Below are 72,089 nucleotides of genomic sequence, written 5' to 3'. Positions count from 1 at the left end.
GAAGGCTAGAGATCAAGATTCTTGTGGTTGGAATGGAATATCTTGGTCTCAACACATGAGTAGGTGGTTCTCTCTCAGAAAATGAATGGTAGAAGTGTAGGCACGTTCTGATTGCTTTCTCCACGAATGGAGGATGAGTGGAGGGGTATATATATAGCCTCCAAGACAAAATATAACCGTTACACACAATTTACCAAACTCGGTGAGACCGAATACACAAACTCGATCAGACCGATTCAGTTCAAAATGTGAACGTTAGGATTTTCGGTGGGACCGATATGATCAACTCGGTGGGACCGATGTGCTAGGGTTAGGGTAAAACCTTAACTCGGTTTGGCCGATTACACAAACTCGATGGGACCAATTTTGGTAATAAGCAAAACAGAGAGTTGGTCAAGCAAACTCAGTGGGACCAATTGCATACCTTGGTAAGACCGAAATAATTGCAACAGGCAACAGAGAGTTTGCAAGCCCATCTCGGTGAGACCGAGATCCCATCAGTGAGACCGAACTGATTAGGGTTTCTGGCAGTGGCTATATCAAGTGAACTCGGTGGCGCCGGATAGATCAAATCGGTGGGGCCGAGTTTGACTTTAGGTTTAGGACATATGTGGAAATGAGAAAGTGGTTGAGGGCTTTGGAGCATATCACTAAGCACTTTGAGCAAGCAAGCCATTAAGCAACACCTCATCCCCTTTTAATAGTATTGGCTTTCCTATGGACTCAATGTGATCTTGGATCACTAAAACGAAAATGTAGAGTCTTGAGCTTTAGCCAATCCTTGTCCTTAGCTTGTTGAAGGGGTTCCACATCCTCTTGTCCATGCCACTCTACTATTGAACTTATCTGAAATATACTAGATAGAAGTATTAGTCCAACAAGAGATATGTTGACATTAATTACCAAAATCACCCAGGGAGCACTTGTGCTTTCAATCTCCCCCTTTTTGGTAATTGATGACAACATACATCAAAGCTTTAGATAAAGATATGAAAAATAACAAGTAAAGCTTTGGAAGGACATGTAACATGCATAGGCTCCCCCTACATGTATGCAATCATGTGAAGATAGAATATAAGAGCATGTGAGTGCATAAGCATGTCATAGCAAGCAATGAGTTACATGTATCTTGGTTATATGCATCAGAGCAAAAGATGTAACTAAAGGAAATATACCTTCATGTTGATGAGTCCTTCTTGCAAACAATATGTACATTAGCAATAAATCATCATGCACATGAATGTGATGCATATACTTACCTTGTGGTCTTGAGCTGGCTTTGGAAGAGATAAACCTGAGTAAACAAGGTTAGATAACACAAGAGCACCTACTAGACAAAGCAAGTTGAGAAAACCACAAGAGTACCAAGATTGGGATGACATGTAGTGTGTGAGTACTTAGTACTCTGTTGAATATAGACATGTCCCCAAAGAGTAAAGATATGCAATGAATTCGAAAGATTTTCTTCCCTTGGAACTGAGCTCTCTCCCCCTGAATCTGATATTGGATAATGGGAGAAGAGAGGGAAAAGAAAATCAGAGCAAAACAAACATAACACACATAACACATACTAACATGTCTTTCCCCTCTTGAAGACATGTGACTTCTCTCCTTATGGATAATAAGCATCTGGAGAAGCTTAAGGTGTGCATACTTAAGATCAATGTCCCCTTTAAAATTGGTCGGCGACAAAGTCACCTATGTTAGAGTATATCGGCTGAGGAGTCAAGTAGGGGTTAAGCTCAAAATGGGGTTACCATTTTTCGTTTAAGCATTTTGATGTATTCACATCTTATTGAGTGTAACACCCCGGATGTAACTTACCATATTTGTACTCCGACTCTTGCCATTTCCGGCTTTAAGTTATGAGATTCATGGTTCGGTTTTTGCCTTTGTTTTGTTTTGTTCTTGTCATGCATTCCATATCATGTTCATCTTGTTGCATCATGGCATCATCATGTGCATCTTCATCTTAGCATGTTGCTTTGTGGCATGATCCTTGGAATCCAAGCATCATCTTTCCCCTTCACTCATCACCACCTCTTCCCCTCTTTTCTTTCTTTGGCAAGTGCACCTCTACCCTCCTCCTTTGATGCTCATCTTTTTCCCAAAATTCTAGCACCATGCCTAGAACCCCCCTGCCAAATTTCACCTCATTTAGAATTGTTTTGGTTGGCTTCAAAAATGCATCAAGTTTGAATTTTATTCAAACTTGCTTTATTTTTCTACCTCCAAAAATTGTCCATACCAATTTATTTAAATAGAGCATATTTCCAGGAGCTCGGGATATTTTTGTTTCTGCCAAATACCTCTCAAACCTCCCTTGACTTTTCCTTTTCTACAGCTGTGAATTTAAATTTACAGAATTAAGTAAAAGGGGAGAGCCCTCCTAGTGCAGCCACCTGGGCCTTTTCCCTCTAGCTAGCCAGCCTACTTACCTCTTCCGGCCTAGTCAGCCCACGCGTACAGAGGCGTCGTCAACCTCCTATATGGCACGCATCCAGCATGTCCACATCGACGCCCCGGTTGATTTGACTGCCGTCTGATGCCCCTGGCCCCTTTAAAGCATGTCCAAACCCTACCCCGGTCTCTCCTCTGTCCATCCAGGCCCGCTCCTTCCCTCTCCGCCGCTAGGTAAGTCTAGCCCACGCCACACCGTCGCCCTGCCCACCATGCTCCGGCCGAGCTTGAGCTCGAGCTCGGAGTAGCTCATCGCCGCGCCTCCGACCCCCTCGGCCACCGTGGATAGGAGCGCCAAGTCCCTCTACGTCCCCTGCCTCCACGTCCGCGTCCACACGGCCTCGGGTTCAACCTCCACGACGTTGTCTTCTTCCTCTTCTTCCCGGTCAGAAACCCGCCAAGTTCAGAGCTGTGTCACCCCGTCTCCATCGCGTATCCAGCCACTTCTTCATGTCCTAGGTGAGCTAGGTATCCCCGCTGCCCTTCTCGTCGTCGTTTTTTCGTACAGCAACGTAGCGTTCGTGCCAAGTTCATGTCCTCCGTGCTCTGGCCATAGGCGCAGTATATTTTTTTTGTTTGGGGCACTCCTGTTCTGGCACATGCACTCCCCTGCAAGCGAAGCCTCCTCCTGATCTTGCGCGCACGCCTCTCCCGACGCACGCGCATGCGCATAGCCGCATCCTTACACACGCCCAGCCATACACACACACGCTTGGCATCGAGCAGAAGCCACCATGGCTGAAGCTCGCGAGCTTCATGCTCACGCCACGCACATTCCATCATTGCTCCGCTTGAACACGCGCGTCCTCACCCCATTCCCGCAGGCCCGCCGCTGCTCTGCATCGTGAGCCGTCGCCTCCTAGCTCGTCACCGCCGGCGTCGGTGATCTCTGTGTCACCATACCCAAAGGCTCGGCCTTCTGGCACTGAGTCAAAAGAGGTCAGGAGCCCATCACATTGCATACCCACCTCCTCTAGCGCAGTGGTCAACGTCCCTTTGCCTTGCCTAGGATACCTGGGTTCAAGTCCGAGGCTCCACACATTTTTGTTTTGTTTGCTGTGGCCTTTTATTTCTTTCACTGTGAAGCTTTGGCTCCACTGTCATCCACACACAATCACATGCCCACTGTCATACACCAGTCAGCCACTAACCCCCCTCCTTCTCTTTTATTTCTTTTGTTCCAGCGAATTTCCATTTCTGGAAATATGCCATATTCCATTTTGGGCAGGTCCATTTCTGGACGTTTCCAAATACGGAAAATGTCATTTCTGTTTATTTCCTTTTTAGGCAGGTTTCAACTTAGAGCATTTGTGAAGATTTTTCTATAAGAACCCCAGCATATTATATATGTTTTTGGGCTAGAAAAATCCAATGAATCCAGTGGTGGCAACCATTTCTGCATTTGAGCATATTTGCACACATGTCATTTTGCATCATGAGGCTGTTTTGTCATTTTTGTGTGATTTATTTCAGTCATGCTATGTAGGTGTTTGTCCCATGGTTAGTTTCTTTTTCTTGCCTGCTACATGCTAGTATTTATGCCATGTCTCTTTGTGCACTTTGATGAGTGAAACAAGCATGCAAAGTAGCTCTCGTAATATTGCTGTTTTCAGGGACTTAGAATTTCACTAAGTCTTTTCCCTACTATTATTTTTTATGCCATGTATTCATGTTGCTACAGTGGGATCCATGCTTCTTTTGAGTATGTTCAGTAAGGATGATTTGTACATATGGTTATGCTCTATCCATCCATGCCCCTGTTTGCATTTATGGACTGCCCTAGCATGACTTAATCTTGCTCTACTTTTGCTATAAAATGTTCCTGGCAGATTGTTTATGTGTTAATCAATTTTGCCAAGGTTGTTGTAGTTGATCCATGCATGTTATGAGCTTGTTCTTGCCTTGGTTAGCTTCATGAACATGTATTCTTGCTGGTAGTATGCTTAGCTTGTCATGCAATGCCTTGTGTTGAGTGCATCGAGCTGGCGAACGTGCCTTCATAATTCTGTTGATGCCATGTCCAGTTTTTTGCTAAGTCTGAATATGTTAACGAAACTTGCTATGTTTACATGGGTACCATCATATTTTCTGTGCCCTTTTGGCTTATGGTCAGTAAGGGACTTTTGTTCTATGCTTTGAGTAGATTCATGCCATGCCTTTGTTTGCTATGTTCTGTTCCTGTAGCATGTTGTTACCTTGCTCTAAACGTTGCTTCCTGATGTTAATTCCTGGCATGTTGTTATTTTCACTAAGTCTGTGAAGCTGATATCTTTTGCACTTTGGCCATGCTTGTTTGAACCTGCTATTGTGTGATTTAGCCGTAGCTCAGTGTTCATCTTTTGTCAAGCGTCTTGAGTAGATCACTGCCATGTGTTTTTTGCTATGTTAGAGTGCAGTAGCTTAGTTTCTTGTTGCATTTTAGATGGCATCATGCTGTTAATCGCAGAATTGTGCCATTATTGTTTTGCTTGCCATTTGCAAACCGTGCATCCAATTTCGGTGATCTTTATATCGATTTCGACCGAAATCAACTCATCTTTCAAGCGGCACACTTGGTTTGCCAAGTTGAGGCCTGGTTCAATCTTTTCCTTCCGGAGCATGCATATGCATTGCATAGCACATCCCGCATATCATGCCATGTTTTGCACCATGTTGCTTGCGCATTGCACCATGGTTGATTGAGGTTTCTTTTGCTTGTGTTCTTGCCTTGGGTAGAGCCGGGAGACGAGTTCGTGATCGAGGAACCCGTTGAGTACGCTTACCAGGATCAAGCTTACGTCAACTCGGAGAACTTTGCAGGCAAGATGACCATACCCTCGAAATCACTTCTATCCTTGCTTGCTAGTTGTTCGCTCTATTGCTATGACGTGATACCTATCACCTGCTATATCATGCCTCCCATATTGCCATGTCAAGCCTCTAACCCACCTTGTCCTAGCAAACCGTTGTTTGGCTATGTTACCGCTTTGCTCAGCCCCTCTTATAGCGTTGCTAGTTGCAGGTGAAGATTGGAGTTTGTTCCTTGTTGGAACATGATTATTGTTGAGATATCATTATTATATCTTGATTACTTTAATGCACCTATATACTTGGTAAAGGGTGGAAGGCTCGGCCTTATGCCTGGTGTTTTGTTCCACTCTTGCCGCCCTAGTTTCTGTCATACCGGTGTTATGTTCCTTGATTTTGCGTTCCTTACGCGGTTAGGTTATAATGGGAACCCCTTGATAGTTCGCCTTGAATAAAACTCCTCCAGCAAGGCCCAACCTCGGTTTTACCATTTGCCACCTAAGCCTTTTTCCCTTGGGTTCCGCGGACTCAAGGGTCATGTTTATTTTAAACCCCCGGTCCAGTGCTCCTCTGGGTGTTGGTCCAAACTAGAGTCCTTTGCAGCGCCCCCTCGGGGAAACTCGAGGTTTGGTTTTAGTTGTATGGAGCGCTCATCCGGTGTGCCCTGAGAATGAGATACGTGCGACTCCTATCGGGATTTGTCGGCACATCGGGCGGCTTTGCTGGTCTTGTCTTACCATTGTCGAAATGTCTTGTAACCGGGATTCCGAGTCTGATCGGGTCGTCTTGGGAGAAGGAATATCCTTCGTTGACCGTGGGAGCTTGTGATGGGCTAAGTTGGGACACCCCTGCAGGGTTTTGAACTTTCGAAAGCCATGCCCGCGGTTATGGGCAGATGGGAATTTGTTTATATCCGGTTGTAGAAAACCTGACAATTGACTTAATTAAAATGAATCAACAGCTTGTGTAGCCGTGATGGTCTCTTTTCGGCGGAGTCCGGGAAGAGAACACGGTCTCGTGTTATGCTTGAACGTAAGTAGTTTCAGGATCACTTCTTGATCACTTCTAGTTCAAGACCGTGCTTTGCTCCTCTTCTCTCTCTCTCATTTGCGTAAGTTAGCCACCATATATGCTAGTGCTTGCTGCAGCTCCACCTCACCCCCCTCTTTTCCTACCTTAAGCTTAAATAGTCTTGATCGCGAGGGTGTGAGATTGCTGAGTCCCCATGACTCACAGTTTACTTCCAAAACCAGATGCAGGTGCCGATGATGCTAGTCCAGGGGATGCGACTGAACTCAAGTGGGAGTTCGACGAGGATTCAGGATGTTACTATGTTTCCTTTCTAGATGATCAGTAGTGGAGCCTAGTTGGGGCGATCGGGGATCTATGGATTTGGGGTTGTCTTTATTTTGGTTCCGTAGTCGGACCTTGATTGTATTCTGGATGGTGTAATGCTATACTTATGTATTGTGTGAAGTGGCGATTGTAAGCCAACTCTGTATCTCTTTCTTATTCAGTACATGGGATGTGTAAAGATTACCCCTCTTGCGACATGACTACAATGCGGTTATGCCTCTGAGTCGTGCTCCGACACGTGGGAGATATAGCCGCATCGTGGGTGTTACAAGTTGGTAATCAGAGCCTTCCCCGACTTAGGAGCCCCCTGCTTGATCGAATCATTGACGTTGTTGAGTCTAGAAAAATGTTTTGAGTCTTATAGGATTATATATATCGGAGAGTAGGATTCTTTTTACTCCTCAGTCCCTTCGTCGCTCTGGTGAGGCCTCCTGACGTAGAGTTTTGACTCTTCTCTTCTCAAATTTCACTAAAACAATTTAGGATCACGCGGGTATCTTGGAATCGTTCTAATGGTTTTGTGACGAGAACATTGTTCTTGGTGCCTCCTGACATTTAGGGGTTGTGGCAGTGTCCCGGGGAGTTGAGCTCCGAGGTGTTGTCGTCACAATTTTATTGTTGCAGTTCTGGAATACCTGAGTTCGTTGACATCGAAAATCTCCTTTATGCAGTTGTTGGTGAGTTAACCTCAACGCCACCCAGTACTGGGGCGGGAGTTCGGAAGTATTGCCATAACTCGTATAACGGATGCTTTTCGATGGTTGAGGTAAATGATTTTCGAAGGTTTCTTGGTTATGTGTTGAAGGATGGATACAGCTGGATGTAGGATTTGCTAGTTTTTAGTGAGATATTATGCTTCCCCTGTATCCCCAACACCTGATTGCATAACCAGAAAGTTTCGGGAGTTTCATAGGTGGGAATTCATGTAGCTCTAGTATTTCTTCCCGCGGATATTTGGTTTGTGATTGCGTAATCCTTACCAATTATTTGTTCATGTCCTGTAACGCCGCGAGACCGATGTGCCAGGTGTCGTTCAGTTATTCGCTGTTGTTGCGTTGTCTTTGCTTGCGTGTCATGCATTGCATATCATGTCATCATGCGCATTTCATTTGCATACGTGTTCGTCTCATGCATCCGAACTTTTTCCCCGTTGTCCGTTTTGCAATCCGGCGCTTCGTTCTCCTCCGGTGGTCATTTCTACCTTTCTTTTGTGTGTGGGCATTAAACATTTCCGGATTGGACCGAGTCTTGCCAAGCGGCCTTGGTTTACTACCGGTAGACCGCCTGTCAAGTTTCGTACCATTTGGACTTCGTTCGATACTCCAACGGTTAACCGAGGGACCGAGAAGGCCTCGTGTGTGTTGCAGCCCAACACCCTTCCATTTTGGTCCAAAACCCACCTAACTCTGCTCCATCATCTCGGTCGTTCGATCACGATCGCGTGGCCGAAAACCGCACCTCATTTGGAGCTTCCTAGCTCCCTCTACCTATAAAAGAGCACCCCTCCCCGAAATTTCGGATCATTTCGCAGTCTAAACCCTAATCCTCTCCCCTCTGCCTCGTTTTCCGCGCCCGACCACATCGCCTCCGCCACTTGGCGCCGCCTGTGCGGCCAGCGCCGCCGCAGCCGCCGCCCTCCACCACGAGGAAGCCGCCACGTCGCCCCTGTCCTCCCCCAACCTCCCGCGGCCCTGCCAGGCCCGAGAGGGGCCCGCGGAGCCCATCTGCAGCGCCGTCGCAGCCCACTCGGGGACGCTTCGTATGTCATGTGCACTGCCTTGTACATGATGGTGCTGTACGATCGAGCCCGTGTAGGCCCCACCACGAAAACTTCGGACGAAATCTCTATCATATGTTTGTTCTGGCTTATTCCGCAAGCCAACCCTTTGTTTTTGTTTTGAGTTGTGGTATTCGAGTTGCTTCGAAGTCAAATGTTGATTCCATACCTTCCCCAAATGGTGTTCTCATACTCCTATGTGAATACTAATCCTTCTTGGTCATCGAGATTGTCATCTAAAATTCTTTTCAACCGGCGTGTTTTCTCTTCAAGTGGATACAATCATTTCAACAACCGCAAGATCAATTATCACTTCTTCTCAACGGTGTTCGTTTCATCCATTCCAAATTGTCTTTGTTTTTCCCACCCTCCCTCCCTTTGTTTTTTCCAAGGATTAAGATTTCTTGATCAAGTATCCTTTTATTTTTTTGAAGTCTCTCCATTCTTTTTCTATCAATATTCTTATCCGGTGATTCTCATGAAGATTCTAACGAAGTTTCTAGTTCATCATTCTTCATTCTTTTTCTTCTCCGGTGGAACCAATTCAAGCTTTCGGTGTTGATCATATTCTTTTCCGTATTTCAATGTTTTTCTCATACCGTTGCACCTCATAGTCATCCACCTCTTGCTATTCAATTGTTCCGGAGTGCTCAAGAAATCCCGAAGATTCGTGCTTACACTCTGCTTTCGTTTAAGCTCTTTCAAGGATGTTATCTCATTCAAGCCATTTAAATTCAACCGGTGCAATCTCTCTTTGAAATCGTTCTACGGTGTATCTTTTCAGTGGGCCCTAACCCACAGGTCTTTTCCCAGGATCTTACCTGACTCTCCTAATTCTCCCGGAGATATCCTTAAAATTCTTTTCGAAGTTTGACGTAAGAATGAGTTATCATCAGTCAAATGCCATCTCCTAAACCTTTCAAATTCTTTTCATCGTTGGCTCAACCTCTTCGCTTTTCATTCTTCCGGAGTGTCTAAATAATTTTTGGTAGTGTTTCTCATCGTCATTCTCTGCATTTCAAGACCGAAGAAGAGTTCCTCTTTAATCTTGTTCCATTCTCTTCAAGATTCGTGATTCTAGCTTGTTGCCATCCTCTCGTAATTGTTTTCAATTGTGAGAATCTTTTTCACCCATCAGGAGATATTCAAGAGTCTTCTCAGTTTGTTATCCGGAGTCCATCAATTCAGATTTATTCATTCTCAGCTTTCAGCTCTCGTTCTCCAATTTTACCGGTGCTTTGTTCAAGTGATCTTTAATCAGCTCGTGATCATACCCTCGAAATCACTACTATCTTTGCTATGCTAGTTTGCTCGCTCTTTTGCTATGCCATTGCTACGATGCCTACCACTTGCTTGAAAGCCTCCCAAATTGCCATGTCAAACCTCTAACCCACCTTGTCCTAGCAAACCGTTGATTGGCTATGTTACCGCTTTGCTCAGCCCCTCTTATAGCGTTGCTAGTTGCAGGTGAAGATCGGAGGCCGTTCCTTGTTGGAACATCTTTTATTTACTTGTTGGGATATCATTATATTGCTATGTTATCTTAATGCATCTATATACTTGGTAAAGGGTGGAAGGCTCGGCCTTATGCCTGGTGTTTTGTTCCACTCTTGCCGCCCTAGTTTCCGTCATATCGGTGTTATGTTCCCGGATTTTGCGTCCCTTACGCGGTTGGGCTATTATGGGAACCCCTTGACAGTTCGCCTTAAGTAAAGCTCTTCCAGCAATGCCCAACATTGGTTTTACCATTCGCCACCTAGCCTTTTTTTCCCTTGGGAGTCGCGCATCCCGAGGGTCATCTTATTTTAACCCCCCCGGGCCAGTGCTTGTCTAAGTGTTGGTCCGAACTGAGTAGACTGCGGGGCCACCTCGGGGAAACTTGAGGGCTGGTTTTACTCGTAGGATGTCTCATCCGGTGTTGCCCTGAGAACGAGATATGTGCAGCTCCCATCAGGATGTCGGCACATCGGGCGGTGTTGCTGGTTTAGTTTTACCCTGTCGAAATGTCTTGTTGTACCGGGATACCGAGTCTGATCGGAACGTCTCGGGTGGAGGTCTATTCCTTCGTTGACCGTGAGAGCTTGTCATGGGCTAAGTTGGGACACCCCTGCAGGGATTTGAACTTTCGAAAGCCGTGCCCGCGGTTATGGGCAGATGGGAATTTGTTAACGTCCGATTGTAGAAAACCTGAAGTCGACCTTAATTAAAATGAATTAACAGCGTGAGTAACCGTGACGGTCTCTTTCCGGCGGAGTCCGGGAAGTGAACACGGTTGTTGGAGTTATGCTTGACGTAGGTTGCTATAGGATCACTTCTTGATCATACTTTTATCGACCGTGCTTTGCCTTCTCTTCTCGCTCTCATTTGCGCATGATAGCCACCATATATGCTAGTCGCTTGCTGCAGCCCCACCTCATACTTTTACCTTACCCACAAGCTTAAATAGTCTTGATCGCGAGGGTGCGAGATTGCTGAGTCCCCGTGGCTCACAGATACTTCCAAACCAGCTTGCAGGTGCCGATGAGTCCGTGCAGATGACGCAACCAAGCTCAGGAGGAGCTCGATGCAGATCTTGTCCTTTGTGTTGTTTCGTTCTAGTTGATCAGTAGTGGAGCCCAGTTGGGGTCGATCCGGGACCTTTGTCGCATTTGGGGTTCTTCTTTTATTTTGGTTCCGTAGTCGGACCATGAGTGTATTTGGATGATGTAATGTTTTATTCATGTAATTGTGTGAAGTGGCGATTGTAAGCCAACTATGTACCTCTTTCCCTTATGTATTACATGGGTTGTGTGAAGATTACCTCACTTGCGACATATGCCTTCAATGCGATTATGTCTCTAAGCCGTGCCTCGACACGTGGGAGCTATAGTCACATTGAGGGTGTTACAAGTCCGTACCTTGTTGTTTTATTTATCTATCTCCATCTAAGTGGCTTCTCAATTTATGGAAGTGTGATCATTTACTTTGGAATTCATTCGTTCATTCTTGTTCGAATGTTAAGGCTATATGTTGCAATTTCGATCCATTGATTCAGCTTGAATATATGTCTTGCAAGATGCTAACGGATGTCAACCTCTTCAGGATGGCTCCTCCAACGCGTCAGAATTCCGAACCTCCGCCACCACCTCCACCTCCGGAGGCATGGCAAGCTGTCATGGCCGCCACCAACGCCAACACGCAGATGCTTATGCAACTCTTGCAAGAGCGCAACCAAGGAAATCAAGGCCATGGCAACAATCAAGTTCAATTTGCTACCCTCAACCAGTTCCTTGCAAACCAGCCGAAGTCTTTCAGTAACTGTGTCAAGGCCACAGACGCTGACGATTGGCTTGTGGATATCTGCAAACATTTTGAGTGTAGCAATGTCAGGCCTGAGGACTTTGTCAAGTTTGCTTCCTTCCAACTCAAAGACCAAGCTACTGAGTGGTATCAACAATACAAAGATTCCAGAGGAGGTCGTGTGATTACCTGGGATGATTTCCGCCGAGACTTCAAAGCTCACCACATTCCTCAAAGTGTTGCTGAGAGTAAGCGTGAGGAGTTCCGCAATCTGAAGCAAGGCAATATGTCTGTTTACCAATACAACATAATGTTTCAGAGGCTCGCTCGCTTTGCCAAACAAGACGTCCCTGACGAGAAGAGCATAATTTATCAATTCAGAGGTGGCCTCAGAGAAGATCTGCAACTAGCTCTCGTGCTTTTTGAGCCAAAACAGTATGATGAGTTCTACAACATGGCACTAATGCAAGAGGCTGCTCAGCTCAAGTGCGATGCTTCTAAGAAGAGAGTCAGGGATGCAACTCCTTCTTCTTGAACTCAAGTGGCAGCTAAGCAGCAAAAGTACTGGTTGCCTCCTCCTCCTCCGTTCTGTCAGCCTTACCATCAGAAGAGTAAAGGTGGCAATGGATCTTCCCCCCCACCCAACCCAGGCTATCAGAACAAACCGCAGTCTCATGCTCCAAGGTCAAGTGCTCCTTATCACCGTCCGCTCTCAGAGGTTACGAGCAACAAGTGTCAGCAGAAGGGGCACTATGCGAACAAATGCTTCAACCAGAGGTGTCTTCCGCCTCCTCCTCCTGTGAGATCTGACAGCAATGCAGTGGTCAAGAATAATCCCAAGCATGTCAAGGTTAACATGATGAACGCAGCTCAGGCAGAGGACTCGTCAGAAGTGATCATGGGTAACCTTCCAGTTAACTCTATTCCTGCCAAAGTTCTCTTTGATACCGGTGCATCGCATTGTTTCATTTCAAAACCTTTTGCATCAAAGTATGAGAGTGATTATCAACAATTGCCTAGAACTTTATCAATTGTGTCCCCGGGCAAGCAAATGTCAGCCAATATCTGCGTCCCGGATGTTTCTATCGAGATGGGCGACTACAAATTTCTGGCTTCTCCAATTGTTCTTGGTGAGTCGGATATTGATCTAATTCTCGACATGGACTGGCTTTCTAAGCACAAGGCTCGGCTTGATTGTGCTGCCAGGCAGATTCAATTGACACACTCTTCTGAGGATGTGATCATGTTTGCCGCTCGTGATGATACCATTCGACTGTTTTCTCTCAATGAGAAAGGCGAGTTGAATGCCATCTCTCAAATTCCAGTCGTTTGTGAATATCAAGACGTCTTTCCAGAAGAACTTCCAAGAATGCCTCCTCACCGGCCAATTGAATTCGTCATCGATCTTGAGCCTAGCACAGAACCTGTTTGCAAACGTCCTTACAAGCTTGGACCAGAAGAGTTGAAGGAGCTGAAGAAACAACTTGATGTACAAGAGCGTATGGGTCTGATCCGACCGAGTTCTTCTCCATGGGGTTGTGGTGTTCTTTTTGTCAAGAAGAAGGATGGAACGGACCAACTTTGTGTCGACTACCGTCCATTGAACAAGAAGACCATAAAGAACAAGTACCCACTTCCCAACATCAATGAGCTATTCGAACAACTCAAAGATGCTCAAGTATTATCCAAGCTTGACCTCCGTATGGGTTATCATCAGACTCGCATTCGGGAACAGGATATCCCCAAGATAGCATTCAGAACAAGCTATGGTTCATATGAATACACTGTCATGTCTTTCGGCCTTGTCAATGCTCCTCCAACATTCTCCCGCATGATGAACTTCATCTTCAACCCCTACAAAAATGATTTTTTCTTGGTCTATCTCAATGACATTTTGGTCTTTTCCAAGAACAAGGAGGATCATGCCAAGCACTTGAGATTGGTGCTAGACAAACTCAGAGAACATCAGTTCTATGCGAAGTTTTCAAAGTGCGAGTTTTGGCTCGATGAGGTTCTCTACCTTGGGCATATCATCTCAGCCAAGGGCATAGCTGTTAATCCTGAGAAGGTGTCTGCAATTGTGAATTGGGAACCGCCTCAGAATGTGAAGCAGCTCTGCAGCTTTCTTGGGCTTGCAAGCTATTGTCGAAGATTCGTTGAGAATTTCTCTAAGATTGTAAAGCCTCTTTCCAACCTCCTCCAGAAGCATGTGAAGTATGTCTGGACGCCTGAATGTGACATCGCTTTCAACACCCTCAAAGAGAAGTTAGTCACAGCTCCAGTTCTGACTCCTCCTGATGAATCCAAACCATTCGAAGTTTTCTGTGATGCTTCCCTGCAAGGTCTCGGTGCTGTGTTAATGCAAGAGAAGAAAGTTGTGGCCTATACCTCTCGCCAGTTGAAGCCCAACGAAAAGAACTACCCCACTCATGACCTCGAGTTGGCGGCAGTTGTCCATGCTCTTTTAACATGGAGACATCTCTTGTTGGGAAGGAAAGTGGACATCTTCACTGATCATAAGAGTCTCAAGTACATCTTCACTCAACCCAACATCAACCTCAGGCAGACTCGTTGGGTCGAAATGATTCAAGAGTATAATCCGAGTATTGAATATACTCCAGGCAAGGCCACGCTTTGAGCAGGAAGGCTTACTGCAACAGTTTGATTCTCAAGCCCTTCCAACCGGATCTTTGTGAAGCTTTCCTCAAACTTAATCTCCAAGTTGTTCCTCAAGGATTTCTTGCCAACCTCCAAGTCTCTCCTACTTTGGAAGATCAAATTCGTGAGGCACAACTTCTTGATGCAATGGTGAAGAAGGTGAAGAATGGGATTGCCAAGAGTCAACCCAAGTACAAGTGCTATCACCTTGATGACAAAGATACTATATTCTTCGAGGATCGAATTGTTGTTCCTAAGGGTGATCTACGTAAAGTCATTATGAACGAGGCTCACAATTCACTCCTATCTATTCATCCTGGAAGTACAAAGATGTACCATGACCTCAAGCAGTCGTATTGGTGGACTCGAATGAAGCGCGAGATTGCTCAGTTCGTGAATGAATGTGATGTCTACAGAAGGGTGAAAGCAGAACACCAGCGGCCAGCTGGTCTCCTCCAACCTCTTTCCATTCCAGAATGGAAGTTTGACCATATTGAGATGGACTTCGTAACTGGATTTCCCAAGTCCAAGCGTGGCAATGATGTTATCTTTGTTGTCATCGACAAGCTTACTAAAGTGGCTCATTTTCTTCCTATCAAAGAATCTATCACAGCAGCTCAGTTGGCAGAGCTATATACCTCCAGGATTGTCTCTTTGCACGGCATTCCGCAGTTGATATCTTCAGATCGTGGAAGCATCTTTACCTTTAAGTTCTGGGACTCCTTCCAGAAGGCCATGGGCACCAACATCCGCTTCAGCACAGCCTTTCATCCTCAAACTAGTGGACAAGTCGAGCGAGTCAATCAAATTCTTGAAGATATGCTTAGGGCTTGTGTCATTTCCTTCGGTATGAAGTGGGAAGATTGTCTTCCATATGCCGAGCTCTCCTACAACAACAGTTTCCAAGCGAGCTCGGGCAAGGCCCCATTCGACTCCACTGGCCAAACCCCTATTAGAATTGCTGAGAGCCCAGCGTTAGGTACTGTCTATGATATCAATTCAAAATTTGAACTCCTAAATTTCTACATATGCCTTACCTTCTCTCTTGTATGAAAACTAATTTCAGATGAATCTCCTTTCTCAAAGGATCATAGGATCTCACAACAATACTGGTCTCTGCATTGCTCTTGTCAGTACCTCTTTGCCTTTGTCGGCTATACAGCTGCGGATGGAGCATCTATCATTGACACAACTGAGGTCTCATCAGCTTGTTCGGCTGCTTGCAGGGCCCGTCCTGGCCAGGCCTAGTGCCTTCTAAAGTGCTCTCGGTTTTGTATATTCTTTTGTCGGCGCGTTTATATGCACTGGTGGTGACCTTTGATGCCTGGTGTATGTTTATCAATAGCTCCGACTACAGTTTCGCTACGGTGGACACCACCAACGATCTAAAAGCGCTCAAGGTTTCGGGCTTGAAATGCCAGAATCTTGTCAACATCCAGGACCATACAAGGTTTGGGGCAGCGACAATAACAAACAGAACTCCCTGGTTGACCTCACCTCGGCCATCATCGACCCCTACTACATGAAGATGAAGGATGAGAGCAAGAAGGACAAGAATGCCTAGCATAGTGTCTGGCATGAGAAACTGGATGAACAACATGTCAAGTACGCAGCCAAGGACGCGTACACAAGCTATGAGATGTACATGCGGATCGTTGACATGAGGGAGTATCTTCTTCCCGCCCAAACGAGAGATCGAGGAACAGAGCAGTGGCGTGAGCGTCACAAGAAGTAGATGACTAGACGATCGTTTCTCCTAGTTTAGAATGCATACAATTGTTTATTGAGGTGTATGCGAATGATCTGTATAGTCACTTATGTAATTGGATGTTTATTTAGTTATATATTATTCTTCTATAGACAGAGCAAATCACACGGCTTATTAGCAGCTATCGCCTATGTTATTATTGGTCTTCACACACATTTCTGATTACGGACCTATTTGCCATGTATCACACACATCTTGTTCAGTTGAACCGTTTCTATTATGTTGCCTAATCACACACGGTTCATCCTAGTGAACTGTATGCTGTATATCGCACACACCCTCATATGGCTGCCCGTTTCTGTTGTTTTGCATCATCGCAAACAATTCTTCTGGATTAACCATTTGCCACTCATCCAAGGGAGGGAAGTCATTCGCGGGGGACGTGGCATTGACCATTGGGCGGCAGCAGTCCGTCATCCAGGTGCACAATAAAGGATGCAAAGAGGGATCCTACAGCAGCAAGGACCAGCTTCCCTACCGATAGCTCATCTAATAGAACTCCCAAGTTAACTGTCCTAAGGCTTGAGTAGTCATCAGATGGGTGACTGGATGGGAAGTGGCCTCGATGTTGAATTACCTGATGGGATGGGTCACTTTAAACATTTAATTGTCTTAAATGTATATAGTGCTCCGTCCTATTAGTTGAATTAACCTCGAGGTCCTTGTTTGTAATTTTTGATATTTTTTTATTTTTTGAACACATGTTGATTGGCTTGAAGAAGGTCTATCTCGTTACTTTTTGATGTTTTTTTGTTTTTTGAACACATGTTGACTGGCTTGAATGAAGGTATATCCTGTTACTTTACGACATGTTTCCAAAACATGGACCTCGAGGTTAATTCAACTAATAGGACAGAGCACTATATACATTTAACGCAATTAAATGTTTTCCAAAAAAGTGATATGATTTCAGTGAAACTTATAAGTCATGTATGTCAAATTAACCTCTGTGTACTTGTTCTCAAATTAACCTCTGGGCATGTTTGCCGCGCATCACACACATCTTGTTAAGTTGAACCATTTATGTTCTCTTCCCTAATCAAAAATAGTTCATTTGAGTGAACCGTATGCCGTATATTACACACACCTTGATATGGCTGACCATTTCTGTTGCTTTCCCTAATAACAAATAGTTCCTCGGAATGATCTATATGCCGTATATCGCACACACATTGATATGGCTGCCCGTTTCTGTTGTTCTGTCTAATCGCAAACAGTTCGTCTGGATCAACCATATGCCCAACATCGCACACGCAAGTAAAATCTGAACCGTGTTTGATGTACCCACCATCACAAACATGTTGCATCTTTTTTGACAATTTTTTACATCACTGTTTGCGATTAATGCATCGCACACAGTTTCGTCAAGGGTCTCTGATCGTAGTGTCGTGTTAGCAGCATCCTGCAATAGTGAAATAAAAGAAATCCTATAAATTCCCGCCTACTTCAAAAATGTGTCACTTGGCCACTCACGCGACCTAACCTCTACCGCACACGGGAGATTGTACTTGGGCTTCTCCTCCGGTGTTTTCTCCGAATTGCGACTTGATGAGCCCCTTAATCACATCCTCATGTTTTTTTCTTTTCTATGAAAATTTCTGAAATTATTAGTGATTCAAAATTAAAGTGAACAAAACTCAACAAAATTGATAGCAACTACTCCTACAAGTGCCTATAGGCTATATCATGCAACAAAACTACTTTGAACCATATACATTTGTCATGCAAGCTCAAGAACATGGTCACCACAACAGTAAAAAATTGCAGTATATAAAGCACTAGAACAAAAACTAATTGGACCATTAGAGGAGTCACATACCGATGAACAATCCCCCAAAACAGTTTCGGAAATGGAGCTCCAAGCAAGGAGATCAAAAATGGCAGCAAGATGAGCAAGAACACGTGTTTGAACAATGAAGTGATTTTTTCTAGAGGAAGACAAAGTGCATGGGTGGCTGGAATAAGTGAGGGGCCTATGTGGGCCCCACAAGCCTACTAGGCGGGCCCTATGAGCTTGTGGCTCATAGGCGCACCCCCATGGTGTGTGTTTAGTGCCAAAAGTTTCCAAATATTGCAGAAAAAATCATATAAAATTTTAGGTCAATTAGAGAACTTTTATTTTTTTGGTCATTTTTTATTGCACAGAAAATTCAGAAAGCAGCATAATAATAGTATTTCTACTTTATTAATTCTAAATAACATAAACTAAAATGTGGGTACAAAAAGTAGTGTTTGCTAAATTCATCCATCACATGCCCGCCAAAAGGAATCCATTAATAAGGTTGATCAAGTCTTATTAACAAACTTCTTCTGAATGACATGAAACTGAAGAATCTTCGTATAACACTAGGTTACCTCAACGGGGCTATGCATGTCCCGAACAATAAGAATTTCATATTTCTTTTTGATAGTAGGAATAGGGAATTCAAAACCTTCAATAGTAATTGTTGAAATTTTTCCAATAGAGTTGATACTCTAGAGGTTGTTTCTTCAGAAAGTGTATCATATGCTCATTACCATTAACATGAAAAGTGACATTGCCTTTATTGCAATCAATAACAGCCCCTATAGTATTCAAAAAGGGTCTACCAAGGATGATCGACATACTGTCATCCTTGGGTATATCAAGAATAACAAAGTCTGTAAAGATAGTAACATTCGCAACTACGACAGGTGCATCCTCACAAATACCGATGGGTATAGCAGTTGATTTATCAGCCATTTGCAAAGAAATTCCAGTTGTTGTCAACTTATTCACATCAAGTATTCAATACAAAGAGAAAGGCATAACACTAACACCTGCTCCTAGACCACATAAAGTTGTTTTAACATAGTTTCTATTAATGGAGCATGGTATAGTTGGTGTTCCTGGGTCTCCTAGTTTCTTTGGTATTCCACCCTTAAATGTATAATTAGCAAGCATGGTGGAAATTTCAGCTTTCGGTATCTTTCTTCTATTAGTAACAATATCTTTCATATACTTAGCATAAGGGGAAATTTTCAGAATACCAGTCAAACACAAACGCAAAAAGACAGGCCTAAGCATTTCAATAAAGCGCTCAAATTCTTCATCATATCTTTCTTTACCATGTTTTCTAGCAATGAAGTCTCTCTTGTCATATCTTTTATTCTTAGGTTGTGGGTTATCAAGACCAACACCAGGTTCTATTTCTACAGCATTATCATTATTAGGCTGAGCATCTTCATGAACATCATCATTATCATCATTACTAGGCTCATGTTCATCACCAGATTGTGTTTCAGCATCAGAAATAGAAATATCATTTGGATTTTTTGCTGTGTCTATAGTAGGTTCACTAGAAGCATGCAAAGTTCTATCATCATTTTTTTTCTTTTTATTACTAGAAGTACTAGGTGCATTAGTATTAATTATTTGAGAGTCTTGCTCAATTCTTTTAGGATGGCCTTCGGGATACAAAGGTTCCTGAGTCATTTTACCACCCCTAGTCATAACTCTAACAGCATGATCATTCTTCTTATTGTTCATATCATTAAGTAAATCATTTTGTGCTTTGAGAACCTTTTTTGCTTGAGTTTCTATCATGGAAGCATGTTTACTCACACGCTTGAGATCATTAACAATTTTCAACATATAATCACTCAAGCATTCAATCATATAAGCATTTCATTTCAATTGTCTACTAACATATGCATTGAAGTTTTCTTGTTTAACAATAAATTTATCAAATTCAACCAATCATTGACTAGCAGATTTAGTATACAAAATATCACCTTCATCAAATCTATAGAGAGAACTTACCTCTACTACCTGTGTCCGGGTATTAAGACCATGAATTTCTTCAATAGGTGGTAAATTCTTAACATCTTTAGCTTTAATACATTTTTCTTTCATAGATTTCTTTGCCTCTTGCATATCTTCAGGACTGAGAAATAGAATACCTCTCTTCTTCGGGGTTGTCTTAGGCGGTGGTTCGAGAAGAGCCCAATCATTATCATTAATCAATATATTATTTAATAGTTCTTCAGCTTGTTCAACAGTTCGTTCACTGAAAATACAACCAACACAACTACCTAGGTGGTCCCTAGAAGCATCAGTTAGTCCATTATAAAAGATATCAAGTATTTCATTTTTCTTGAGAGGATGATCAGGAAAAGCATTAAGTAATTGGAGAATCCTCCCCCAAGATTGTGGGAGACTCTCTCCTTCAATTTGCACAAAGTTAAATATTTCCTGTAAAGCAGCTTGTTTCCGATGAGCAGGAAAATATTTTTTAGAGAAGTAATATATCATATCCTGGGGACTAAGCACACAACTAGGAGCAAGAGAATTAACCATATCTTAGCATCACCATTTAATGAGAAAGGAAACAACTTAAGAATATAGTAGTAGCGGGTTTTTTCCTCATGAGCAAATAGGGTGGCTATATCATTCAGTTCAGTAAGATGTGCCACAAAAGTTTCATTTTCATAACCATTGAAAGGATCGGATTCAGCCAAAGTAATTAACTTAGGATCAACAGAGAATTCATAATCCTCATCAGTAAAAAATATAGGTGAAGTAGCAAACTTAGGATCATATTTCATTCTAGTATTCAAAGATTTTTCTTTCAACTTGACAAGTAATTCCTTAAGATCATCTCTATACTTACAAGCAAGAAAGTCTCTAGCTACCTTTCCATCCATAACATAACCCTCAGGTATATCGGGCAATTCATCTCTAGGAGAGCTAGATCTAATAGGTGTTTCAAAGTTTTTAGTTTCAAAGACATCATCAGTTTCAGTATTCTCAATAATTCTAGCTCTAGCAAGTTGAAGAAATTCACCTAGTGGCACATCATCATCAAGCAAAGTACTAGCATCATCATAAGCATCATTCATAGCCGAAGTAGCATCATCAATTACTTGTGACATATCAGGATTAATAGCAAGTGCAAGTGTCACAAGCTTACTCAAAACAAAAGGTGAATCAAGTGTAGAACTAGATGGCAGTTCCTTACCTTCCCTCGTCTTAGAGGGAAAATCTTGGTTCTGGTATCTTTAAGATTCCTCATAGTGGTCAACAGATATAAATCCCAAGTGACTCAGCAAATAGAGCTAGGCTTCCCGACAACGACGCCAGGAAAAGGTCTTGATAACCCACAAGTATAGGGGATCGCAACAGTTTTCGACGGTAGAGTATTCAACCCAAATTTATTGATTCGACACAAGGGGAGCTAAAGAATATTCGCAAGTATTAGCAGTTGAGTTGTCAATTCAACCACACCTGAAAGACTTAATATCTGTAGCAAAGTATTTAGTAGCAAAGTAGTATGATAGTAACGGCAACAGTGGCAATAGTAACATTAGCAGTTTCGTAGTGATTGTAACAGCAGTAGCAACGGAAGTAACTTAGCAAAGATAAATATGTGAAAAGCTTGTACGCATTGGATCAGCGATGGATAATTGTGTTGGATAATATTCATCATGTAGCAGTCATAACCTAGAGCGACACAGAACTAGCTTCAATTCATCAATGTAATGTAGGCATGTATTCCGTATATAGTCAGATGTGCTTAGGGAAAAGAACTTGCATGACATCTTTTGTCCTACCCTCCCATGGCAGCGGGGTCCATTAAGAAATTAAGGGAGATTAAGGCCTCAAACTACAGTAATCACCAGAAAGAATCTCAATCATTGCCATGTTGGGGCATGCGGATCATAACTCGTAATATGTGTGTATAACTTGCAAGATAGAACCAAGAACACAAATATATTCATGAAAACATAATAGGTTCAGATCTAAAATCATGGCACTCGGGCCCTAGTGACAAGCATTAAGCATAGCAAAATCATAGCAACATCAATCTCAGAACATAGTGTATACTAGGAATCAAGCCCTAACAAAACTAACTCGATTACATGATAAATCTCATCCAACCCATCAACGTCCAGCAAGCCTACGGAGGAATTACTCACTCCCGACGGTGAGCATCATGAAATTGGTGATGTAGGAAGGTTGATGATGACGACGGCGTCGATTTCCACCCTCCGGAGCCCCGAACGGACTCCAGATCAGCCCTCCCGATGAAGAACAGGAGATGGCGGCGGCTTTGTATCGTAAAACGCGATGAATCCTTTTCTCTGATTTTTTTTCTCTGTGAATAGGTATATATGGAGTTGGAGTTAGGGTTGTCGAAGGTCCAGGGGGCCATAAGCCTGGGAGGCACGCCCTGGGGGGTAGGCGCACCCCCAGAGCTTGTGGCTCCTGGGTGGGCCCTCCTTTGGTATATTTTTCCGCCATTTTTATATATTCCATAAAAATTCTTCGTAAATTTTCAGGTCAATTCGAGAATTTTGATTTCTGCACAAAAACAACACCATAGCAATTCTGCTGAAATAGCGTCAGTCCGGGTTAGTTTCTTTCAAATCATGCAAATTAGAGTCCAAAATAAGGGCAAAAGAGTTTGAAAAATTAGATACAATGGAGATGTATCATTGAACTCAACTGAAATATACTAGATAAAACTATTAGTCCAACAAAAGATATATTGACATTAATCACCTAGGGAGCTGCCCTTTTAGAAAGATCTAGACATGTTAGCGGCGGCGATGGTAGTTGCAAGATTACTTAAGGACTCCTTTGTACTTTTCTTTTCTTGGAGAGTTTTCCTACAAAGTTCTGTGGACACGAGTTGTTTTTCGACCCTTCTGGTCGCTTCCGCGTGTATGCTTGTATTCATCTTATTTGTGATTAATGATATATGTAGTTAACTTCAAAAAAAGAAACGTTACTTCCTTGCTAACCCCAGTTATTAACTTATAATGTTCTTTTTTGCAAAAAATAACTTATAATGCTTGTTAGTGTCAATGAATAAATGAACTAAAAGATGATAGGCTATGCTCATACTATTTGGTAGGTTTTCCTTTTAGCTGGCGCAAATCATTTGGACCCTCATAGCTCGCGAATGTTTGCTGGGGAGGATAACATTCGCAACGATTTTCATGGCAATTTTAGTTTATGGGGTTCATAATTTCTTCAGACTAGCATGCCTTTGCAGAGAAGGCAATTCTTTTTAAATGCGATAATTTGACCTCGATCAGACAATTTTCTTTAAATGCCATAATTTGGTCTCGATCAGACATGTGCGAGGGCGTTCACGGGGAGTTCCTTCCCAGTGAAGGATTCACCAGTTAACATTACCAGATCATTTTGAAATTGAGAATTTAAAATTTGTGTTATATAGTTTTGATTGCTTTACTGAAAAAGGCTTCCACCCCGCTTTATATATAAAGCAACGATCAACATACAGGAAGCACACCACCCTACACCCCACACACACTCAAGACAGATACAAGGGAGCTAATGAACAACAACGCTACTTCAAACAACCCAAAGCAAACAACAAGTAGACGGAAGAGTATAGCTAAGGATCTAAAGAGCTCTCCACCGTGAACGAGCCACCACGACGAGACGAAGCCGCAACTCGATGAATCAGGGACTCCAAAGTGGTGCTTCCAGGAAAGAAACGACACCAAAGAGCCGCCACTGCCTGATCCAAGAAATTGAGTTTTCACTCGGAGTAACACGAAAGACGCAGGGCCACCGCGATAGAGCCTTCAAGAAGGGAACAACACATGGACGCCACTGCCATCAGTCTTGCCCGAGCCAGACGAGGTTTTCACCCCGGCCACCACCCTCCGCCTCCACACGGGGTACAGCCCTACATGAGAGCGTCGGCCGCACCACCACCACCTGATTGCCGTATACTGTAAGAGCCAATTCAATAATACATACATGATATCCGGTACAACAGAAAGTCATAGCAATGCATTTCCAGCACAAATTGAGTTTCTTTTCCGATGTACTTTTGTCCTATAGATCTTTACATTTTGCATATTACGCATCTCACCCTATAGTAGCATCACATTTAAAAAAAACATCTACATCTTGATCGGTGTTGTTATCTACTCCCTCCATTCTTAAATATAAGTTTTTTTTAAAGATTTTAATATAAACTATATATGGATGTATATAGACGTATTTTAGAGTGTAGATTTACTCATTCTGCTCTGTATTTAGTCTATATTGGAATCTCTAAAAAGATTTATTTTTATAAACGGGAGAGAGTAGTTATTATCTACAGAAATAGCATACATTACATGTATTTTTTTTCAAGCAGTGGTTACTTATATCACACTTAAATATCTTGAACTGTCACAGTTGTGACACTACGGATTATTAATGACAAATATTTAACAGTGAGGAGGACGCTGAGAGAACTGATCATGATGTTGTCCAGAGTCCTAATAAAATGTTTTTTTTTGTTTAGAGAAACCACCTGCGTTATTCATGTGATGGACTGTTAATTTGTGACATATTGTGTCACTGCGCTGTGATTTCGTGATTGTGTTGCTATCTGTCTATGGTTTGGAGAATTGATGTTGCAGTCACAAGAAAGACCAAACGAAGCTATAAGCGGCAGCAAAGCGAAAACGTAGCAGCAGATGAGCTGAAGCACGTCCTGGAAAAACTTATCAAGATTTAAGTAATTACATTATACAAAACGCCACCGCATCATTTGTACTTCTGTCCTCCCACACTGTCAGCCATCGTAAACTGTAAGAGAACATATACACCTGGATTCTCAAAATCAGCAAAAACCGTAGCTACAAAAAGAAATCACATCAAACTCAAGATGCAGCTTGGGCTGCACCAAATTTCTTGGCACCCTTCTGCAGATTCATTTTTGGATCTTTCGTTTCAGAACTTTCCTCCTCTTGCTTCTTCATCACTGGTTTGAACTGTTCCAAAACAAAGGATAAGGTCACTAGAGAACTGGGCTAAAGCACATTCAGCAGCCACAAATGATGGTACAAGTGCTAGGCAGACCAAATACAGACATGTGAAAGCTGAATGAGATAGGAGCATTGCTTCTACAAAGAACAAAGGAGAAGAGCATGGACCAGAGTCAAAGGCAAGGGACGCAAAATTATTGACAGTGCAACAAATCCATCAGTTTACAAGCCTACAACCTTAATTCTCGCAGATGTCACGCCTGCACCACCGGTAACCGCAGCAATGACAGTGGCGAGGCGTACACTCGGAGATGCCAGTTTAGGATGATGAAGGGGTCCGGCACACGACGATGGAGGACCCATGTCCAGAGAGAGAAGGAGCTGGACTAACCCGCAAGATGTTGAGTTCAGTGAACCGGGTGTATGGACAAGTGAGGTCCACTTCTAAGCATGAGTGTGTCGCGTTAAAAGGCCAAGTGCCAATCTCTGTAAAACATGTCGTTGAAATGAGACCTCCGAACTTCCCATCTCTCTTTCCCTGAACATTTCACCCCCTTCTCCAATTCCTACCCTCATGCCGCCAATTTACCCCGATTCTTCCCCTCCACCAGCAGTAGAGCTGGCGCCTCAACCATCGAGGAGGGTGACACCTACACTCCGGAGTAGTCGGCATACGGTTGCCGACGATGGTACTTTGGTCACAGATGAGGACTCCTTGGCCAAGGCTATGCGGCGTAAAGCAACGCAGAACCTCGACAACCAAGGTATTACGTCGCCACCCAAATCCTTTTTTAGCTTTTTCCAATACTAGCACCGTTTCTAAGTTGAATAATGTGGGTGTTAGTCTGGGAAAGAATCGGCCATCGATACTAGCACCGTTTCTAAGTTCGAACTTGGTTGGTTGCTTCGGGATGGCTTCCATGACATGGTCAAGGAGGTATGGGAGAAACCGGTGGCCGGGCATACCCCAATACACAAATGAAATAACAAAATGCATGCATTACGTAAATTCCTTGGTGGTTGGGCTAGGCATACGGTGGGTGTCCTCAAAAAGGAGAAGCTTCGTCTTTCATCTATCATTGATGAATTAGAAGCTTTGGCAGAGGTTAGGCCATTATCTGAGCATGAAATTGAGATCAAGAGTCAATTGAATGCACCGATAGCTAGCATGCTGCGTGAAGAGGAACTCAAATGGTACCAACGCTCTAACTCTCAATTTATCCTGAAAGGTGATTCGAATACTAGATATTTCCATGGCGTCGCCAATAGACACCGGAAGAAATGTATTCATTCATTTCAACCGGAAGAAACTTATTCATTCACTTCAACAAGATGAGGGCACAATTGAAGGGCATGAGCAACTTAAATCTTATATCACTAATTATTATAAAAATTTGTTCGGAGCCCCAGAGGAAGGAAACTTCTCGATGGATGAGTCCCGAACAGATGACATCCCTCAGGTCTCTGATGAGGAAAACAACCTTCTAACAGCACCATACTCCGAGGAGGAAGTTAGAAAGGCGGTTTTCCTAATGGAGCACAACAAAGTCCCGGGTCCGGATGGTTTTCCCGCAGAGTTCTATCAGAACTTCTAGGAAGTCATCAAACCGGATCTCCTCCTCTTGTTTAGCTGTCTACATGCCGGCCAACTAGATTTGTTTTGCTTAAACTTCGGTGAGATTATTTTATTACGTAAGGTTAATGAGGCTGAAAGGATACAACAATATGACCTATTTTCCTCCTTAATGTTAGTTTTAAAATATTCACGAAGGTTGCAACTATTAGGCTGAATCCGGTTGCTGGACATGTGGTTCGTCCTTCACAGATAGCTTTTATGCAAGGTAGACACATCCTAGACGGAGTTGTTATCCTTCATGAAACTGTTCATGAATTACATAGGAAAATGTTAAATGGGGTCATACTTAAAATAGACTTTGAAAAAGCTTATGACGAAATCAGATGGCCCTTTCTTCAACAGACTCTCAGAATGAAAGGATTTTCTGCAGAGTGGCGCGCAATGATCCATAGCTTTGTTTCAGGAGGCGGTGTTGCCATTCAGGTCAATGATGACCTTGGCCACTATTTTCAAACGAAGAAGGGATTGCGACAAGGTGACTCGCTATCACCCATGCTATTCAACATAGCGGCGGATGTGCTAGCAGTCATGATTGAGCGTGCTAAGGCTGATGGACAAATTGATGGGGTAGTGAATCATCTAGTTGATGGTGGCCTCTCCATACTGCAGTATGCCGACGATACGATTCTCTTCATGGATCATGACCTCAAGAAAGCGAGAAATCTGAAATTAATTTTACCAGCATTCAAGCAACTCTTAGGTCTTAAGATCAATTTTCATAAAAGTGAATTGTTTTGCTTTGGCGAGGCCCAAGACGAGGCTCACCTGTACGCCGACCTGTTCGGATGCGGGTTGGGCCAGTTTCCGATCACATATTTGGGGATACCGATACATTATCGGAGACTCACAAATGCTGAATGGAAACACGTCGAGGAGAGGCTACAAAAAGACTTGGCAGTTGGAAAGGTAAGTTGCTGTCTCTAGGAGGAAGATTGGTCCTAATAAATCCAGTACTAAATACTCCCTCCGTCCCAAAATAAGTGTCTCAACTTTGTACTAGCTCTAGTACAAATTTGTACCAAACTCAAGACACTTATTTTTGGGACGGAGGGAGTAATATGGTACTATATATGATCTTCTTCCAGTTGCTGAAAGGAGTTTTACATAGATCGGATTATTTCCGATCAAAATTCTTTTGGCAAGGAGATAGCGAGAAAAAGAAATATCGACTGGCTAAATGGAGTGTGGTTTGCCGTCCCAAAGACCAAGGCTGGTTGGGCATTCATGACCTTGAGGTTAAGAATAGGTCCCTACTCGGTAAATGGTTGTTTAAATTACTGATGGACGATGGTGTATGGCAAACCCTCCTTAGACAGAAATATGTGGGCTCCAAGGCGGTATCCCAAGTATACTGGAAGCTTGGGGATTCTCACTTTTGGGCGGGTCTAATGGCTATGAAGAAATATTTCTTCTGCCATGGATCTTTCTCGATTAAGGATGGCTCGGAAATTAGATTTTGGGAGGATAAGTGGCTAGGAAATGCCACTCTCCGGGAACAATATCCAGCTCTATACAATATTGTGCGTCACAAGGGTGATACTAACGCCATGGTAATGGAATCATTTCCGCCAAATGTGACATTCAGAAGGGATTTATTTGGACCCAGACTACAATCGTGGAAAATCCTGCTTCAGCGGTTGTCCACGGTGCAATTGTCACATGGGTCCGATGTATTCTGATGGAACCTACATGGGAATGGACAGTTCTCAGTGGAGTCTACGTATAGAGGTTAATACAATCTGATGTGCCAGTTGATAATAACAAGAAGATCTGGAAGATGAAGATACCGCTTAAGAATAAAATCTTCGCATGGTATCTTCGTTGTGGAGTCATTCTTACTAAAGATAACCTTATTAAGAGGAATTGGCATGGAAGTCTGCAATGTGTCTTCTGTCACCATGACGAGACAATAAAACATTTATTCTTCCAATGCAAATTGGCTTGTTCTATATGGTCAGTCATCCAAATAGCTTCTGGCTTGTATCCTCCTTAGTATTGCTAATGTATTTGGCAACTGGCTACATGGGATTGATCACAGGTTTAGAACCCTTCTCAGGGTGGGAGTGCTTGCCGTTATTTGGTCGCTTTGGCTGTGTAGAAATGATAAGGTTTTTAACGACAAAAGTACATCTCTTATGCAGGTTATCTACAGATGTACCGAAACTTCGTTTATAGTCCTCTCTACAACGTGTGGAGAATTGAGAACTGTTTATGGAGGTGTGTACACGATTGGAGGCTACGGCGAGGGATACTTTTACCCAACATGGGTGGCAGCATGATCTTAGGATTGGTCCCCCTCCGCTTTAGGCATTATACGGATACTGCATGTTTTCCTTGTATTTCACCTTCATATATTTTTTTATTTGAATGAGAGGACATTGTTTAGCTGTGTGCATCTTAGCTATGCAGAGGCCGGGTGTAATGCTTAAATCTTTTAAGTAATAAAGCGCCCCTTTTCGAAAAATTTACCCCGATTCTCTCTTGTGATCATCCCTACTACTAGTGGGACATCAAAATTTGGTATCACAGACAACATACAGATTGCTGCACTCGAGCTCAAATCCTCAAGACTGGATCGTAAAATTCCACTGTGAAGGGTGTTGTATCACTTTGGTGAGGATCCCCCGCTAGGTTGGAACCGATCCAGAGAAGGAGGCCCAGCCGCGCCTTCCAGGTCAAGCAAACTATCGGCATATACGAATTTTGTTTTGAGAGGATGGATGCGGTAGCAGAAGCTGGATGAGATTCTCACCCCGCTTCAACGCGATGGCCATGACATGTACATAGTCCCAACGCACTTCCGGGTCAGCATAGCCACACTCTACCTGGATGGTCATGCCGCTCTCTGGTTCCAAGTGTACAAGTGGAAATAGCGTCTCATCTCTCAGGACACATTCATGGTGGCGGTGATCATGGAATTCCAGCAAGGTGAGTTCAACGGCCAGATGACCCGACTGCTGCAATTGAAGCAAACGGTGATAGTCGAGGGGGGTGAATTTCGCCATGTTCTCTTGCTGCGTCCATCGTATTTGGGCCGTATTTACCCATATGAAGAGGCGCAAGGGGCCCATGTTGGATCCACCGACTTCCACAACCGTACCACCCTAGCTAGTTTCCCTAAAAGAAGCCACACTACTGCCATAAACGGAGGAGTCCGCGACTGATTGAAGGAGACCAAGACGGCAGGCAAGCGGCAACTAACCAAGACCACTACAAATAGGCATCATGGCATGAGGGGCAACCACGACACTTACACCAACGGGCGAAGCGCTCGCCACTACCCACAGAGTTAGCAAGTAAAAATACTTCGAGAAAAGAGAAGAATTATTGCTTTAGGTGTGGTTTTGTGGGACACTTTGTGGTCCATTGCACGGCCGAGCTTTGTGATAATTGTTTGAAGCCTGGGCATGAATCTGATGATTGTCCGCTTCTGACTATGCCAAAACCTGTGGTTACGATCTATGGTGTCTGCAATAATAGGCTTATGTTTTTCGAATCTCCATGCTCCAACTTGAGAAAAATGCAAGGACAAGGATAGTGTGTGTCTCTGGAGGTTCGTTGTCGGATGATCAGGTGGTGCGGCAGCTTCGGAGACTTGTACCGGGAGATATTCGATGGACACCTATTTTGTTAGAAGAGAATGTGTTTAAGGTGGACTTCCCAAAGAAGGAAAATTTGACAAGGCTGACGGTGTTTGGTATTTTCAAAGTGCCTGACAGTCCTTTATTCGCTGCAGTTCGAGGAGTGGTCTAGTCATGAGCCAAATGGAATCCCTCTGCATGAGATATGGGTGTGGTTCTATGGGGCTCCTTCCAAGCCTCTTAATGATTTTATGAAGGTTTGGAGCATTGGTTCGATGATAGGTAAAACTGAAAAGGTGGACATGCATGGGGTTGCTAGACTTTTGGTAGATGTAGTCAGTATTGGCGATGTTCCACAATATGTAGAGTGGTACTATAAGAGTAAAGGGTATGAGTCACGCTTGACATTGAAGGTCGTCCTTTTCTAGCTGAGGAGCACTTGGATGATGATATTGATGATCCTAAGGATGGAGCTGGGCATCGGTCTGAACAAATGTGCACCAAATGAGAAAGGTGCTGAAGGTGAACGGTCTGGAGGTAATGATAAGTGCGGGGCTTCGGGGACTACTCCACGTTCTGGGTTGCCGGCAACGCCTGTGGTTAATAAGACGATCTCCTTTGCTTCTCCGAGTACGAGTATTCGATTTGGGTCGTTTGCGGCGGCCTTGGCTCCTAGTCGGCTCTAGAGCGAGCGTGTGGATGGCGACAACTGGGCGGAGCAGGAGGCTCCACCATTGACGCCCCCACTCTTGCTGTACACACTACCAGGGCGATACTAAGTTTCACGCAGGAGGGGTGCACTCCGCTGGCTGGGCCAAATCTGCAGGGACCGGGTCCTATGTGTCAGGTGGAGGTGGTGCCGCCGACTTACACAATCATACCACCCCTGGTCTCCTTGAAGGAAGCCACACGACTACCATAAACGGAGGAGTCCGCGACGAATCAAAGGAAACCAAGACGTCGAGTGAGAGGCAATTAACAAAGACTACTACAAATAGGCGTCCACCCGATGAGGAGATCTTCAACTGCCAAGATCTCAGGAAACACTAGTTCCAGCCAATTAGCACAATCAGTAGATCCGATCTAGACATCGAAAAGTTGACTTCCAACTCGCCAAGCACATCTTGTACACCACCATTGTAATCCTTCACATACAAGCAGGAGTAGGCTTGTCGCTCGCATAGCAGGGGCCAGAACCTAGGTAAATCAATGCCCATGTCCATTTGGTAACTTGAGGTGATATCCCACTGTCATACAAATTGCGTACGACTTATTTACTTTTGTGAGGTACATTGCGAAAAACACCTCAATTTGACTATCACTTGCAGATTGAGAAATGTATGCATCATCCTATGTCCTTGGATTCCTCTCAACATGTGTTTGTTTGTGAATCAGTTTGTTTTCAGCCAAAGGGATGGCATCCGCGGCGAGGTGCACCTCTAGGTGCCGACCAGCTTGACGTGTGCGGTGTCACTCACACGCATCCAGCAGTGTTGTTGATCTACCATGAGTTTGTGGGGCTGTGTTAGAGTAGTTTATACAGTCATGCATAGCCGTTATATAAGGAGCATTCTGCATAACCCACACCTTCACGTGTGTATATATTGGGTTTTTGGCCTCATGGAAATATAAGTTGCATATTTTCTTCACACCTACTACTAGCAGGATATCACAGTAGAGATGTAGTTAGTCTCACAATGCCACTATTGATAAACTAACTTTTCATTCCGAATTGCATAATGCTGCACAGTGGACTTGTGAGATTATTGAAGCAACAAAGAGTTAATCAGTTTGCAATCTGAACACTCTTAGATTATTCCTGGAGAGCCCGTTGTCTCAAGAAGAAGTGGAGAAGGTGATTAAGAGCATGCCTTTGGACAAGGCACCGGGGCCGGACGGCTTCACGGGGCGATTCTTCGCCTCCTGTTGGCAGATTATCAAGGTGGGTATTATGAGAGCCTTTGATTTATTCTTCCGTGGAGACATGAGGGGACTCCCGGCCATTAACAAAGCGACAGTCACACTATTGCCGAAGAAGCCGGGAGCAATTGACATCAAAGATTTCAGACACGTGAGCCTCATTCATGGTGCGATCAAACTATTCGACACGGTGCTGGCTTGTAGATTGGCTGATGAACTACCGCACCTCGTGGGCAACCACCAGAGCGCGCTTGTGCGCGGGCGGTCATTGCATGACAATTTCATGCTAGTCCAGTGCACCGCTAGGAGATTACACGCACTCAGAGACCCGGCATTACTACTCAAGTTGGACATCTCCAAAGCATTCGATTCGGTGCAATGGCCGTTCTTGATCGAGGTGATGAAGCAAATGGGCTTCTGCACAAGGTGGATTAACTAGATCTGTGGACTTTTGGTGACATCATCAACGAAGATTGCGGTGAATGGGGTTCCTGGGGAAACAATATTCAACTGCCAGGGACTGCGTCAGGGAGACCCATATCCCCGATGCTTTTCATTCTATGCATGGAGCTTCTGCAGCGTCTATTTGAGCGCGCTACAGCAGCGGGCATCCTCACACCGCTGGCAAGATCGGGGCTTAAACATCGGCTATCTATGTTTGCGAATGATGTCGTCGTTTTCTTGAAGCCGAAGGAATTGGATCTTAGAGCCTCTACTTCCATTTTGGAGCTATTTGGGCATGCATCCGGGCTAAGAATCAACATGGCAAAGAGTGCGGCGGTGTCTATACGATTGCTCTCAGGAGATGGGATTGGTGCAGGACACGCTGGGCTGTTCCACCACAGTTTTCCCTTGCAAATACCTTGGGTTACCCCTCACGATCAGGAAGCAAACGGCGGCCCAATTTCAGTACATGGTTGTTCAGGTTGGCTGCGCGCCTGCCCCGGTGGAAGGCTGCATCGCTCACACGTAGCAGCAGGCTTCTGCTTATTCAGTCCGTACTCTCCACCATTCCAATCCATACGATGCTCGCCATGAGTTTACCACCGAAGACATTAGCTGCCTTGGGAAAGATCTGCCGAGAGTTCCTATGGGCGGGCACGGCAGAGGCCGGAGGGGGATCTTGCTCGGTTGCTTGGGAGAGTGTTTGCCGGCCCAAGTGGGCTGGCGGACTAGGCATTATGAACATGCGGTGGATGAATGTCGCCTTGCAGGCGAAGTGGCTACTGCTTCAAAAGACCGATGCTTCCATACCTTGGGCGGGATTCAACTTCTCGGTACCGGAGGACTCTAGGTCATTATTCGGAGCAGCAACGAGGGCTATCATTGGCAATGGTCGCAAGGTACTCTTCTGGGAGGATAGTTGGTTGGATGGTTCCCGGATCGAGGAACTCGCACCGCTGCTTTATGCGAAGGTGCGTCCGAGGTCAGAGCCTCACGCACGATGGTGGAGGCCCTAACTGATAATGCGTGGGCTAGTGATGTGGGGACGCGACTCACTGTGATGGAGCTGGCGCAGTTCCTGGAGGTTTGGCCTGAGTCGCGATGGTTCAGCTACAACCACTACAGGAGGATCAATGGAGATGGTCTTGGACAGGAGACGGTACGTTCTCGGCCAAATCCGCATACACGGCGAAATTTGCGGCCCTGGAGGTGGCACCCACCACGGACTTCACTTGGAAATCGCGCGCACCGCTATGCTGCAGGTTCTTCGCGTGGCTGGCACTCAAGAACAGATGTTGTACGTCTGACAGGTTAGCGTGTAGAGGCCTACCCCATCAAAACAGATGCCCGTTCTGCGATCAGCACGACGAGAGGATTGATCACTTGCTGGTCACCTGTGTCTTTGCAAGAGAAATTTGGGACAGGGTGTGTGCGGCTATGGGCCATACGGATGGTGCTCCAACAGTGGAGGTCTCGCTTCAGGATTGGTGTTTGAGGGCTGGGGCTCATGGTCGCCTCGGCAAGGCGGAGCGGGCTATTCACCTTCTATGCCTTTGGGAACTCTGGAAGCATCGGAACGCGATCGTCTTCGATGGGGCGACACCGAGCATTAGGTCTGTACTTAGGCGCATTGCATCCGAGAGCAAGGTTTGGCATCTTGCAGGGCTTGTAGGTCGGGAGTTAGATGGCTTCCTAGCGGCGGTTTCGCGGTGGGCATGTGGCGAGTAATCCACTCCATTGTCTTCGATGTAGGTGGAGTGGACTGGGCGTTGCCTGCGTGTAGGCGCATCTTGTAACATATCACGGGGTCTTTCCCATTTCTTCTATATCATATGATACGCACAGCCGTGCGTATTCAGGAAAAAAATACTAAAAGGTAACAAAAATGATAAAATAATGTAGTATCCATATCCCTTTAATAAGGGAAATAAAGGAAGGATGAGTTAGACATTAGGGGTGGACAAACCTGATATACAGAATAAATAACATTTCTCCGGATTTGAGCCATCATATCCAAGAAAAGATTATATCCCTCAAGTTTATATTCGATAAGGGGGTCTCGTTGAGCATAGCCCCTTAACCCAACAGCTTGTTGCACAAACTTTAAAGCTTGCAAGTGTTCTTTCCAGAGCTTATCAATATTGCTTAGGATTAGGAATCGCTCGGCTTCCTTCATCAAGCCTGGAGCTTGCTTCTCCACAATTTCCTGCCATATAAACAGATAAGTTAGGAAACATGCAAATGTGGAATTACAGCTTGTTTTTGCCAAACTTCCTGATATAATGAGGCCAAAACTACTTTGAAGATATTGTTTTATCATGTGTCATTTGAAGAAAGCACCTTTGATCTCTGAATCTAAGTCTGAACTGAGAAAGCTATTGCTTAATTTTTCTGCTGAGATTGGGTTGGCCATATTATGATACTCCCTCCGTTCCATAACGTAGTGCGTATAGATTTTTTGAAGAGTCAAACTTTGTAGACTTTGACTGAGTTTATAGAGAAAACTATTTATATATATAATATCAATTATATAAAATATGAAACCACATTATAATACTCCCTCCGCTCAGTCTTGCTACCGGGCCACCTTCCAGGGAGCGACGGTATGCCACTCCTGGAAGCTCATATGGAGGAGCTGGGCGCCACCAAAAGTGAAATTCTTCCATTGGCTGGCATGTCAAGATCGCTGCTGGACCGCGGAGCGGCTCGCACGCCGTGGCCTGCAGCACCACCTGCGGTGCCTTCTGTGAGACCAGGAACCGGAGACGATCGGGAACTTGATGCTCACGTGCCCTTTCACTAGGCAAACATGGCATGAGGTCCTTTCTTGGCTGCGCTTACCGGCGCCGGCGCCCGAGCACGGCGACTCGCTCCTGGACTGGTGGCTGCGCGCGAGGGAATGCACACCGCCAGCGCTCCGCAAGGCGCTGAAATCTGCAGCGCTTTTGGTGCCGTGCATGATCTGGAAGCATAGGAACGCGTGTGTTTTTGACCATATGAGCCCATCGCTCAATGAGCTTGTCGACAGGATTAAGGACGAAGCCCGATGTTGGGCAAAGGCCGGGGCTCGAGGGCTCAGGGTCGTTTTGCCATCATCCTGGGATGTCCACTGATCTCTTGGCGGCTGTGTAACCCTGCCTCCTAGGAAGATGTACATTCTCTTTCTTTCCAATGCAATGAAACGCAAAAGCCATTTGCGTTTTCTCAAAAAAAAAAACTACATCTTATGATGAATCTAATGATATAGGTTTGACACTCAAGATGTAAATGTTTTTCTCTATAAATTGGTTCAAAGTTTGTGATGTTTGACTTTTCAAAAAATCTATATGCACTACATTATGGAACGGAGGGAGTAGTAAAATATATTCATATGTATTTGCAAGGTGAAATTTCCATTCTTGTTTTCAATGGTTAAACATCTGTTGCATTAATCTAACTATTTTATAATTTTCAGTGTGTATCATGCAAGAAAACTCTACCCATGAGACCAGAAAGAGCAACTAACAGCTTTTTGGAAGTATGCTTCACGCCCTCGGGTTCGAAGGTACTCTTGTAAATCCTCGTAGCTTGAGCATTTACTCTCCAACAGTTCGGGTGTCAAGTCATTTAAAAGGTAACAATACCTAGAAAAAAAAATAGAAACATTATGAAGGAGATCATAAATCACTTAGTAGATCGCCTGAAATATACATAATATCAGAAAACTCACTGTTGAACTTTAGCTATCAGCTTGCCAAGATCCCAACTTTCCCTTGGGGTACCAGGACCTATGTTTGCCTTCAAATAGGATGAAAAACTAGCATCATTTTTTCGAGAAAACGCAAAGGGTTTGCGCTTCATTGCATTGAAAAGATGGGGAGAGTACAGTCCTCCTAGGAGGCTAGTGTTACAAGCATTGAAAACTAGCATCATTTCAGGGTACCTAGTTGCTAACTTTCAATTGCAGTTGTAAACTTTGGCTTTAAATAATTAGGAGAAATTACCAAAATAAATCTGTTATGAAAATGGTGGTACCTACTAACTAACCTCTAATATGTCGTCCATTGTTAATTCAGCATACTCCACAATAAGTGACTCCAGGCTACCAGATGCTAGGGCACGTCTTCTTTCTGCATATACCCTATCCCGCTGGCTATTTAATACCTCATCATACTCGAATAGCTGCTTCCTGGTATCAAAAAAGTAGTTCTCAACTTTCCGTTGAGCTTCATCTAGGGCCCTTGTTAGCATCTTTGATTCAATAGGAAGATCTTCAACTCTGAAAGCTTGCATCAGACCCTACATGACACAGTTCGCAATGTTTTCAATTTGAATGTACACTATTTTTAACTCTCATGGAATGCTGAAACAGTAGTCTGTAAAAGCCACATGTGCTGAATGGTGTGGTCTGAGACTCAAAGTGTACCAGATAAACTCTTGCAGTATAAACATTTCATATTTGGGATGCACATTGAAAGAATGCCCTGTCTTTTCTGTTCCTAGACAAACAGAATGATGCGGAGCATCCTACGGTCATCCCCATGGACATCATCACCTCGAACACCAAATGGACCAATGACGAGAGCCCATGCACGTGAAATCGAAACCGAGGTTGCCTCTTTTCTCTTCGAGCTCCCTTTGATTTCATATGAGAAATGGCTTCTACCTCAAACGGAAATTTTGTGCATGACTAGGTATCGAGGAGAAGTTCATGAAGAGGCAAGAGCCTCAAGAAGAAGGAGAAGGAAGAGCTCCAAGACACGAAGCACCGGAGGCTCTCTGGACACCCCGGGTGCCTGCACCCTCCACCCCCGGGTGCCCGCACCATCCACCCCCGGGTGCCCGCACCGGCTGGCCCCGTGGGGCGCGGCCCCCTGACTACCCCGGGTGCCCGAGCCTTCACACACCCGGGTGCCCGGCCCCCCTCCCTGGGCGCTACCCCGGGTGACCGGACCTCACCCCCGGGTGCCCGGCCACCTCCTCGCTAATGACCCCGAGTACCCGGCCTCTTTACCCTGGGTGCCCGGACATGTCCGGCTGTGCCTGCGCGCACTTAGGGAGAAATGACCCTTGTAACCCCGTTTTCCCCCCAATTCGTCCCTAGCCTAGAAGTACTCCATATCTAGCTCATTTCTAGGGTTAGCAAAGTATATGATACACTAGAGAGCTTTGCTCCTTGTATCCCCTCCTCTTGGAGATCAAGACCCCTCTTTGGGAAGAATCCTTGTGGATTATCAAGGCCTCCTCTTGGAGAAGATCAACATCAAGACCTCATCTCCTTGGAGTGGGAAGAACTCTACCCTAGTGCTATTTTCCTTGAATTGTTCTTGTATGCTTGTGGATCTCATGTATGCTACTCTAGTGGATGTGCGATTTGGGTATGTTTGAGTGATTTTCCCCCTTGTGTTCTTGTGTGTTCATCCTTTTCCCCCCTCCAAGTGTGAAAAGATCTTCCCTAGGGTTTCACCCTACAACACAGAACCTCTCCCCTCCTAATTCACTAATCTGTAGGAAGGACTGGACTTTAAGATTTAACAAATTATAAAAAGACATGCCTAAAGTAGATGGTATTGATTGAGCAATTCTTTGCTTGCAAGTTCTAGTTTGGATACTGCCCCCACATAAAGCTTGTAACTGGTAGTAAAACATCGAATTTATTACTGCTGCGGGTACTATTTAAAACAGGTTTGGAACTTCGGACTAAAAGCTTAGATGTGTGTAGCAGAAGAATTGTGCAAGGTTTTCATTTTTTTGGCTAAGGGCATCTTATTGCAAGCAGAAGCGATTGCTTTGAACTGCACATGGACCCATATCTTCCATAATATTCTGATGGTCTAATCTGAACTTTTTATGACACTTAGTAGTTGCGAGAGGTAGGTGAACTACATTATGAAGGCATGAGGTGCTTTGTTTAGCAGCGAACGGATTCGAATTCGTTGCACACCACCTTCATGAATGAGGAATATACAGATTATCGAATAATCGAAACTTCAAGTTGACCAAATATTCTATTAATCAGAAGCTTTAAGTGGAGTCAAGTAAAGTTGTACAGTACAACAGAAAAGATGGGAAATGCTAAATGACAGGGCTTTGAATGCAACAATGTACTTTGTGCAGCCTTTGATATTGCTGCCACGTTACCCTAAGGGAATAATATAAAATAAAGGAAGGAAATAAAATAGACCTGTATCCGGTCACCTCCGAAGATTCGGAAGATGTTATCCTCAAGACTAAGAAAGAAGCGAGAGCTCCCAGGATCCCCTTGCCTGCCACTTCGGCCACGAAGCTACACCAGATAAAAGCAAACCAATCAAAGGTAATGATGGATCTATAAAAAGATACAATGGTGGTATGATACACAACCAAGTCTGAAGGGATCATACCCCTGTTGGGAAGTTGGTAAATGTTTCGGTGTTTTCAACATATAATAGGTAGATCTGTTCTTTGCGAAGTTAACCCCATTGTGACCCCAAATGATTTTTTTTTCTGTTCTACTAGCTAAATCTAATGGTTCATACTAGAGTCAAGCCTGTCATCCCATGTCGACCATCTAATCACCCATTTGATGGCCTAAAGAGTATTGAATTATCTTAATTAACTCGTTATTACAATTATTACTTCCTCCCCAATCCTCTAATGTATGGATTGTATATTCAAGCAAGAAAATAGCTGGCCTGCTACTTGCTCAATTACCAATAGTTTTAATACTATTCATTCTGAAAAAATATCCCTAATAAGGACAATTCATGTTGATATAGGATAATGCGCATTACTTGTCAAAAATCTTTGATTACGTTTTTTTCTGAAACTCAACATCTTGTGAAGCATATGTTATGATGCTTCACATCTTTGAAATAAAAGAGTAATCCCAAGAAACACTAGATTGCTCCATTTGCACATGACAAGATAATATTGCAATCTGTGCACAGATGGAGACTCCAACATTTGTTGCACCCAAAACTTGGCACAGATGGAGACTCCAAAATCATGACGAGAAGCCAAAAATCATATAACTCCATCCATTCCCTAAAAATTATCATGATTGTGAAGACTCCAAAATCATGACAGGCCTCAAAAGATCATAGTACTCCATCTCATCTGATTTTTGTAAGACTATATGGCCGATTTTCGGCATGCATTTTTTTGCGGGAAACCAATTTTTGCGTATTGATGACAATAGCTTGAATGGGTACTCCCTCCATTTCTGATTTGCGTAAGGCTACAAGGTCAATTTTCAGCTTTTCTTTGCGGGAAGCCGACTTCTCTATATATTCATTCTGCAGGAGGCCAACTTTTGCATACTAATGAAAATACCTTGAACAGTACTCCCTCCATTTCAGAATGGATGTTCTTTTAGAGTTGGGCTCAAGAATTAAGGGTTTGAGTAAAATGTCAATGTTGCCCCATCTCTTTATCCTCCGAAGGCAGTAAAGTTCTGACAGTTTTGGAGTACGAGATTTTTTATGGCTAAAGTAGAAATGGATGTTCCATGCAAGTGCATTAAATTTTTTGGAATAGTTCAAACAGTCACAGCAGGCAGGGGAACTAGAAAAATAGGGAAGTGCAAGCTGGCATATGAGTATCTAGATATATTTTTTCATGGCACTGATGAAGGTAAAATAGGAATAAATAACTAAAACTGCATTGGGAGTGTAGAATGACAAGTATTTTGAAAAAAGCTGGAGAGGCTGAAAAGGCATCTATTCTGAAACTGAGGGAATGCCTGATTGTCAATTCTGCGGGACTCATGTCGTTCAGTTCCTACTACATGAAGCCCACCTGTCGCAATGACCTGAATAAATGACGATGATGCCATAATCAGTTCATCACTATGGTCTTCAATAGCAAAGATAAACAAATAAAATATCCTTTCTATGTGCAAACCTTCTTCTTTTCTTCCTCTGTGTAAATCTTAAATTCATCTGCTATCTTCATGAATGCGGTTCTCAGAGTTGCAATTACTTCATCACGTGTCGGTCCCTGACATGTAAAAATACATAGGTGAGTCTGGATTCCTATGCCTGTGGAGAGGGGTCTTAACAGAATATCCAGAGATCAGAATAGCAGTTTCTGATGGTGCTATACCTAAAAAGGCTTTCGCCCCGCTTTATAAATAAAGCAACCACCAAGCACAAAGTATCAAGGTAACAACCGAACAAACCACACACAAAACACAACGCCACCGCAGGCGAATCAAAACCTACTCATCCTTCGGACCCACTAGGACTCTTTCCGAGCCCGGTTCCATATACATGGACGAAGACCATTCCTTTAAAGGAATCTTTCTTATTCGGGCGAAAGTGGCGCAGACGTGCGGCAGGAAGGTGCAAAGCGTTTTGCAGACCACAACTTCGCTCAAGAACCTGTATAGAGCTTTTCCCTTAGCCCTAGACCCCCAACATGTAAAATGGCCTTGGTGATTATGGTACCTTCTATAAGATTACGTTTTGACATATCAATCAGATTTCAGTGAACCAAAATTCTTATTCGGTATCGTTTTTTATTCCGCCTGTTAAGTGGTCTCACGTACATACCTCGGCATAAAATTGCCAGGGGCTCTATAAGGCAACAGATGTGTTGCCAAACAAAAGTCCGAATAGATTTACAGCACAATTCGGCGTCCCGAGCTCGGCATTATATGCATCGGCTCCAAATCATGTCTTTGGTCAACAGTTGGGTTGCCCAGCTCCTGTGCTTGCTACCTTACGTTCCATCTGATCAGCTAGGGTAGTAAAGGGAGAACTACTGTGATTGTGTATCTGGTTCGCCATCCTCCTGTCCTCGGCGAGCACCCGGGTCCTAATGAACGGTGTGCCAGGCCCACCGATATGGCATAAGGTAGGGCTGCGGCAGGGTGACTCCTTGTCCCCGCAGCTGTTCATGCTCACGGTCGACACTCTCAGTCAGCTGATACGGCGTGCCCATGAAACAGGCATCCTCCAGCCGCTGCATCACGGAGGCCGATACCGGCTATATCTCTATACGTTGATAATGTCAAGCACTTTTGCCATGCCACGGAGACCGACGTGACTGCTGCCAAGGAAATCCTTGCCCTGTTTGGTGGAGCATCTAGCCTTAAGGTGACCCTGGCCTGGCTACGCATGCCGGCACCGATTCCCAACCAGGAGCCCACCCTCACGGACTGGTGGCAGCACGCCAAGGACAGCACACCGCAAGACAATGCAAGGCCCTACAATCTGTTGCACTACTCGTACCGTGGTTGGTCTGGAAGCATAGGAACCGGTGTGTCTTCGATAACACGATGCCCTCCCTAGGCACGCTAGTCGACCGGATCAAGGAGGAAGCCTGTTCCTGGGCAAAGGCCGAAGCAGCAGGCCTTAGAGTAGTCCTACCACCTTCATGTGATGTGCACTGAGCGTTGTACCCGATCTTCGATTGTTCGTCCTAGGACGACTGTAACTGACTTCCTGCCTTTCCAATGAAAAGAAACGCAAAGGTCTTTTGCGTTTTCTCAGAAAAAAATATTTGACACATATTTTAACACTCCACCTTGGCGAATATGACCTCACTATCTTGAAGCCACCATGTGCAAATCTTCGTGTGCCTTGGACTTGAACCATTAATCATGAGTTTCGCTGCTACACCCTTGACTTCACATGACTCCACCTGCAACTATAGTTCCATCTTTTTCTCCATTATAGTCAATGCTCCCGCAAAAGTTATGTTTCTGCACTCTTGTTTTGTGTTACCAATCTCCCAGAGTATCCGTCAACTCTATCACACACCGACCATAAAGTCACCATATCAACAACACCATTGTATCGTCACCCTGGGAGCCTCTTGATCTGTGTGAAAGTGAACAACTCGTATATTAGATGCCACATATAAGAACTTCCGAGCTCACCATTATCGCTATTGTTGACTGCATGTTTGAACTTAAAGGAATTCTTGGTTGCCCTTTAGTCATCTCGATTCTCGAGTCAAATTCGCATTTGTCTCATCCTTTTTTCTTAACAGTCTATATGTCCCGTAGCTATAGTACCCCGCCTCTTTTTGCATTTGTCATCCGCACTTTGTCATGTGCACTGAACACCACATAATATACGGCCATGTACTCTCCAAGGTTTTGACATTCAAACTTTCCGCCACTTTTGCATATTCTCCATGGTCAACATTCATCCATCTGACACGTCATACTTGATAGCTCTAGTCACCAACTCAAACCTGGTACTCGCCAAGACTGCTTCACCATCCTCTCTACACTTCGTCGAACCACAAGTCTGACCACCAGTGATATGATCTATCATTGTGTCCCATGCTTACCGCACGCCTCGCCGCTATCACCGTCCAAGCCTTTGTTGTCCCTGACGAATATACTAGGTCGCGAACCCACACCACCTCAATCCTCACTGCAGAGAACAACCGGTCATCACCGACCGATGCCAAGTCTCATGTATCCTTCGAACCACTGGATCCCAGCCCGAACAACATGCCCCTCGCTTTTCCTGCTGAAATAATTTTGACTTACGCCGTAACCTCTGTCAGCATCGAGTTTAGTGTCCCATTAGACCCCAGCTCCACCTTCAACATGACTCCATGGTGGTTGTACATGCCACCCCCGCCCGTCGACTTCAAGCTCTCATGTCTACACCGTCTTGAATCAACCCCACGCCATCGCCATGATGAAAACTAAAGCAAAGTCCCTTGTAGCCTTCCCACGTGAACAAAAAAAAGGACATCAACAAAGCTAGCTAGCCAAACTCCTTATTCACCACACGTATGCCGATTTCTTTCTTGATGGCATCACGGCCTGACTCTTAGTCCTTGTGCCGATGTCTATTTTTGAAACAAATCCTCACGATATCCACGCACAACTCCAGGCTGAACATCCAGCGCCTGGGTCTCAACCCCTTTGCATGCAGCCCCTTCATAGACCAGCTCGTGCCAGCATGGGCCGTTGCTCCTGGCCTGGCTCGGCCAGCCCCCTAGGCCAACTCGCCAGCCCCTACAAGAGAACTCTCTGACTCGGATCCGAAACTTACCATCATGATCAATCTGATAACTTGATCCAGCGACTTGTGGCTGCCGATCCCGACTACTCTTCATCTTCTAGATCAAGACAATGACCTCCTTGAAACCTTGATCTGATACCACTTGTTAGAAAAATTCGAGGCGCACATTGATCCGTCAAGGACAAGCAATCACACAAGCACGACACCGAGATTTGTTAACGAGATTCACCAACATGGATACATCCCCAAGGATGACTATGGGCGCTCCTCCCCATGTACAAAATCACATGATACAGTCGATGATAAGCCAGCTGAGGCCGTCAGACAGCGCTCTGACCACCACGCATGGCCAGTCCGGCCACCCCTGCCACGGGAGCCAGACCGTCCCTCTCATGATATCTGTCTTGCCTAGCAGCTTATGTCTAGTCTATTTGGCTACCCCGCAGTCCCCTTATATAATATGCCCAGGTTACACATGTTCGGCTCAAACACCTAACGCTCCGCTAATTATAAGTCCAACTGTACCACAACTTGTACCACAATATTCGACACCTATTTTAACACTTATACTTCAGATTTCAACTAAAAATACATGTGGAATAATCATTTGGTGATAGATACTTAAGTAACCCAAATATCTCTTAAAAGAGCATACAAAAATTTGTGATAACTTCAAAAGGCCTACCTTCTCACATGAGTAGGAGAGACGCTCTTCAGCTTCTAGCTCAGGTAATGACTTTTCTCCCCATTCTTTGACAGCCACTTCAACTGCATCTTTGATACATGATAGTGTATCTTCTGAAAGTTCACAAGGGAACAAGCTTTCATTTGTCTGGAAGAGGGGATAGTGCAATAAGCCATTGGGAACTGAACTTCATCACATATTAAATCATAACGCAACAATCTAAAGAATAATTCACAGAATCTTGAAGGCCACTAGTCATTACTTTTTTTTGATAAGGAAGCTTTTATTGAACTCAGATCATTACATCAAGATGATACAATTGCTAAGATCACTCTCGGCCTCTGCATAACTAGTCATCATATGCATATTAAAATAACTACTGAACATATAGTTCATTATTTACCTTCCATGTCTTTCTTGGTGGAAGCTGCTTTTTGGACACAATGACACCATCAACTGGATTGACAATTCTGCAACATGATTTCAGAATCAAAAGAAGATATAAGCAATGTTGAGCACCTGTAGAGGGAAATAATCAGATGCGGTGTCTCTGATACTATTTGGGAATTCTGCTGACAAGGATCTTAAATACCTTGGCATAAGCATCTCACGCAACTTCAGCCTGGCCATGAATTCCGCATTGCCTCCAAGGATAATATCAGTGCCACGTCCTGCCATATTGGTGGCAATTGTCACTGCACCAAGGCGTCCACTCTGAGCTACAATCTCTGCCTCCCTCTCCACATTCTCTGGTTTAGCATTAAGGACCTTCAAAAGAAAGTTGAAAATAAAAAACTTCAGATTGCTTTAGAGATCTTGGGAAATATAACAGGCGCAAACTAGAGGGTGAGGAGACGTAAACTGGAGTACATTTAATAAACTTACAAAGTCTGTACAACAACAACAACAACAACAACAACAACAACAACAACAACAAAGTCTTTTAGCTTTTAGTCCCAAACAAGTTGGGGTAGGCTAGAGTTGAAACCCATAAGATCTCGAAAACCAAGTCATGGTTCTGGCATGTGGCTAGCTAACTTCCATGCACCCCTGTCCATAGCTAGTTCCTTGCTGATATTCCAATCGTTCAGATCTCTCTTAACGGACTCCTCCCATGTCAAGTTTGGTCTACCCCGACCTCTCTTGACACTATAAGCACGCTTTATCTGTCCGCTGCGCACTGGCGCTTCTGGGGGCCTCCGTTGTTTATGCCCAAACCATCTCAGACGATGTTGGACAAGCTTCTCTTCAATCGGTGCTACCACAACTCTATCACGTACATCATCATTCCGGACCTGATCCTAAATAAACTTACAAAGTCTATTTAACAGAAAGTTGCTAACAAACTAAATTTTGAAAGAAAAAAGAACTAGTTAACTATGTGGAGTGCGAGAAGGCAGAAAGCCAAAAACTTTATTTTGTACTATTATGCAGTTTCCATTAACGTGACAGTGACGATGTTGTGCTAAACAGGGAAGGCAGGACTAGGTACCGTTTGTGAAGCTAACAAGCATACCTCGTGAGGAATCCCTGCTTCACGTAGTTGTTCAGACAAAGTTTCACTTTGCTCAACACTAGTTGTACCAACAAGCACAGGACGGCAAGCTTTATTCATTCTTGATATCTCCACAACAGCAGCACGCCATTTTCCACTTGTTGCTCTGAAAACAACATCTGAATCGTCCTGCAAAGGAAGAAGCATAGTCGAATATTCTCAGAAAGGGGGGACTTGGAAAATTGAATCGAGAGACCTACAATTACTACAAATTAAATGTGCACAATGAAACAGGATGGCAATCACCTTCCTTATCATAGGCTTATTCGTTGGAACAACTGTAACTTTTAGTTTGTATATGCTCTCGAACTCCTGTCTTTCTGTAGCTGCAGTTCCAGTCATGCCACAGAGTTTCGGAAACTGTCATAAAACGTATCAGTTTCCTGCCAAATAACCCAGTGAACATCTCCAAAAGTAAACGGAAGAGAGTGATCAATCTAGCACAGTGAGCCATACATTCTTCATCACATTTACAATTTACCACTATCAACGGAAATGCTCAACAATGGGCTTTTTAGATGAATGCTCAACAATGGTTAGCGGCTGTTAAAGCTCAATTAGCGTTGAAGATGATATAGCCAGTCAATGATTATTGGCTTATTGGCACTTACCATTTCGCAGAGGTCAATAACATTTAAGGATTAGAACGAAAGGATCGTCACTTGCCTGAAGAAAGAAGTTCTGGTAACTTATAGATGCGAGGGTTATGGTTTCATTCTGTATCTGCACACCTTCTTTTGCCTCAATTGCTTGGTGGAGTCCATCACTCCATCTTCTGCCCTGCCAAAATAAAACAATATACCTTAAACAAAGAAACTAATCTACAAACTCTTTATGTTTAGATCATCACCCATGGCTTACATTTTACAATTGCACTAGATTTTGCCCCTATCTTTGAGATACACTAATTGTTTCAAAATAAAGAGATTTGCCAAACCATCAAAATAACCTGATATAATAATAATCATAAGTCAGTCATCACTTGAGGCTTGTGTCTTTTGCCCTCTCATTTATCTTCAGACATTGCGTGGATGAATATTTGTAAGCCGTAGTGAAGGATGAGGAGATCAAGCATAGATAGCGAGAATACTTCGACAAGCTGTTCAATGGGGAGAATGAGAGATCTACCATTGAGCTGGACGACTCCTTTGATGATATGAACAGATGTTTTGTGCAACAAATCCAGGAGATTGAAGTCAGGGAGGCTTTAGAAAGGATGAAAGAAGGCAAGGCGACGGCCTCTAATTGTATACCATTGAGGTGTGGAGAAGCCTTGAAGACATAGCGATAGTATGGCTAACTAAGCTTTTCAACCTCATTTTTCGATCAAACAAGATGACCGAAGAATGGAGGCAGAGTATATTAGTACCAATCTTCAAGAACAAGGGGGATGTTCAAAGTTGTACTAGTTGCCATGGAATTAAGCTGATGAGACAACAATTAAGCTAGCAGAAGTCATTGAGCACCGCTTAAGAAAAATGACAAGTGTGACCAAGAATCAGTTTGGTTTCATGCCTGGGAGGTCGACCATGGAAGCTATTTTCTTTGTACGACAACTTATGGAGAGATAAACGGAGCAAAAGAAGGACCTTTTGTAGCTACCACCCTTCAGCCTGATACCCATGAGAGATGGAAATCAGATCCGTACTACCCTGTTGTTCCTTCAGTGGCTGGTCTAGTTGCTCCCCCTGATGTGCAACACTATTACCATGCTTCCTTGAATACACCTTCAGGTGCTCCTCTTGCTCTGTTGTCCAGCTCGGCACACTACCAATCGGAGCAGATGCAACATCATCTTGTCCACCTCAGCACACTACCAATCGGAGCAGATGCAACATCATCTTGTCCACCTCGGCACACTACCAATCGGAGCTGATACAACATCATCACCTCGCTTCCGTGAATAGACCTTTAGGTGCTCCTCTTGCTCTGTTGTCCACCTCGGCACACCTCTAGGCACGCTATCAATTTGAGTCGGTGCACAAACCTGCACATCACCGGTGTAGGTCAATGCTTGTGTCAAAGGAGTCACATGAGCTAATGTGCTATTACTCTCCCCCTCTTGACCAATTTCACCAACCTGAGATGGGTCAAGGCCTTCAAACATGACACCGAGATCAGTTTTTTTCACCCTAGAAAGGTTCCGATTCACGAAATGTAACATCCATGCTCACAAATGTTCTCTCAGATGGACTCCAACATTTGTACCCTCTTTGTCCTGAAGAATACCCAATAAAGATGCACTTGACTGCCGGAGGATCCAATTTATTGACTGATGGCCTATGATCACGATCAAAACAAGTGCAACCAAACACCTTGGGAGGAACTGGAAATTTATTTCTGTGAAAACCAACTCACACGGTGATTTCGTACCTGTCACCTAGGTGCATGCAATTGATCAAGAAGGTGGCCATCATGACAACTTCACTCCAAAGGAACTTGGGCACATCCATGATGAACATCAATGCCCGGGCCATCTCCAGTAGGTAGCGATTTTTCCTTTCAGACACTCGATTTTGAGGTGTGTCCACACAAGATGTTTGATGCAGGATGCCCTTGTCAGAAATGAAGGCACCAATGGCCTTGTTAACATACTCAGTGCCATTGTCTGATTTGAGTGCTTGAATTGTCACATTAAATTGAGTCTGAACAAGTGCATAAAAAGTTTTTGAACACCGGAACACCTCATCTTTATGTCTCGGGAATCAATGAATGTAACAGAGTACTGCATACCACTGGTAGATAACACTAGACATGTCCATACATCATAATGGATTAACACAGAAGAAGATATGCTCATGATCTCCTTACTCACATATGAGCTTCTGGTATGTTTAGCAAACTCACACGCATCACAGTTCAGCTTGCTCTTGTCCACACCACTCATTACATCAACAAATACTTGATACATTTTGTCAAAAGACAGATGTCCCATACTACAGTGATGGATTAAGGCTCTAGTCTCCTTATCATCAGCAACTGCAGCTAGCATGTGCATTCCCTCCCGGTCTGTCTTGCTACGGTCCATGTACCACAGCCCCCTACGCCTCGCTGCAGTCCCAAGACTCTTGCCCATTGATCTCTCCTGGATCGAGCACACAACCTTGTCCATAATTATTCGACAATCAATTTGGTCAATCAAAGCACTCAAGGATACTAAGTTGACGGAAAAGTGCAGCTGACTGTCCCAACTGTTGTGATGGGCTAGGTTGTGCCACTGCCGTGTAAATAGTTTTCTAATGTGTGTGGGACTGCGGAATATGGGATGCAAACTCATTAAAGTCTCCAGAAACATGTTGTGATGCTCCAGAGTCAAACACCCATGCATAATTTATTTTATGGGATGCTATTGATGCGTGTTCAAAACTAGCCACGGACAGGGGTGCGTGGAAGTTAGCTATCCACGTTGATGCGGAGCATCCCAAGGTCATCCCCATGGACCTACCATCGTCTCATCAAGTGCCTACTAGACCCATGACTCGATCACGTGCAAGAGCCTTTGAAACCGAGGTGACATCTCTCCTCTTACAATTCCACTTCGATGCGCATGAAGCATGGCTACTACCTCATATGGATACTTTGTGCATACTCAGGTATAATGGAGAAGCTAAGGAGTAAGGACAAGAAGAAGAGGAAGATGGACGAGAAGACGGAGAAGAAGAAGAGACAGGCGAACTCTCTGGACAGCCCGGAACTTTCGGCCAGAGCCCGGAACCTCCGACCCCCGGACCTTCCGGCCAACCCGGAGCTTCCGGCCTCCGACGACTCCGACCAGCCCAGGCGTGCCAACTCTCGGGTTAGCCCGGACCCCGCCCCGGACCTTCCGGCGCCCTGAACTTCCGGCCCCCGGATGCCAGCACAGCTCCACCGCGCCATCTCTCTGGTTAGGCCGGACCCTCCCCGGAACGTCCGGCGCCCGGAACTTCCGGCCTAGCCCGGAACTTCCGGCCCTGCCTGCGCGCAGCCACTCGGGCCCGAGGCCCATGTACCCCTTCACTTCGTCCCCCTTTTGCACTTAGACTATAAATAGACCCCCCTTTCATCCTAGCTAGGTTTAGCGTTGGTTTAGCTCATACTTAGAGATAGAGCTTCGCTCATCCACATCGGATCTACTCCTCGTGAGAGACCGCGGCCTCTTCGGAGAAGATCCCTTTGGATTCAAGCCCCCTTTCTAAGGGAAGATCCCCCCGTGGATTCAAGACCTCACGGAGAAGAACCGGTTACCTCTTGTATCGTCTGTTGTTGACTTTGGATCTTGTATCGTTCTATGTACCCGAGGATCTTGAGTACATGCTTTGAGCAAGAAGAACGCGCCTTTTGTTTGGGGACCATCTCAAAATGTTGCTTTCAATGAGTTTAAGAATTTGCTTACTCATGCTCCCGTGCTTGCTTTACCCAACTTCGACAAGCCTTTTGAGATTCATTGCGATGCTAGCGGTAATGGCATAGGGGGTGTGTTGACGCAAGAGAAGCGCCCCATAGTTTACTTTAGTGAGAAACTTTCCGGAGCGCAACTCAACTATCCCATCTATGACAAAGAGCTATATGCTTTAGTCCGCGTTTTACATGAATGGAAACATTACCTTCGTCCCCATGAGTTTATCATTCATACCGATCATGAGACCCTCAAGTATCTCAAGGTCAAACTAAGTTGAACAAGCGTCATACTAAATGGAGTGAATTCATTGAGTCTTTTCCCTATGTCATCAAATACATCAAGGGTAAAGAAAACATCGTAGCGGATGCGCTTTCCCGCATTTGCATGCTTGTCACGCAACTTGAATTAGATGTAATTGGCTTCGATCATATCAACGACTTATATGAGCATGATACAACTTTTGCCTTTCCTTATGCCAAGTGTTTGATGCATACTTCTTGGGATCGATATTACATCAAAGATGGATACCTTATGAGAGCTAACAAACTTTGCATTCCCGATTCCTCGCTTCGTTTGTTGCTTTTGCAGGAATCTCATGGAGGAGGCTTAATGGGACACTTTGGTCGCGACAAGACATTTGCTACGCTCTCCAAGAACTACTTTTGGTCCAAGATGCATCACGACGTCAATCGCTTCACCAACCGTTGTTCTACATGTCGCAAAGCTAAGTCTAAAGCCTAATCTCATGGCCTCTATATGCCACTTCCAATTCCATATCAACCATGAGAAGATATTAGCATGGACTTTGTGCTTGGTTTACCTAGAACTCGAAATGACAAGGATTCCGTTTTTGTTGTCGTGGACCGTTTCTCCAAAATGGCTCATTTCATTCCTTGCAATAAGATAGACGATGCTTCACATATTGCAAATTTGTTTTGTAGGGAAATCTTGCGTCTTCATGGAGTGCCAAAGACTATCGTCTCGGACCGTGACGTCAAGTTCCTTAGCTATTTTTGAAAGACCGCCAATCTCGGAATCAAGCTACTCTTTTCCACGGCATACCATCCTCAAACCGACGGCCAAACGGAGGTGACAAACCGCACACTCTCCGCTCTACTTCGAGTACTCATCAAGAAGAACATCAAGGAGTGGGAGGAGTGTCTACCCATCGCCGAGTACGCCTACAACCGAGCAAGACATTCGACTACCGGCAAGTCCCCCTTCGAGGTCGTCTATGGCTTCAACTCATTGTCCTCATTGAACATTTTACCTCTACCTCTTCAAGAGCGCACAAACTTGGACGCGAGTGCCCGAGCAAACTTCTTCAAGAAGATGCATGAAGATACAAGAAACACCATCGAGCGCCAAGTTCAACGCCTTGCGACCAAGCTCAACTTCAACAAGCAACCTATGGTCTTCAACATTGGTGATCGAGTGTGGCTACACCTTCGCAAGGACCGCTTCTCACAAGAACGCAAATCCAAGCTTCGCCCACGAGCGGATGGACCCTTCAAGGTGCTTGCACGCTACAACAACAACGCTTACAAGATCGACCTTCCACGCGACAAATACAACGTGAGCGACATCTTCAACGTCAAAGATCTTTCTCCTTTCCATGGTGATGAAGATTTTGATCCGAGGACGGATCTTCCCCAAGGGAGGGGAGATGGTGCGGAGCATCCCAAGGTCATCCCCATGGACCTACCATCGTCTCATCAAGTGCCTACTGGACCCATGACTCGATCACGTGCAAGAGCCTTTGAAACCAAGGTGACATCTCTCCTCTCACAATTCCACTTCGATGCGCATGAAGCATGGCTACTACCTCATATGAATATTTTGTGCATACTCAGGTACAATGGAGAAGCTAAGGAGCAAGGGTAAGAAGAAGAGGAAGATGAACGAGAAGACGGAGAAGAAGAAGAGACAGGCGTCAACTCTCTGGACAGCCCGGAACTTCCGACCGACCCGGAGCTTCCGGCCTCCGACGACTCCGACCAGCCCAGGCGTGCCAACTCTCGGGTTAGCCCGGACCCCGCCCCGGAACTTCCGGCCTGCCCGGACCTTTCGGCCCCGGATGCCAGCACAGCTCCACCGCGCCATCTCTCTGGTTAGGCCGGACCCTCCCCGGAACCTCCGGCGCCCGGAACTTCCGGCTCTGCCTGCGCGCAGCCACTCGGGCCCGAGGCCCATGTACCCCTTCACTTCGTCCCCCTTTTGCACTTAGACTATAAATAGACCCCCCCCCCTTTCATCCTAGCTAGGGTTAGCGTTGGTTTAGCTCATACTTAGAGATAGAGCTTCGCTCATCCACATCGAATCTACTCCTCGTGAGAGACCGCGACCTCTTCGGAGAAGATCCCTTTGGATTCAAGCCCCATTTCTAAGGGAAGATCCCCCCGTGGATTCAAGACCTCCTCACGAAGAAGAACCGGTTACCTCTTGTATCGTCCGTTGTTGACTTTGGATCTTGTATCGTTCTATGTACCCGAGGATCTAGCACATGTGTGACTTGTTCTTGTTAGTTTGAGTGTTCCTCTTGTGTTTCCCCTTGTATTTTCCCTCGTTTCCCTCCTCGTGTTCTCCGCGTTCTTCGCGGGATCCGCTCCTTTCGTGAAAGATCGGGCGATTAGGGTTCTACCCTACATCACACGTGCCAGAACCATTAGTTGGTTTCGAGATCTTATGGGTATCAGCTCTAGCCTACCCCAACTTGTTTGGGACTAAAGGCTTTGTTGTTGTTTTTGCTATTGATGTGTGTTCAATCTTACCTTCATTTGTATCGACAAAGTTGACATAACTAGTAGCAGTCTCCTGTCCTCGCTGCTTCACCTCGGCTGAGGTAGCTACATTTGCCTTGAGAGCATTCCAATAACCACCATGCCCATTCCGACCACCTTTGTTGCTGCTGCCACCACTATACCCTCTGCCTCTTATGGGTGGTTCTATGCAAATCCGACTGATATACCCTAGTTGACCACACTTGTAACAATCCCTAGAACCTCGTTGGTCAGCCACTCTGTAAGCAGATTCATTTTCATCTCCTCTAGATTGCAGGTGTACCTCTTCCTGGGACATCGCAACAATGTCCTCATCTAGAGACACAAGCGCTGTATGTGTGCCTGGCAATCTCCATGGATTATGCATAGGGAAGCTAATGGGGATCACACTTATCCAGATCGGCCCAAAGGTGTTGCAGCTTATTCACATACACCACCACATTGTTCGTCACAGCATGGATCTTGTCTTCAATTTGAGACATGAGCATCAAAGTTCCCCTACATGAGTACCTTTTGGACAGCAGGGTCCACACATCAAAAGCACTCGAGAATGCCTGAACAGACACTGCAATAGCAGGAATCAGAGAATTGAGCATACAAGCCAGTATCATGGAGTCAGTGACACTCCACTTTTTCCATTCTGACCTCTCCTTGCCAACCGGTTCTTCAACCGTTCCAAGGACATATCCCATCACACCCTTTGTCTTCAAGACCAACAAGGCCCGCCTGGTCAGCCCGCCTCGACCAGCTCAGGTAGCTGCTCACGCTATTCAACTTGACATCATTGCGCATGAGCTCAAGCAGATCTGTGTGGGACACAACAATGGCGCCACCTGCAGGAGGTGACCCCTCGGCAGCTTTCATAATCATTAGCGACGCAAGTTTCCCTATATCAGCAGTAAATTCAGTCCCCATGACTGCCTCCGCCTCCTCTTCTCCTGGATGTACCATCTACAGGGTTACGTCCTTCCTCTGCAATCAACAGCCACACCGCAACCAGGATCACTCACTTGGCTGTGAGACCTCTCCTACGTGCGCCAGCACCAAGCTAGCCAGCAGCGGCACCACCAACTCCAACCAGCACCAGCAGCTCTCAGCAGAATCAGCAGTACAGCACGCAGCAGCACCTGTGCTTCCTCTGCCAAGCAGCACCAACTCACCCAGCAATACCACAGCACCCATTTCGTATTCCTCTGCCAAGCCCTGAGTGTTGGACGCATGCATCCGCACATGCAGTCCATGCAGCTCCGACGTGACCACGTCCCTGCTCCCAACTGCCTGCGCTCCTTCCTCCACTCTGATCGCATGCAGCTAGCATCTAAGGACTTAGTTAATCAGTTAGTGTGTGCACGTTGTGCCTATGTACTGGTATATATATATGTACTCTCCTGTGAATGAATACAGTGTGTGATTGCTCCAGTTCTAGTCTGTTCCACTACATGGTATCAGATACCTAATTCTTTCTCCCGATCCGAACCTCTCGCTTCCGCCTCCCTCCCATGGACTTCTCTGATCTGACCTCCGGCGGCTCCTCCAGCTCCAATCCGTTTGCCGCCCCAGCCAGCCTCCTCTCTGTTCCTCTCTCCACCATCCTCACCCTCAACATCCATGGCCAAATTCCCGTCACCCTCCACCTCAACCCTCCCAACTTCAAGCTCTGGTGCTCCTTCTTCCACGCCCTCTTCATGTCGTACGGCATCTACGACCACGTCGACGGCTCCGTCGACGCCAAGCACCGCCGCCACGACGTCGCCTGGACACAGTTGGACTGGTGCATCGTCCGTTGGCTGTACACCATGATTTCCGACGAGCTCCAAGGTATGGTTCCGCAGGACCATCCCTCCGCCTTCATCTTGTGGAAGGCCATCTGCAGTCTGTTTCTGGACAACCGCACTCAGCGCGGCCCGTCGCTCGGTGCTGCCCGGCGGCCATGGCCGTGTGGGCGGCGTAGTAGCCGGGATGTGGCGTTCAGTGGCGGTGAGTGTTGGCCGGGTTGAAAACCTGCTCTATCTTCGGACGAACCGGCGGTGGAGTTGCTCGTTCCCTTCTTGAAGGCGTCGTCGCGGCTCTCATTGCCCGTTGTGTGGATCCAGGGGAAACTCTGATCCTCGGATTGGACGGTGGCGGCACTCCAGTGTCGTAATCTTCCTGAAGGCATCGTCTTGGAGCTCACTGTTCGTCGTATGTGGCTTCATTTCTTTGCGGTGCCGTGGTCACTGTTGGAGTCCCCGGTTGCTCTTGTAGTGCTAAGGGTCGTATTGCTGCGCTCAGCGCCTATGTATCCTGCCTTGGGTGTGTGCGTGTGTTGTGGTGGCGTGCGTTTGTACCGGGTTATTGTCGGTCATTGCTTTATATATAAAGCGGCGCGAAAGCCTTTTTCGGTGAAGTTAGCCACTGACTTAATTTTGGGCTATACAAAAATTGCCTTACAGCACCGAGAATAATAGTGCAATACTTACTTTGTTTGGAGAAAAAAATAATGCAATACTTACTGCCATAACTCGACCTGTGAACTCATCCACAATAAGCACCTCCTTGCTACGAACAATATAATTCACATCTCTAAGGAAGAGCTCCTTGGCTTTGATTGCATTTAAAACATATGAAGCCCATTGTTCACGAGGATCATATAAATCATCTATGTCCAGTATTTCTTCAGCATCAGCGTAGCCTTGTTCTGTTAGTAAAACATTTCTCTGTTTTTCATCAACCTGAAAAATAATATTTATAAGAGAACGAATTGGATTGCAGCTCACAAACTAGTAAACAGGAGTATGAATACAAGAACAGATTTATGGCTAGGTCAAAGAGAAGATCTATCAGCAATGTACTCGTATATTTTAAAAATGTACTATTCTGAAGTGAACAGCAATAGAATACTTCTTACAGAACGTGCAAAAAACAATTACCCTTCTTTTCAGAAGCACAATTGTTACAAGAGTTAAGAGACAAGGCAACAAGTGCCACCCATAACAACACACAACAGTAAGTGAATATTAGTACCGGTATTCAAACAAGAACACAGGTGAAAGATGGGGAGAGAATACAAGTTTCTTTCAAGGCAAGCTACATGATTTCATGTGCTGTGTGTGCCACATGCATCGGTTATGCCGCATGAGCCGCTTGTTGTGTTTTCTCGTTTTTTGGGCTTGTTGAGTTGTGCCCTCAGCAGAACCCCCCTTTTTGGACCTGTGTGTGCTACCATGTGAGTTTGTGCGTGTGTGTGCGGCGTGAACCTTGTTGTTTTGTTGGACCTTGTGGCTCTGGTGGTTGCTTTATTATATATAAAGTGGGGCAAAAGCCTTTTTCGGTAAAAGAATAAAGTTGTGAGGCTGAAGCGTGATGACGGGGTGCTTACAGAGCGTTAAGGAGTACTGGTGTAGGTGTCCATACGTATTCCTATTAGTCTAGATTTCATTCCTTGTATCCCAAGTCTCCTGTACTATATATTTGCCCCTTGGCCTATGCAAACAGATAAGTTGCTCCTCTAACATGGTATCAGGAGCCCAGGTTTGGGGGGGAGGGGGGGTGTTCCGGCGCCACAACCCGTCCATCTCTCTTCCGATCGATTTCTTGGTTTCCCACCTCCCTCAATCTATTTTTCCGGTATCCCATCTCAGTTAATCGATCTCCTCTCCAGCACAAAACACCAACTTCACTGTATGTCCAGATTCGTTCACTCAATTGATCATGCCAGGATACGGCAAGAATTCGGGACGGGAGAGAGGATACAGGTGGGAGAGGAAGAGGGGTTGGTGAGATTCAGAGAAAGGAGATGAAAAGTTCAGATACAACTCATTTCACACCCCACACGCTAAGCCAACGGTCTCTACTTATCCTACATGCGCACACACGCTTACAGGTGGCCCCATGGTTCACCGCGTTCGGCTCACAAAGCCTTCTTCCTCGTATTGTGACATCAGATATGCTGGTATTGTCATGCCAGTCGATTTGCTACTGTTCTGGTTAGATTGTATACCTGCAGTAGCATATCTGTGGAAATGATCCATGCTACATTTTGTTAAATATGGGAGAACACCAGCATGCATCACCATGCAACTGTGCAACACGAGGAGCACCGTACGTACGTAGGTGCGTACGTGCAAGGTCACGTAAACATTTGACCTCAAGAAAGCATGTGGTTTGGTTTGACCCCCCGCACTTTCGAAGAGTCTGTTGAATTAGGCCGGCCGGTAAAAAATCAGGTCAAGTCTACTACGTTTAGGAATTTTCCCCTGGATGAGCGGCGGGGTGGGCGGACAGAGTCAGCCGGCCGGATAGCAACCGCAACATGGCCGGAGCCCGGAGTGGCCACCTCGCCCACACACACCTACTCGTGGACTTGGTCCCCGCCTTGGTTTCTTCCTCTTTTCTCCAATGCTAAGAGCGTCAATGATCAATGTCGATCGACGTCGCACTCACAAACCATACTGCATGAAACTAGACCCACAGCTGAATACGTTCTAAATACATTGGATGCATGCGCTCAGACTCAGGAATACAGAATACACACGCATCCCGAAAAAGACCAACGGAGGAGATAACATGTTCAGCTGTGCTCACTCTCAGAAACGAATTTTCCATAATTAGGCTCAATGCTGCATATTTCTGGTCACATTATGTACAGGGGTAAAAAGGTCTTTTCATGTGTACAAAATGAACTAGAGTGTCATATAGGGAAAGAAATTAAGAGTATAGGTCATATAGGGAAGAAATTTTTTCCAGTGTCAAATAAGGAACATGATTTTAAGGGAGTGTCAAATAAGGAATTCTCTCAAGGTGATACCCTGGGAAGTGTGTGGTGGCAAGCATCTGCCATTTCTGTGACAAGAAGGTCCCATAAAAGCTGAAAGGTAAGTTCTCTAGGACGACAATCAAAATTGTGATGCTATATGGAGCAGAACGTTGGCACACTAAAAGACAACACACCTGACAAATGAGCATTACAGATTGTGCATGCTATGGTGTGTGTGGCCATACAAGGACAAAAAATAGGAATGAGGTAATACATGATAGGGTAGGGTGGCACCAAATTAAGAGAAGTGTGTCCAACAGCGAGTAAGGTGGTTTGGACATATCCTACAAGGGCCTCCAGAAGCACCAGTTAATAGTGGGATTCTAAAGGGTAGCAAAAATACTAAGAGGGACAGGGGCAACCAAAGTTGACATGGTGGGAGGCGGTAAAGAGGTATTTGAAGGATTGGAATGTACCTGGAAATTTGGCTCATGATAGGACTGCATGGAGATCAGCAATCCATGTGCCGGAACCTTAATTTACTCTTTTATTCTTCGTTTACTTTTTTCTATATTTCACTTTTTTGGTTTCCATATGTTTCTGTTGGGTTCCATATCTAGCATACCCCAACTTGCCTGGGACAAAAGGCTGCTGTTGTTTTTGTTGTTGTTCTTGTTGTATTTTACATTGTTCAGTTAAAATGATCTGTTGGCTGTTGCATGATCTATCTAGAACAGAACATTCATTCTGAGATTCTACAGGGATAAGAAATATGCAGTAACAAAAGAGTAAGAATTGATTGTGCTCACAGTATAATGAATATCTTGTTCAAAAGCTTCAGCTATTTTTGCTGCTTTGTAATACCGGTCACTTGGCTTTTCAGCCAGGCCTGATATTATAAGAGGTGTCCGTGCTTCATCAACAAGGATTGAATCAACTTCATCTATCACACAGTAATTAAAGTTCCTCAAGACAAGCTCATCTACAGTCTGCAAATAAAGATTCGGTTAAGTGCAGAAGCTGTGAACCTGAGAGAACAGGAAGAAATGAAATAGTGGTCCTTAAAACTTGAGAGTAAAATGCACCCAAGGTCCTAAAAGTATTCCGGGGGTGTCAGCTCAGTCCTATAAGTATGAAAATGCACATTTAAGTCCCCAAAAGGATAGGTGATTCATCGCAGGTCCTACTCAGGTCTGACCTGCCCGCATGGAGCATTGAAATGCAATGTAGGTAATATTTTGCAGTCACACAATAGTCTATTGTAATTCCGTGGTCCCGTGCTAATGTTGTGCGCTATGTCACAGTCACCTACTTCTTGTGGATGGTGCACATGCTCGCGTGGACGTTGAGATAGGAGAACTTGTTACGGATGTGACCTTTTTTCATGTTCTTTATCCCCCGTTTCAGGTGATTGGCAGGCTCTGATGGGCGGTGATGCTGCGCAGGATAGTACTTGACCATGGCCCGGGCTTCACATGCGGTGGAGAGGTCAGGCCCTGCAGCGGTGGCATGATGTCCGGTGTGCAGCGGCTGTTCATCGGGCTCACAACTGGTACGCACGCTCGCTGGACGAGAGTCAGAGCAGAGCCCAATGTCGCTGCTCGATCCCAAGGCGCTCATGCTCAGTCGCCGCGCTTGCCGAGGACCTACGAAGCAGGACCAGGCCGGGGATCGGCCTTGTGGTGGACGTCGCCCTGGCTGCCGACAACGACGACGGCAAGACCTGTCGTCCCTGGCTGTCCAACTCACCACCTTCGGATCTATTCGCAAGTTGGCATGTGAATAGACTCAGAGGTATGGCTCAAGAGGCCTATACCTGGACACAGAGGGGGCAACAACAATTTTCAGATAAACCGCGAAAGCCAGGACTTGAACTCGAGACCTTAGGCTCCGATACCATGTTAAGCTTCATGCACTAGCCAACGCAACCAAAAATCCGAACCGAGGGAAAGGGCTAGGCAATCCACATATACACTAGCATGTTAAGCTTCATGCACTAGCCAAGGCAACCAAAAGTTCAAACTAATGGAAAGGGCTAGGCCATCCACATATACATTTCATCACCCTTCTCACGTATGATGCGGGAAGTAACACATGAATAGACTCGGAGTATGCTCAAGAGACCTATACGTGGACACAAAAGGCGTTACAACAATTTTTGGATAAATTGTGGAAGTCGGGACTTGAACCCAAGTCCTTAGGCCCTGATACCATGTTAAGCTTCATGCACTAGCCAACGCAACCAAAAGTCCGAGAACTGATGGAAAGGGCTACGCAATCCACATATACACTTCAACACCCCCTCAAATGTGACGCGGGAAGTCAACATGTGACATGGCTCAAGAGGCCCATACGTGGACACGGAGGGGGAACAACATTTTTTGGATAAATTGCGAAAGTCAAGACTTGAACTCAAGACCTTAGGCTCTGATACCATGTTAAGCTTCATGCACTAGACAACGCAACCAAAAGTTCGAACTGATGAAAAGGGCCAGGCAATCCACATATACATTTCAACAACATATTTGACAACGGGCCATGAGGGTAGGTTAGACTTGGGTAGGACCAATGGTGAACCATTTATCCACTTTTAGTGCTCAAATGTGCATTTTCGTAGTTATACGGCCTAGTTGACGCAGGAAATACTGTAAGGACCTCTGGTGCATTTTACCCAAACTTAAAAGGCAAGCATGCGATCAAACATTGATAAACATTGTCCACAAAGGAAGAGGCCTACCATCGCAAGGTTATCTCTTAGATAATCAAATCCAAGCTCACTATTTGTGACATAAGTAATATCACACAAGTAATTTTCCCTCCTTTGCTCCGGTGTCATGTTCTCTGCCAAAACAAAGACCAACTGTTCAACAAACATCAATAACAAATAAAGGAAATCAATAAATGATGCCAGAAAAAGAGAGAACTCAAAAATAAGTGCTTGATGGGCACATGAAGTTGTTGCGTAGCAGCAGTGACAGGCTAACGGACTCAGAATAATACTACAATCAGCTAAACATCCATCTTGTTTGGCATGCGTTTTCTGGAACAGACAAGTAAAAATCTATCTCAATTGTCATGTGTTTTCTGACCAGACATGTACAATTATTGGGCATTTTTGTTCTTTTCTCACGCATATCAGTACTTCCACGAGCAACTCATTTCATTCACAAGAGTTCAGTTGGTACGTTAGTACCTTAATTATGTTTGGCGTATTAAGGTGGATACTGAACAAAGTGTGCAATTTGGAGATGGCACAAACAACAATAATGAACAACGTGGAGTGGTCACATACGTTGAATTAGTCCAACTTGCAGTCCTAGAAAGCGGGGAACTTGACCAACCCACTCACAGTCACGTCTGGCAAGATAATCATTTACTGTGACAACATGGACTCCTTTACCACTTAATGCATTTAAGTACGCTGGCAGGATAGCCACGAGTGTCTTCCCCTCTCCAGTCTTCATTTCTGCAATCTCCCCCTTATGCAGAACCATCCCACCAATCAACTGTACATCAAAGGGGCGAAGACCAAGAACTCTATTGGAAGCCTCCCTCACAACAGCAAATGCTTCCTGCAATAGCCAAGAAACCATCAAAATATTTCCACCTTGAAATATCTTTTTTCAGCAGTTGACATGTTGGCATGTTGAATATATCATAAAACAAAGTACTTTTGCAGTTTTCAGACAAACACTGTAGTAGGCTAGTAGCTACTGAGGAAAATAGTTGGGAGAAGCTCACATTTAGTTATCCTGTTGCGCTTCAAAACCATCAAAATATTTCTACTGAGGAATATAGATGTGGGAGAAGCTCACATTTGGAGATGTTTTTGAGTTATCACATTTTTCAATAATGAAGTGGCAAAGTAGGTCATATAGTTCCCGAGTTCTTCAATTTTTAAAATGAGGTTCTACTATTTGTATGTTATGAAATCAAATAACATCTATCCTTGTTACATGTTATTCCCTAAAAAGCACATATACGGCAGACTCTGTCGTATCAGTGTATAGAACACTAGAGATACGGGGATCCCTGGATATGCGGCAATATGTGTATCCCCGAGTATCAATGCAGCCTAGTAAAGCCCAACCCTCTCGGGTTGGGTCGGCAATCTTGGTACTGTGTAGGGCATTTGTGAGGGCCGAGCAAAAGCTCTGCGCGTCAGCGCCGGCGACGATGACGGCTACAGGCGTCACTTCCCTCCAGGGGGCGTTGTTGTGGGTCTCCTCGTGTTGCCTGGGCTCCGGGGTGAAAACCCTTGTCTGTCCTTCGGACTCGACGACGGTGGCGCATGGTGTCATCACCCTCTTAGGGGCGTCGTTGCGGAACCCCGGCTCATTTCGGTTGCAGCTTGCCAGCGGCTTCGGGCTTGCCTTTTTCCTGACATGTGGCACCTAATATATGGCGTGGGGTGGTCCCGATGGTCTCCTATCTTTTAGACGTGTCCCTATGATTATCGTTCTCGGTCCTTGCGATCTCCTGGCAGGAGCGGCGCTCCTCGGCCCGGAGCGAGGGGGGAGGACTCTACGGTGAGTCGGCCCCTTCCGGAGATGCTCGGTGTGTTCCGTGCTACAGGGTCCGATGGTTTTCTCAGTGGCGACGCGGTTTCACTCTTGTTCAATAGTTTTGGGCGTCTTGTTAGGTGTGGCGTCTCCTGTTTTCTTGTGCGGCTTCGGGTTAAGGGCACTTGTGCCACTCGCTCGGATGCTGTTGTATTTTTCTTTTGGCCTGCTTTGTTGAGGGTTTCCTCACCACTTTGTATCAGTTCGGCCGTTTGTGCCTTTATTTATAAAGGGGGGCGAAAGCCTATTTTGAGGAAAGCCCAACCCTAGATAGGTCCCAGTCCTCAATCGACCAGGGCAGCTCGATCCAGTCCCGACTCCCGCGATCCCATGCACGAGTGCGCCACCACTGCCCGTCGCTGAATCTCCCGGCGGCAAGCAAGGTAATTTTCCCGACAGTTCTCCTCAATGTTCAAGTGCTTGCTGTCTGCTGACTTGCTGCCACCTGCCACTGCCGTTACTGGCTTGATGCTACCTCACATGCTGTTGTTGTATACCTGCTGCTGTTGAGTTGCTTGCTGCTGTTGTTGGCTTGTTGCATATGCTAGATGTTTCTGTCGAGTAATTGAGTTGCTGCTGAACTGCTATTGTTGCTTCCTTGCTTGCTACCTTACTAGCTAGGGAATGGCATCTGCAAGCAGTGGCATGGGGCAGGCAGCCACTCTTCTTTTGGTGGAGCTGCAAACAACGTCAGTGCTGATAGTGAAGAGGTTGAGGCTAGGGCTGGTTGCTCACAATCCTAAATATCCTCTGTGGGCTCGTGCGACAAGAATATTACCAGTTGCAGACTCTACTTTCTAGGTTATTTCTATGTTCATTTGTTGCTAAGTTATTTCTATGTTCTTGTTGCTGTTTAGGTTATTTCTATGTCCGTTTGTTGCACCTTACGTTCAACTTCCTTGACCTTGTCATGGCATATCAAATTATGGCATAATCTGATATTTACAAAATCACTCTAGGATGCTGTCCCCACTTATCAACACCAGAAGCTTCCATCCATCTATACATATAAACATACGTTTACCAGCTTCTGAACTACTCCGTCTGTCTCATCCGTTCGAGCGACAATTAATATGGGACAAAGTACTATGCAGCCATGATATTTGTGTTCATATTTAGAAATGTTATTTATTCTATACTGCCTTGCAAGCTGATTTGACAAAGAAAAATACTGTATGGAACTTCATGATCAAAGTCTTGAGTTGCAGAAAATACTAAAATAACCAATGATGTCAGAACAAATGAATAATTAAATATGCAACTTAACATTGGATTCTAACTTTTACCTGTATTACATATATGTTGAATAATCATTTTACAACTATTGAGAAACATTTGTAAATATGCCTACAGGATATTTTACTAGTGTTTTTCTGTGTAGCACATCACATAACTTCAGATTGTACTTCACACAATTTTTCACTATTATTGGCTAGTTGTATTTAAACACATCATTTGTTGTGCCTGTACATTGCATTCCATATTATATTTTAGAGATATGTACCATCAACATTTATACCAAACTAACTCACGACAATGTACAGGAATGACACTGGTAATATTATATTGTAGTTACTTCCAAGCTAAGCAATGTCTAATGGTAAGCCTTTCAAGCTAAGCAATGTCTTCTTGTTTTTTGGGTGACACGGCCTTCAGTAAGGAATTATTGTACAACGTTCCTGAACTACCTTCGCAGCTTGATATGTTTAGATGTTGAACCTAACCTAGTTCTTGGCGCCCACATAAGTGGACTGAAAAAGCAATCACCAAAGTCACAATTTATAACTATAGTTTTTTAAATTTTTTGCAGGGAATTTACAACTAGAGTTGTGGTGACCACAAGTTGACAGTGTAAACTAATTAATACTACCTCTATCTTGATATAAGACGTTTTTGCAGTTCAAATGTTAAGGTACAGAGGTAGTAGTTGCTTTATTTGATTAACCATTGTCAGGGCGAAATTTAATTACAAACTCCGTATCCATTCCCTCTGCCTCGAATCGAAACTGAACAGAAATCTGGAGTATTTAAGAGATTGTAAGTGATTCTGGATGTTGTCCAATACGTACGGGGAGGAGGGAGCCGAGGGATTCCCCGGCGCGCGCGCGCTCTTGCAGCGCGGAGGTGCGGGCGCGGAGGTCAGCGTCCGAGAGCGCGGAGACCTCGGGCTCCAGCCTGTTGACGAGCGCAACAGTGTCGTTGTACCTCCTCTTCGCTGCCTCACCGTCGTCGCCGCCGCCTCCGCCGAACATGCCGCCCAGCAATCCCCCCAGCCCCGCGCGCGCTGCCTCGCCGCCTCCCCGCCTCTGCAGCCCGCGACAGCGCCGGCGGAAAAACTGGACGTGGCCGACGCCACTGCTGATACTACAGGGAGGAGACGGGTGTGGAAAGTGGAGGGATGTGGCGCAGGTGGCGGTGGACGAAAGTGCCGTCACCATCGCGCCGCGAGCTCGCTGCTGGCTTCAGCTCCTCCGCTTCACTTGTGTTCTAGTGCAGTATGGCATGCACGGCGCCGCGTGCTCTCGGCGATAGGCAGTTGTGGCCGTGGATGATGGAACGAGGTCGGTGAAAGAACGAGGATAAGGAGTCGGACAAAGCCCATCTCTTTTTTTTCTTTTTTGATTTGATATTGAAAAGCACATCTCTAGCCGACCATGTACGGGGAGATTTGTAAAACTTGTCACTTAGGTTAGACCGTGAGATCAACCCAAAAAATCATATTTAGACATTTTTTTAAAATCTGAAATTATTTGACAGCATTCATATGAGGTATGTCTACAACCCTAAAAAAATCAGCTCAAAACTCGATGTATATTGAGAGATTAAAAGACAAATTCGAATGTGAATATTGACATCTTTGGGAAATAAAACTTTGATATTATTCACATTCATTGTCTTTTCTGTTTCTATTAATGTAAGTTAAACTAGAAGTTGAAATTTTTTGAGTTTGTACATCAAACATTAAGGTGTGTCTACAAAAATTTGAGAATGTTTGAACATGTTTTTTTTTCAAAAAACTCGAACTCATTGATCTCACTTAGTGTGAGATCGCACACAAGTCTCCCACATGGAAACATTTGGGCTATGAGTTAGCCAGTGGGCTTAAGAGCAATCACTAGTAAGCCAAAAGGAGAAAAAAAAAGGATTGGCTAGATGTAAGTCGCCTGAAAACCAAATTTGGTTCAATTGATTCCTATGAGCCGCCGGATGCAAGATGGATGACCAGATCAGCTTCTTCAACCTTTCGAAAACGGTTATTGTCCAACGTCTTCAACCTCGAACCGCCCGATCTACCATCGGCCTAACCATCTCATGCCACCGTCCGCGGCCGGCGATGCTACCGCGCCAGCCTCTCCACCCTCCCCGCAACCCCCCCCACCACTGTGCTGCCCCTCCCCCCCCCCTCCACCACCATGATCCATTTTTTCGGTGAACTGCACACCCACCCCCAACACCCCTAAGATAGATCATGGGGCACCCTGCCACCCTAAGATAGATCATGGGGTAGTTTCTCCAGCGAGTGGCGGCTGCCTCCTTTCTACGAAAATTAGCTGACCTAAGTTCTATTTTCAAGCGACTTACATTTAGCTATTGCGAAAAAAACTATGTCTATAATGGACTTCACATAGTTTCAGGGTTGGTCCTAACATTTCGGGGCCCGGGGCGAAACTAGAACCGGGGCCTCTTAACATAGTAACCCCAAACTCGTGTAGAATAATATCTATGTCTAAATTGTGTCCCATCGATCAATTATCAATGGGCATATTGCAACAACAAAGAAGCAATATTGATCATCATTTATAAATATTGACCGTTTTACTATATAAATAGTTGCCAATCATGATGGCAAAAATGCAGGCATATGCTATGAGAGTAGTACCTTCTCTGATTCTCCCTAATCCGCTGAATATATTTCTTCCACGGATCAACTTGAAGGGTCAAATGGCACTCAGATCATAAATTTGAATAATATATATTAACGGCGACATGTACCTAGGATAGGGTCATAGGCCTGACCTAGTGTAACACCCCCAGTGTCACGCTACAGTAATCCACTGTTAATGGTGTCATGTCATCATATTACTGTTGCTAACCTTCACTCGATCTAAATCACCATTCAAATTCAAATCCAATCTAAAGTCAAAATTCAAATTTGTCAAACTTCAAATTAAAAATGTTCAAGGTGTGGAAAATAATCCCTAGATATTTGTCATGTTGGAAACAACCTCTTTTGGATTCCCAAAGTGCCCCTGAAAATTATTTAGTGGTCCAGCAGCTTTTAAAATTGGCCTTTTCATTTTCTCTAAATGGTTAGACATCTCCTTTTGACTCCATAATTTTTGTTTCCATCTCATTATATCGTGCTAGAATTATGTGCCAAGTTTTATTCAAAATAAAACTTATTTGGTACTAAAAGGAAATGCAAAACTAAGGCTAAAAATGTTAAACGGAAAAGATTTATAAAAAAGAAAAAGAGAAACACACACACCCCACCCCCCCACGCTGGGCCGAATGGCCCAGCTGGCCGCCGCACCGGCCGGCCCCCCAGGCCCAGCCGGGCCTCCCTATCCACCCCACCCCACTCTCGAACCCTAACCTCTCCCGAACCCTTTGCCACTCCACCACCGCCCGGCGCCTCTGGCCACCCCTCGCCGGTGCCGCCCCACTGCCGTCCTCCTCGCCTCCTCCCCCTCCCGATCTGGGTGCCTCGCCGCGGCGCCCCGACGACGCCACCGCCCGACGTCGCCGTCGTCGCCTCACCGCCTCGACCACGCCTCCTCGCCGGACCGCCACACCGTCGTCCTCCCCTGCGTCACGCCGCCCTCGTCCCCCTCCTCGACAACCACTGTCGTTGCCCTACGAGCCGCCGTGAGCCCCGGCCTCCGCCTTTCCTCTTCCCCCCACTTGCTCCAAGGCGACCCGACATCACCACCGCGCCACTGGCCCGCTCCGGCGCGCCCCGATGCGTGCACACCGCGCCCAAGCCGTGCCCCACTGTGACGCCCCCGATTCAATCGTACACTATTCATACACGCAAACGTGTACGATCAAGATCAGGGACTCGCGGGAAGATATCACAACACAACTCTACAAATAAAATAAGTCATACAAGCATCATATTACAAGCCAGGGGCCTCGGGGGCTCGAATACAAGAGCTCGATCATAGACGAGTCAGCGGAAGCAACAATATCTGAGTACAGACATAAGTTAAACAAGTTTGCCTTAAGAAGGCTAGCACAAACTGGGATACAGATCGAAAGAGGCGCAGGCCTCCTGCCTGGGATCCTCCTAAACTACTCCTGGTCGTCGTCAGCGGGCTGCACGTAGTAGTAGGCACCTCCCGAGTAGTAGTAGTCGTCATCGACAGTGGCATCTGGCTCCTGGGCTCCATCGTCTGGTCGCAGCAATCGAGTATAGAAAAGGGGAGAAGAGGGAGCAAAGCAACCGTGAGTACTCATCCAAAGTACTCGCAAGCAAGGAGCTACACTACATATATATGCATTGGTATCAAATGGATTAATGGTATCATATGTGGACTGAACTGCAGAATGTCGGAATAAGAGGGGGATAGCTAGTCATTTCGAAGACTACGCTTTTGGTAACGTCCATCTTGCAGCAGGAGAAGAGAGTAGATGGTAAGTTCACCAAGTAGCATCGTGTAGCATAATCCTAACCGATGATCCTCCCTTCGTCGCCCTGTGAGAGAGCGATCACCGGTTGTATCTGGCACTTGGAAGGGTGTGTTTTATTAAGTATCGGGTTCTAGTTGTCATAAGGTCAAGGTACAACTCTGGGTCGTCCTTTTACCGAGGGACACGGCTATTCGAATAGATCAACTTCCCTGCAGGGGTGCACCACATTTCCCAACACGCTCTATCCCCTTTGTCCGGACACACTTTTCTGGGTCATGCCCGGCCTCGGAAGATCAACACGTCGCAGCCCTACCTAGGCACAACAGAGAGGTCAGCACGTTGGTCTAAATCCTATGGCGCAGGGGTCTGGGCCCATCGCCTATTGCACACCTACACATTGTGTACGCGGCCGGAGAGCAGACCTAGCAACCTCCATTACAAAGGAAGTTGCGTTACGCGGTCCAACCCGGCGCGTGTCGCTCAGTCGCTGACGTCACGAAGGCTTCGGCTGATACCACGACGTCGAGTGCCCATAACTGTCCCCGCGTAGATGGTTAGTGCGTATAGGCTAGTAGCCAGACTCGGATCAAATACCAAGATCTCGTTAAGCGTGTTATTTTGATATAACCACGGACGCCGACCAGGGCCAGGCCCATCTCTCTCCTAGGTGGTCTCAACCTGCCATGTCGCTCCGCCACAAAGTAACAGTCGGGGGCCTTCGGGAACTCAGGCCCACCTCTACCGGGATGGAGCCACCTGCCCCTTCAGCCCCCAACATCGGAATCACTCGCGGGTACTCCTGCGAGCCGACCCGACTTTAATCACCACCTGTATAGCATGTATATATGTATAAGTATATACCCGTGATCACCTCCCGAGTGATCACGGCCCGATAGTATAGCATGGCAGACGGACAAGAATGTAGGGCCACTGATGATAAACTAGCATCCTATACTAAGCATTAGGATTGCAGGTAAAGGTAACAACAGTAGTAGCAAGGACAGGCTATGCATCAGGATAGGATTAACGGAAGCAGTAACATGCTACACTACTCTAATGCAATCAGTATAGAGAAGAGTAGGCGATATCTGGTGATCAAGGGGGGGGGGCTTGCCTGGTTGCTCTACAGACAGAAACGGACCCTCGAAGGTGAAGTAGTCGATCACAGGTTCAACCACGGTCTCAGGGTTTACCGGAAAGAAATAACGGAGGGGGAACACAATAAATAACAGAGCAATAAAAACATCACAAAGCATAACATGGCAATACACGGTGTTAGGGGTGACCTAATGCAGTAGTAGGTGATACCGGTGAAGTGAGGAAAACATCCGGGAAAATATCCTCGGTGTTTCGCGTTTTCGGACAGATGAATCAAAGAGGAAAAGTTGCGTGTTCGCTATGCTAGGGATGCGTGGCGGACGAACGGGCTGCGTATCCGAATTCGTCTCGTCGTTCTGAGCAACTTTCATGTACAAAGTATTTTCATCCGAGGTATGGTTTATTTTATATTAAATTTCAAAGTTTTAATAATTTTCTGAAATTAATATAACTAGTTTAAACCAAATTGATCAAGTCAAATTGACTAGTCAAAAGGGCAGATGTGGCCCACATGTCATAATCTAATTACCCAAACAAATAAATAAACCTAACTTATTTAATGAGGGTCTACATGTCATATACTACTAGACTAACTTAGCACAAATTAATACGTACTAGCTAAACCTAGTACTAGTGCTAATCTAAGCAACGGCCGGCCATTACTGGGCATAGCCCAATCAGCCACACACACGCATTCAGGACACACGCAAGGGCCGACCATTCAGTAACAGCAGTAGCCAACGGTAGCAGGTAGCAGTAGCACCAACAACAGTGCAGTAGGCGCCAGCGGCAGCGGCGGCAAGTGACAAGCAGCAGGAACAGTGGCCAGTCAACAGCAAGAAGCAGCAGTAGCGGAAAGAGTACCTACAAAGCAGCAGCCCTGGCAGCAAAGTAAAAGCAGCAACAATACAGAGTAGTCGTGGCTCATCAACAATAGGAATAGGCAGAGCAGGTGCCGCGGGCGGCTGCAGGGGCGCGCGTTGGACGCGGCCAGGGCGAGCGGGGGCCAGCGCCGGGCGCGGCGGGGACCAGCACGGGGTGGGCTGGCACGGCCAAACGCAGCCCAAGGCGAGGCAGGTGAGGGGTTCGGCGAACGCGGGGCGCGGCAGGGGCGGAGGTCGTGCACGAGGAGCGGCGGGCGGAGGCAGCGGCTTACAGGCGTAGGAGGCAGAGGAAGCACGCGCGGGGCGGGACCGTGTGTGCGCGGTAGCAACAGCACGCGAGCATCAGCAACAAAAGTAGCACAAGGAGTAGGAGCAGCATGCTCGTACGTACACGTACGCTTAAGCTCGCGCACGACGGTGGCGGCCGCTACGGAACGGATTAGAAGGGAGGATAGGGGAAACCAGCGTCTGCTCACAGCGGTGACGAGGAGCCGCACGGGGTGGTCGGGGATGCGGTGCCGGTGACGAAGTCGTCCTCGGGAGGCGGCGACCATAGTCGGGGAAGACAAGGCGATGGCGACGAGGGGAGGCTTCTCTGGCTCGAACGACTCCTCCAAGATGGTGTAGTCGAAGACGACGCTTCCGCTGTACAGCCTTACGATCGACGGGGACGACGGTGACCGCGCGACGGAGGAGGTCAAGGCGAGCGGAGCTCGGGTGAGGGGGAAAGAAACGGATCTGGGAGGCGAGAGGGGAAGAGTGAGCGAGGTCTAGGGTTTGGGGCGTCAAGGGGGGAGTCTTTATCTTCCTCTGGGTACCGGCGGATGATCGCCACGGCGACAGCCGAGTTCGTGGCGGCGTGGATGGAGACCACGACCCCCTCACGTGAACAGGAGGAAAGGAATGTGGGGGTTAGGTGGGCTGGGCCTCTCCTGTGCACAAGAGGCCCAGTTGATCAGGTGAGGTTTTTCTTTTTTAAAACATTTGTTGTTTATTTTTTTGTTCTGCTTAGTACTTAGTTTAAACAACAAAAGGGGGGTTTGCAAAATAATAGACTTGGCCTATAATTTACAATGCAAATTTAGGCACTGCCATAAAATGGTTTGGCACATAAATAAAATAATTTGCAAAAGTTTATAATCTTAATGGCATATTATAGAGCATTAAACCACTTTGTAAAACTGCTGGTTCACATCGATATTAAGAAGTGAATATTTGTCACACGATCAACATTTTATTTAGACATTTGAAAACTTTTATAGTTTGACTAGATTTTAAATTTAGAATACGAACGGGATTGAATCATCGCGAGGTATCAACAGTAACTGTGGTGACGTGGCACCACTAACAGGGAATTACTGTAGCTTAATTATCCGGGCGTCACAATTCTCCTCCACTACAAGAAATCTCGTCCCGAGATTTTAGGGGTAGAGTAAGGGGAAAGACTCGGGAATGACGGATGTCAACACATGATAGGTACCCGGGGGCTATCTCAGTGAACATGGCATAGAGGCATCTCTTGAGTTGAAATTTAAGAAAGACGTCGAGAGCAAGGTAAGGAGTTGCAATAAGAAGGTTCAACCGGGTAGGCCATCGTTCGTTGCCTGAAATAGAAGGGTGAATGGGATTCAGAGCAATGAGAATAAGTATTGCGTCTGATACTAGAATAGATCGTCTCTCGGAAGGTGGCTTGGGATTTTCATAAGAAGCCAAGCGTGAGAAGTAACTTTAGAAACAGGGGTGTACAAGAGAGTCAGGTGTCAATCTTGTGGAACTGTGGGTTATGGGCCCACCATGTGGGTTAAAAGTAGGAAGGGCGATGATGTCTTGCACGATCATGTAAGCAAGGCATGTCAGAGGATAACCGGTCAGTTATGTTGGCAACAATGTTGGTACCAAGGGCGAGGGACGAGGAGAACCATTTTCCTGCTCGTTGAACGAGGCGGACCAATAGGCAAAGTTCTTATCCATCGGTGGTTACCGGAATGTCATCAACAATAGTTAGAGGGTTATACTTGACAAGGTTGTACACCGAGGTGTTTACATAAGTAGGGAAATATTATTGCTTATATCCTAAAGATCACAAGAAAGGTTAAACAAAACAATGGAAAGGAAAATGTGATTCTCAGATTAAACAGAAGAATGGAAAGGAAAATGTGATTAAACACATATTTCACGGGTATATCCTTCCCAAGGACAAGCAGAGCATGGTATCCATGACATGATATAATGTAGAAAACTCTTTAGGTAGGGGAGAGAAATTTCATGACATTACCCATACAACGGCGTTTGGATAATTGAGCGAGAAACATTTAGCATTGGGCTTCAAATGTTCTTGTTGAAAATCGGAGTACCATAGACATGCTTCGAGATAGCATTGACATGGTCTTCGAGCAAGGTTGG

General features: G+C 45.3%; 1 protein-coding gene across 4 annotated transcripts; it reads right to left on the bottom strand.

The window, feature by feature from the left end:
* Positions 1 to 24,552: 24,552 nt before the first annotated feature.
* On the bottom strand, positions 24,553 to 64,641 carry LOC125543813 (protein translocase subunit SECA1, chloroplastic). 4 transcript variants are annotated; one of them, XR_007298801.1, is made up of 19 exons: positions 64,140 to 64,641; positions 60,801 to 61,080; positions 60,246 to 60,349; positions 58,318 to 58,497; positions 55,266 to 55,484; positions 46,282 to 46,395; positions 45,862 to 45,975; positions 45,577 to 45,744; positions 44,653 to 44,828; positions 44,464 to 44,530; positions 44,061 to 44,207; positions 40,287 to 40,382; positions 40,126 to 40,194; positions 38,587 to 38,688; positions 36,450 to 36,701; positions 36,133 to 36,200; positions 35,903 to 36,046; positions 34,390 to 34,629; positions 24,553 to 24,848 (listed from the first exon to the last, which is right to left on the bottom strand). XR_007298801.1 is itself a non-coding variant. In XM_048707289.1 (19 exons), exons 1-19 carry the CDS (start codon positions 64,506 to 64,508, stop codon positions 24,738 to 24,740), a joined length of 2,994 nt encoding a protein of 997 aa, XP_048563246.1. In that variant the 5' UTR covers positions 64,509 to 64,640; the 3' UTR covers positions 24,553 to 24,737. The 4 variants fall into 4 exon arrangements, 3 of the variants coding, with proteins under 3 accessions (XP_048563246.1, XP_048563248.1, XP_048563249.1); XM_048707289.1 differs by having other exon boundaries at positions 35,929 to 36,046; positions 64,140 to 64,640; XM_048707291.1 differs by lacking the exons at positions 40,126 to 40,194; positions 40,287 to 40,382 and having other exon boundaries at positions 35,929 to 36,046; positions 64,140 to 64,640.
* Positions 64,642 to 72,089: the final 7,448 nt, after the last annotated feature.

This window comes from Triticum urartu, chromosome 3, assembly GCF_003073215.2.
Source record: "Triticum urartu cultivar G1812 chromosome 3, Tu2.1, whole genome shotgun sequence".
NCBI lineage: Eukaryota > Viridiplantae > Streptophyta > Magnoliopsida > Poales > Poaceae > Triticum > Triticum urartu.
This window is presented reverse-complemented; position numbering and strand designations above follow the sequence as displayed.

Bases quoted from the DNA above. Each gene is read 5' to 3' on its own strand.
- LOC125543813 (XM_048707289.1), bottom strand. From the start codon at position 64,508: ATGGTGACGGCACTTTCGTCCACCGCCACCTGCGCCACATCCCTCCAC. The intron at 55,485-58,317 runs GTGAGCACAATC...ATTATTTTTCAG, and splicing joins AACAAGATATTCATTATACT to GTTGATGAAAAACAGAGAAA. The intron at 44,829-45,576 runs GTATGCTTGTTA...TTTCTTTTGAAG, and splicing joins AAGCAGGGATTCCTCACGAG to GTCCTTAATGCTAAACCAGA.